Source organism: Amblyomma maculatum, chromosome 3 (assembly GCF_055883805.1).
Source record: "Amblyomma maculatum isolate TAMU_Amacu chromosome 3, ASM5588380v1, whole genome shotgun sequence".
Taxonomy (NCBI): Eukaryota; Metazoa; Arthropoda; class Arachnida; order Ixodida; family Ixodidae; genus Amblyomma; species Amblyomma maculatum.
The window spans coordinates 72984616-73056704 of NC_139346.1; the positions used below are offsets into that span (position 1 = coordinate 72984616).

General features: G+C 45.1%; 1 long non-coding RNA gene and 2 other non-coding genes across 3 annotated transcripts; 1 reads left to right on the plus strand and 2 right to left on the minus strand.

Annotated features, from left to right (window-relative positions):
- Positions 1-18815: 18815 nt before the first annotated feature.
- Positions 18816-18889, minus strand: TRNAS-GGA (transfer RNA serine (anticodon GGA)). The gene has a single exon. It is a non-coding gene; the product is annotated as a tRNA-Ser (tRNA).
- A 1349-nt stretch (positions 18890-20238) lies between these two features.
- TRNAS-GGA (transfer RNA serine (anticodon GGA)) lies at positions 20239-20312 on the minus strand. The gene has a single exon. It is a non-coding gene; the product is annotated as a tRNA-Ser (tRNA).
- A 19555-nt stretch (positions 20313-39867) lies between these two features.
- Positions 39868-46314, plus strand: LOC146194973 (uncharacterized). The gene is made up of 3 exons (XR_014705513.1): positions 39868-40006; positions 41367-41492; positions 46034-46314. It is a non-coding gene; the product is annotated as an uncharacterized LOC146194973 (long non-coding RNA).
- The last annotated feature ends 25775 nt before the right edge of the window (positions 46315-72089 follow it).

Sequence of the window (72089 nt, forward strand, 5' to 3'; positions counted from 1 at the left end):
CGGCACAATAGGCGTATGGCCAAAATACTAGGCCTCTACTAGGGTAGAGAAAAGAAAGAGCTTCTCCTCAAAACTAAATGTCTGACTGCTTATTCTCATGAAGGCGGACTTTTTTCCCTCACTAACAGCATGCTTACTGAAGTAAAACTTGGTGCTGTTCTAGTTGATGCATATTCGATAAAAACCACCGGGCAGACACAAACGAGAACGGATGGCGCTCTGCGAGGTGATGCGTATAGAGTCAAACTAGTCGCGAACTGCATTTCGCCTTTATCTCTATCATCTGAAGCTTGTTTTTCACAACAGAATTTATGCATCGGTATATAAAAAAGGAATGAATCAAAGAAGAGGGCTTTGTCGAGCTGCTTGGTTCATGCTGAACGAAGCGAAGAAACAGCGCTAACAGACGGGACGAGTGGAAAGTCGAGACGACACATGACAAAGATGAAGATGAAGAGAGACGGGAGAGATGTTAACCAGAAAAGTCTCCTGGAGAAGATGGTCGGAGGGGAAAAGGGGAACAGAGAAGGAGCGAGGAAGAAGAAGCAACAGACCCTACGGAAAGCCTCTCTCTTGTGTTAATAACTGACACACATATGTTCCTTTTCTGTAAAAAATTCCTACCGCTGACCTATATTCTAGTACACCTCACCTCTTTCAAATGCTGCTTCCAAACCAACGTTCAAGGAAAACTGGGGCAAATTATATATATGGCGAAAAAACGTAAATGCAATACCTGCAGAAAGAAAATTATTTGTCTATAGTCCTGATAATATTGTTACCGACGAGAAAGAAGAAGCGGGCACTAATGTGGGCAGGCGCGCTCGCGCCAGGCCCGCCAGCATTGATTAAACCTTGATCATTGCTATCGGACACTCCGTTTCCTTTCTTCATCGGCTTTCCGCTTCATAACATTTTGGTGAAGTGTACCTGGTACGTTGATCGCATCTCACCTTGGTCCTGAGCTTCGGCGCCCACTGTTACCGTCGTCGGCAACAGTGTTCTCTATCCTACGAGAGTCGACCTGACCTCGCCGTTCTTCCCCCCGCCTAGTCTACTACCATGACCACAATACACAATTAACGACAAGTAACCAAACGTGAAGACCTCACTAACCAGAACCGCCGCCAACAGGTGAGGACACATCACAAGACACAACGATTGAAAGACCCCATCATGTGATTTGACCGACCCGAGACGCCGATGAGATAAACCCACCGACCCGATAAAACGACACGCGTGAAGACATCGCTCCTTTCTGTGCCATTTGATGCGTGCCTGGGACTCAGCCATCCAGTCCTGACGACCTGTGCACCCAAAGTTTCATGGACTTCATCGGTCATTGTGGTGACAGGTCGTTATACCTTTTCTTCTGTCTTCACCGATCCGCACACGATCACCGTCTTGCCATTAATCTGATCAACTTTGACTTCTTCGTCTACCGATCGGGACGATCGCTCGGTGGCCTCAGGTAGTGTTACGGATGAGGAAGGAGAGGCGGGGATTCGTGGGGGAAGGCACGCTTACGCTAGACAAGCCGACATTAAATGCCATCTAGCATTGCCATCGGTGACATGTTTCATTTCTTTATCGGCTTACCGCCCGATATCAATATGCACGCGGATATAAGCCTTTTAATAGCCTGCCGTATTCTAAGATTCAAAAGAACACACTGGAAACATACTTTGTTCAAGAAAAAGAAGCTCTAGAACCTAAATGTAGGCGTTGCCATCAGCGGTAGACTTGTCCACCAAGCGCTGCGTGCCTAGACTTTTACCGCGGACCGAGCGGGCTCGATAGCTGGTCATTCACTTGGTCATTCACTTGAAAAACAGAGCGAGCAGTCCTGTATACCTGTACGAAACTGTTGGAATCAGGAGGCAATGCGACTTTTAATGCGACTTTCACAGGCTTAAGTATTTTTTTCGCAGCCATTCGAAAGGCACAATGATAAAAAGGACCCAGAAAAACATATTTTCCCTTTTGTCTGAAAACGATAGCTCAATTGAGTTTGCCTTCAGGCGTCAAAATACTCCATACTTTCGTAGCCCCTTTTGCGGTAACATGTTCTCATCAAAAAAAGGGGCGGGACTTATGTGCCTCGAGCTAATTTTGTGGGTATCATGTGGGGCGCGAGATCTGAACAAGGTTCCACTAACCGCCTTGACACATGTATCAAGAAATTGTCATCCAATGACAGCAAGGGACGGAATCCAGCGCGCTTGCGCAGTAGGGTCCAATCTGCTTCGACGACGTGGTTTATCTCTGGTGTTGAGGGAGGCGCGCAGATTGAGTGACCGAGTCGAGTACTGCTTCAACCTTTGATTTTATAGGCGGCAACGCCCGTATGAGCGCAGCGGGTGGAACAGAGAACGAAAGTTTTCGTGACACTGCCTGCACGCTTGAGCGCTCAAGCCCGTCCCAACAGAATCCTCACATCATAAAGCGCTCGCAAAACATTTCTCACTGCGCAAACACAATCACTTCTCACATATGAGTGACAGAAGTGAGTTAAAAAGAAATGCCTTAACGGCAGAAACCGGACGATGTTAATCTTCCACTCATCACTCACAAGATTACTTCCAACACCGCGGGTCTCCCCTCCACACTGCGATTAATTTTTTTATCCCTTTTCTTTCCAGTAGATATTCAGCCCCTTTTTTTAAGTATGAAGAGAAGCATAGACTCTTGCCGCCTTTCTCATAGTCATTAAAACGCGTCACTATCCCGCGCTGGAGAAGGCAAAGCATATCTGCCCTTTGGGAAAAAAGAATATCCGCAATAGTGAAGCTCAAATCGCTGCCACGTCCTCATATGCGCATTAACACGCATCGTGCTGCGATCGATACCTCCGGACGTGCCTTCCTATCTTTCAGGAAGTGCTAATGGCCGCGAGAAGTTTAAATAGCCTAATGCGTTTTTTGAAGTGGGGAGGAGGAGGAGGAGGTATCAGAAAGATATAAAAGCGTGCCGTATTTATGTGGAATCATGAAAGGCGGGTCATCTCCTGAAAGTACTCTTCAACCACATAACAAGAACATTCACCTTTGCCTTATCATTTGGCAGAAAAAGAAGAGAATAACAAAATATTTCACTTGGGGAAGTTTTATGCACTAAGTTCATGTTTAACTACCTGCCGCGGTGGCGCAGTAGGTAATGCTCCAAACTTCCGACTAGGAGTATGCGGGTACTATCGCGGTGAAAAAATTAGGTGGCCGCTGGAGCTGGGCTCGCAAGAGCAAAAGTGAAGCGCACTTTACACCACCTTATCATTCCTCGAATACATTTACATTTTGTTTGTTTCTGCTGGGTTTCGAGGAACTGAAGTAGCTTTATCTGCTTCAGCGCCTCTAACTCTACCTTTTCATTTCGCATATACTCTTCTATTTTAGTGGAATTTTGGGGAATGAAGGTGCAGTACTTACTCCTTTTCTCATTGAACAGCTTTACTTGAAGTTGTGCTTATGTCGATTCGAACCTCGTGGTAAACTAGCCTGCTAATTAATTTTAAGATAGAGGTTGGCGTGAAAGCTAATTAACGTTGCAGCAATCGAAATGTCATAATTGTTGTGTCATAATTTTCATAAGTCATATTCGTACTTTCTCTTAAAGAGTTTTTCTCAGTTTGGGTTACGGTGATGGCTTCTGGGTCCAACGAGCCGCATACGCTTCCCGTAATACAAGACGAACGTACGCTCCGCGACCTCAGAGCGTGGTATAAAACCACATTTGGCTGAAATTAATCGAGGGTGTTGCATGCGCCTATTATTTGTTTTGTTCTTTTTTTTTTGTCCATCGGTGTGAGGAGCTGTGCTACTAGCGCAGGTGTTACCGGCGTCATCGCTCATTAATATGCCGCTAAATTGCACTCCGGAGGCATCGCAGCACGTATAACGGCTGGAAATAACCGAATACGTAAAGGTTCAAGAGCTCTGCTGATTGTTTTGCCAGTTTCGTCCAGATTTCCATGCGTGTTCACCCACTGTTCTCGCGTCTAGTTCACCAGCGGCGCCCTGACAATGCATAGGAACTATACCAGGGAACCGAAAAGGGGAAACATGCAGTTCTATAAAACTTGAACAATGTTATAATTTCATACCCTCAATTTGAACTTCTGATACTAATTTCTTCATCACTATGCACTGCAGGGCGTTTCCAGTACTTGTTGTTGCCTTAACACCGCTGCGGTGGCTCAGTGGTTATAGAGCTCGACTGGTGAACCTCAGCGTGCGGGTTATGTCACAATCGCGGCGACCGCTTTTCGATTAAAGGCGGGATGCAAGGTTTCCTGGTGTACTTACTGTGCCGTGTCAGGGCACATTAAAGAACCCATGTGGAATCATCCAATTCGGCATCATAACCATAGTATCACAGGCTTTATAGCTCGACTCGCTAGAGATTGCAATCTGTTCGCTCTTGCCTATCTCCTAATCTATGATAAGAATGTGAAGAGTCCTTAATATCCTTGCTGGATAACCTCATCCTTCAAGGTTTTTGTCACTCGCGCTTTGCGCGAGAGAAAAATTGTTCGTTGCTTGGGTGAGGAACCGACGGATGTCTCTGTAATCAAGAAAATGAGCCCTTGGTCTTCTTCTGCACTCACCGCATCTATCCGATATATGCGGGGAGTGCAGAGGAAATGATTTCATGAATCGATGTTATATGCGACCGTTCCATGCAGATGTTGCGAGGGAGCGCTTTAACCTCTGAAAAGGGCGCTATATTGTAAGGTGCTGCCCAAGAAATTCAGTTGTGTTTGTTTTCATGGCGCATTTGCAACTAAGGCTATCATCGGTAAGCCTATGAGAAGGTTGTTGTTTTTGTTGTTTTGTTTACTCTGGGTTACGTTGCAAAGGCTGGTCGCCCTGAAATCTTTGAGAAAAATAGCAGCGAGCCATGCATGTCGTTATACGTTGATGACATTTCTGTTTGGATGCCTGCTTTCAAAACAATCTACTAGGCGTGCAAGCAATTGCCAAGCATTTATTTCCATTAAAAAATAGCTTCAAAGTGAGGAACTCATTATAGCCGCGGAAATTACGGACCTTTTGCACAGACAGACAACCACAATATAAGTTACGGCAGGTAGCCCTCGGCATCTCCCACATTCACCACTTTAGTGCTTTCTTCGAGTTGTTCTTGACTGTCGTCTCCAGGGACAGCGAGCAGCGACCAGCGAACCTGATTGTCTTATCTTTAATGTTACGTTTAAGGTGATATACAGAATCACAGGCGAGCAGAATACTCGTAATGTTACCGCCTGTATCACAGTAAGAACGGCTATAAGGTTTGCAGATAAAATACATAAGGAGAGCCAGTGATGTAAATACATCAAGCCACTCCGATTAATCAAATTCTTTTTAGTAACAAAAGAAAGATGTGAGCACTCACGAAGTTAATCAAACTTGACCGTGGTAGAGACGGTAGTCGGGCAGCTGGTCTACGGCGGCTACAAAAGGGCTCTGAATAGCGGACTTTCTCCGCGGTTAAAACTCAGTGCCGTGATAAATAGTTTCTCAGGCAGAGCCACGGGTAAGTCACTATTTTGCACTGAAGAGCATTTCACGTACATAGACCATTCCTCACGTTCGCAATAAGCAGGCTACATTTTTTTTCTGAGACGGGTTCTTTCACATTCAAGAATTTTGAACTATAATAAAAACATCGTTTTTAAAGTTTTCACCTCTCGATCGGCTAGTCAAGTAATCGAAGCTAGCGCCGCAGCATTCAATATTCCATCTTTTGGTCTGCCTGCCTTATACTTTGGGGGATGTCCTCTATTACGGCAGCAATGTATGGTATCGAGGTAAACTTTAGGAAGCTTAATTTCTGGTCCAGCAACCTGCCGTTACCGCGACGGGGTCGAAATAAACCGTTCAAAAGTTCTCGCTGCAGGTATTACCCGTGAAAGGCGAACAAACTCACTGTAATCGCATTTGCTGCACAGACAATGCTGCGAGTACAAAGAACTAATTAGTTCTTTGTACTCGCGGAACTGTGCGTCGCCGTGTAGCTGGGTTAGGTGGCATGTCGGTGCTAAATGCAGTTCCAAGTTTCGGTGTGGTAGTAAAATTATGGTCAGATTTATTGCAAGGATAGCTCTACCAATACATGACACTAATACTAACTAGACTACATAAACCGAATCATTTCATAGGTTGTCTAGCGCATGATCCTAGGTGAAGTTTCCCGGACCATGGAAGAAGTGGTTAGTGATGTCCATCGACGAACTAGCTGAAGCGTTCAGCGCAGAAAGTGATGTAAAAAGGAACAAAAGAAGACAGAGGAAAACGTGCGTTATTGGAGAGTTGATAAAATTCAACCAGGCAGCCTCCATTCAGTGCACTGAGATTGCATACCAGATGGGCATAATTTATCGTGAAAACATTCTATAGCCCACCGGCAACCACAGCAGGGCGGTACATGGCATCCTGTAAATCACCAACGTTAAAGGTTCTCATTAGATGGTCGTTAACGAATTACTAAGAATAGTTAATGATAATAAGGGTTAATGTTTAGGACCTTCATCACAACACCTTTCGCGCTGCATTAGAGTTTGTTCAGAATAAAGCAGGTAGTTTTATCCTTTATAATTAAAATCGAGCCGTGAGTGTTACAGGAATAGAATCTAATATTTCGTTATCTTTTCTGTAGAGCGTAGTAAATTTTTGCGCTTAAGCCTTCTCCTTAATGTTTATCATCCCCAATCACTGCACACACGTCTTATCTCTGCACCTACCTTTTGCTTCCTCTTGTCGATCATCAGCAAAGAGTGGATCCATTTTTTGTCACACCTAACGCGTCCTTATAATATTTTATTCTTCCCACATCGAAAAATTGCAACCACCTTCCCACAGCCATGACCTGCATAGCAGAGCACGTGCATTATCGTCAGTATCTGATTAGGCTCATTTTATGAAATACCATGTGCTATTCTTTCGCATTTTCTCCAAGATTTGTCACGTATACTTGCCGCTTTTTATTTGCTTTAGTTCCCCCCCCCCCCTCATGTTCCGGCATTCGGGGGAAGGGAAATAAATAAATGATTACTAAACAATATTGAAAGTGATTAATCCCGATGGTAAAATCTTTAAGGCCAAGAGCTTTTGATTGAAGACCTTCAGGATAAATTTTGATAAGACATTTTGTTGCAGTCTTAGCCAATATGCCGAAGGCCTTTACGTGAAAAGCGTTCAGGATGAAGTACTTGTGAACGATAAAGAATGTCACTAAATGATATTGATAATTTCTAATTTTTTTTATTTACCTAGACAAGACACCCTTTCGGGCACAAGGAGGAGCGGTTAAAATAAACTTCTACACACCGCTGCGATTGTTCAGTGTATCAGACGCTCGACTACTGACCCAAAGCCGCGGGAGCCAATCTCGGCTGGGGGGAGGGGGGGGGGCGGATTGCTTTTCGGGATAGGTGAAAACCAAGGCACGTGTGTGCTTTGCGATGTCGTTTAATGTTAAAAACCCCCGGTGGTCAAAACTTGGGAGTCCTCTACCGCGACATTTCTCAACCCTGAGTCGCTTCCGGACGTTCGACCCTATCAACAAAACCAATAAATTTCAAAACATGCAATGTACATCATGGTCACTCAGAAAAACAGCTGTGCAGGCCACGAAATCAGATCCGACAATGCGACGAGTGAAAAAAGAAAAAAAGAAAATAAAGCAACGATTAAAGACAGAGACCTCTCACAAATCGGTTTTGGACTCGCGGTTACGCAGGCAATTCACAAATACATTAGCGGTAGCACAAATGGCACAGTCAGCGTTAACAAATGCCTGTCGAGAAGCTTTATTGTTGAAGGCCTTCAAGGTGAAGGTATTCATCTAAACGGTAGTTAAATAAAGACCTTCACGTCAATGGCAGCTACGGCGACGGTCTTACCGAGATGAAGAATTGTCAGAGTTTACAATGCCAATGAAAAAGGCTTCAACGTTAAAGGCTTTTAGAGTGAAGGCCATTAGAATTAAGGTGTTTGGGGACAGAGGCTTCATGATGAAAGGCGGCAGAATAATAAGGGAACGTATTTAATATTGATGGCGCTCATTCTTTATAATGAAGAGTGCTGTCAGGAAAGGTGACCGTTATTTTGAAGACGTGTAGACTCTGATGGGGAAGACATTTATGGTAACAGGAGTCGCCATGAGGCAGTAATTACAGCACGTAAGCTTCCGTTCCCAGATAAACTATTTGCATTTTGCCTTTTTGCAACTATGGCGTCTGACTGAAGGAAGTTTGCGTCCGGGCAGAATGGACTGCCATGCGACTACTATTATACTAGTATTATACTAGTCGCAGGAACGAGAAACGGCACCTTGCTTTTTTGTCGTGTTCTGCATTATGGTCGGCTGGTATCAGTCACTCCTTCCGTGCACAACCTTGCTCCCCACAAGGAGTGAGTGCTGCTTGGATTTATGTTTACTCTTGAGCGAGTCTCTGGAGCACATTGTGGTTCGTGCGCCCTTCGCAGCTTTAAAATAGCGAGTGCACCATACGCAAAGTTAGTTCACTCGTTTTTCGGCATGTAGACTACTACTTGCGCCGTCGCAAAACCACTCTGGGGCCGCTTCAAAGTTTTCGTGTGTTGGGTCCTGACGTAAGCTAATACTGCTATAGATGAGCGTACAGGGCCTGAACACGGGAAGAGCCACAAGTGAATCAAAGGCCGTCGCGACAGCATTCGCATCCGAAGCAACAGGTCAGGATGAAAAGTAAGGCGTGCACGAACTTTGAACACTGGATGCGCAATTTTAACCCGCCTGTGAACAGCAGCAAGATCTTGAAGTACCCGTGCTCGTCGAGAAGAAGCCATCCATGATACTAGGACTCTCAATTTTATGCGACTAATTACGATATCGGCGCATTGATAACAGCTGCGCCAGACGTAATAGGTAGTGCCTCATAGAGCGTAAAAGTGTAAGGAGTGTACAAACTTACGTTTGTTTTCTAGAGGAGTAAAAAAAAATTGGCTGTGCCTAATTAGCTCAGCTACACCTGCTTATACAAGCAAAAGGTTTTTCTGCCAGTTTCAGCTGCCAGTTAGCGCGTTTAAACAAGCTCCTTCTATTTGGAAAATCTCTCGCATGAACGGCTATGTCGGCCAGAGGATCAGATTCGGCCCATTGTGTGCGATAATTCCCTGTCGAGGTCGTCGGCTCCGCATTATTTGTTACGCCCATGGAGAGACACTTGAAAGTGCATGCAGCCTGCAGCAGCCACCTTTTAACGCGATCGAGGCAGCGGCAAGACGGTTGCAACGCAGCTGTGACCAAGCACGTGGTACGGTCGAAGAGCGGCGGCGGCAGAGCGCGCGGCTTACGTGTGACTAGTCAAGCGGTTGGAGCGGAGGTCGCGTAGGTGAAGCCGCGCGGCCATGTTGCCATGGGCAAGAAATGGGAGCCGCATCTCGCCCGCCGCGCTTGATGCCTTGCCCCACCATAGTTTTTATTTTTATTGTGATCGTTGGTGGTAGTAAATGTATCTAAAGCTTTTGACCGCGTGTATCACCCCAAATAGCAATATTAGCTTGATAACATCCTAGGAAATAATAATATAACAAAGTGGATACAATCATATCTATCTGGCCGATGCCGATTTGTCCGGCACGAAGGGCAGTCCTCCAACTACGTCGAAGTTTCCTCCGTGGTACCCCAGGGTACTGTACTCGCACCTCTTCTTTTCCTCTTGTACAGAAACGACATATTCCACAACATATATGCTACAGTTCGCATGTTTGCAGATGACTTCGTTATTTACAAATAAATGAAGGACAATAACGACCATATTCTACTAAACAACGCATTGACTAATATAGCAAACTGGTGAAAAAATGGGCAGATGATCATGAATTCAGAGCAAACCGTATGTATGTCACTGACGAGGAAGAAAAATCTGTGTAATTTCACCTGTATAATTAACGACACAGAACTGAAATCAGTGGATGAATTCAAATTTTTTGGTGTCGCTATTTCATCTGACCTAAAGTGGAGCAACAGGTTTCGTACATACCAAATAAAGCTCTCAGTGCACTTTTATCCCTCAAGTCAGTTCAGTTCAGTCGTTCAGTCGTGTCCTACTCTTCGTGACCCTATGGAACATGCCACGCCACGCTTTCCGGTCTCTCACTATCTTCCTAACATCACATAGCTTCATCTGCAGCGCCTCGAGGATGCCATCCAACCATCGCGTTCGCTGCCTACCCCTTCGCCGGTGACCCTCAACCTTTCCCAACATCAAATCTTTCTCCAGCGACTCCTCTCTTCTCATCAGATGACCAAAGTAGCTGAGCTTTCCTTCAAACGTACGATCAATTCCGTCGGCTTCCCCCGCTACAAAGTTACTGGCTTACACATCCTTCGTTCGCTCTATACTTGAATACAATATTATTTGCTGGTTCCTACACATGAAGCAACTAATTGCAAACTTGAGGGTGTCCAGAGAAGGGCCGTTCGATTTATTTATAACAAGTATCGCAGACGTGACTCTCCTATGATACTCCTTAATAAAGCTTGTTTTCCCACCCTAAATACCCGAGTCCATTTCTTATGCCTAAAGCTCCTCTACCAACTATTAGGTCGAGATCTGAAAGTGAACGTTGATCAGTACCTGTCCCCTTCATCAACAAGAAACCTGCGTTCAAAACACTCTAAACATTTAACAGATTTAATTGTGACACGTTTAGGTACTCCTTCTTGACGCAATCAGTTTGGGGGTGGAACGCATTACCAAATGATACAGTCAGCAGCCCGTCACTTCCTGTATTTCTATCGAAACTGAAAGCTCATCATGCATTTTGATTCTTATCATTCATATCTCTCATACGATTTTTCTGATTGAATTTTTTATTTTTGAATATTTGCTTTGCGTAATCGTATCATTGCATAATATTCTTTATACAACACTATTTCCTTAAATAGACTGCCACACGGGCACTATAAAGGCTGACCTATTTTGTGGCCGAAGTGACTTGTATTTAGCGTGAAATTCCTGGGCCTGTTTTAGTGTTCTGTATAGCTCCGTGTTCAGTTTCGCCCATTCCTGTAACAGCCTCTAAAAGAGACTAACAGTACGATAAAAATAAGTAAATAAATAAAATAGAGGTTAAATAGACATTGCAGAGGTAATAAATATAAATAATGATTATGACTAATCATGACTGCTATGGACGATGAAACGACCAATATGTCAAACGACGACTTGGAAAGACCGCGACTGATTAGAAACGTGTAAAAATGTTTAGCGATGAGTGGTAATGACTACAATGATCGACTAAAATCACCTGTCGAAGCAATCCACTGTGAAATGCGTCGAACATAAATAGACCCGTCTTTTGGCTACCAGCCTTCCCGCCGGACAGCCCGCTCCCACATACTTCGCGCATTTGAGTCCTTGGGAAACGTGTAGAAAAAAAGTTGCGACCTTCAGATGTCAAAGCTGAGGCAGACTTCAAGCTGTCATCATGCACCGCGATGAACAAATGCGTTTTCAATATGCTCAAAAGTTGGTAATTACAATTGAAACGTAAACCAGGAGCTCTTTTTCGCGCGATTTGTACAGCCGTACGTAGCGTGCACGAAGCAACTATTTTCACTGCAACATCCAGAAGCCACCGCGCCGGCTACGCACCACAGCGACTGGCGTGTTTTTTTTTTTTGTTTTTTTTTTTTCTACAGGGACTTTGCGCTGAACTTTTGAATAGGATGGCGCCTCCTCATGGCGGTCAAGAAATACCTGGCTGGGTAGTACAGCGACGGCTCCGCCTATGCTGCAGCGCGTATCTCGCAGGTTTTATACGTCGATTCGTGCTTCTTTCTGCTCCTTTATGAGCATGAAAAGATTTAATAGGGCGGAAACTTGGGCGAGTTGGAAAGCATTTGAAATCATATTTTCTAGCGCTTCGTTAACGCACAAGGGACATTAGGCAAAGAAGGAACACATAAGAACAGGACGGGCGCTTGTCTCCAACTGTCGTTTATTGAAGCAACATGTCATATATACGATCTCAAAATGAACATCACACATGCGGAGTGAGGATGCCACGCTTAAGGTACGATATTTTTTTATCAGATAGATACACAGATGGAGTGCTGACACAGTTTTGGCCTTCCTTATTTATACACAGGGCTTCGACAATTTCCCTTTCTGATTGAGCCTTGGACAGTCAGGTTGAACTTTAAATGAAAGGCTGATAGAGCATCGTTTGGCCGCGGGATCTATATCAGCTGGGGGGAATCTCGCTGATCACTGCAAGCGGTGCCTCATCAAAAAACACCCCGGCGACCCAAAACCCCGTAACCTGCACACCAATCCTTCAGAACACGCGCGTACTGTCAACAAATAAGGCTCAATCAGAAAGGGAAATTGTCGAAGCTTTGTGTATAAATAAGCTAGGCCAAAACTGTGTCAGCACTCCATCTGTGTATCTCTCTGATAAAGAGCTATCGTACCTTGAGCGTGGAACTCTCACTACACATGTGTGATGTTCATTTTGAGATCGTATATATGACATGTTGCTTCAATAAACGACAGTTGAAGACTAGCGTCCGTCCTTTTCTTATGTGTTCCTCCTTCGTCTAATGTCCCTTGTGTGTTAAAGAAGCGCTAGAAAATATGCTTTCAAGTGAAAAGATTCGTCACGTACCTTGGGCATCATTGTGAACCAGCAGTATCCTAACATTAAAAAAAAATGAAGCGATGCGGCTGCCTTCCGGCGAAATGTTCATAGCATGCGGCATTGATCTTGCCGTGTACCATTCATCCCAAAACATTGTCACCACCACTAATTCCGCTTGCGTCATAGGGTGCCACGGAGAAGTTAAATATTTAATTGTTCAACTCTACTGCTTGATTTCAAGCCGCGCAGAACGGGGCTGCGGTGTGATTGGTACGGGCGGTCTGGTGCATGCATGCACTGGTTCAAGAGCCGTTCGCTGTAAGCTGGCCGCTCCGGTTCAGAGCTCAAATATATAGACTACAGACATCTATGTACGCGCGTTTATTTGTGATCGCGAGAGAAGCCATCCGTTATGGTACTGTTTTCGGCAGCTGTGTAAATACGAACTGCACGTGCGCACGTCAAGCAACGAAAGGTGAGGACAACCAACTAGAGTTTACTTAAAACGTTTGCTATCTCAACGAAATCAACCATTCACTTTCAAGAGAAAACAGCCATAGACGTCATTTGGCGTATATTTATAATTACTATTTAGCCAACAATAGCATTTCGGTCATGCGGCGCACGTTCTTGATCTGACAGAACGCTTCTAATATGCATAGTCCTCACTGAGCCAACATGGGAAATCTTTGGCTTGAGAGCTGCAAGCATGTAAGTTAAAGGCAATTGAAAGTTGAGCAGTAGTGGAACGAGGTCAGCGTGCCTTCATTGATATCTGCGCCTAACGACGAATGCCAAAGCGCCTGCCGCGGTGTAATTCTACCGTTTCTATACTCCCAGCTTCAGCTTTTTGTGCTACTTTCCTGTACGTGGACTTTGTATTTCCAAACCTTATGAGCGTGACTTATCAGCTAAATCATGCATAAAAAGTAGCAACCATGCTTAGGATCAACTTACAAGCTCACATGCATGCATAGAACGCAAACCCCAGTGGTCCATGCACGGCCGGCTCAGTGCGCCCATCGGAAGGAGAGTTAGTGCCTCAGAGGGGTTGTTTACGCTGCCTATCTGTGTTGCGGTTTCGTGTATTCACTTGCTTCAGCTCAGTTTCGCGTAAAGCTTTCATATAGCCTCACGAATTCGCGCGACACTCGCCTGGCAGCGCGCCGAGACTTCGCCTCCAATTGCTGCATGTCGTATAATGATTGACATTGAACTATTTATTGCCTTTTTCTCGTCGTGACAGCACGAAAATAATTTTCAGCGCCTTGAATTCATTGTTATTCATACATAATACAAACGAAAGCGGTGAATCCGTACTGATTCCATGCATTCGGATGCCGACGCCGGGGTTCGTACTACCCAGCAGACGGCTAGGGGCACTTTTTAGCACCGTCTTCCGTTTTCGTGGAGCCCCCTGAGCAGCTCAGTACGCCTATGAGAAAAGATGGCTGCGCGCGGCTTCAGCTCAGGGGCATTCCCTCCGCTCCAGCAGTTTTTATTTTATTTTTTTACCTCCTTGGTTAACACACTAGAACCGCAACTGTACATGAAGGCTAAACCTGGCCCGCCGATCAACTTGACTCCTTCTAGGCCAGTAATGCTCTCGCCTCAATATTAGCTAGGTAATTTACCTTTAGGCACCAATTGAAACGCCCCTTCCTGAGCAGCCTGGCTGACTAAAGATGGTGGTCGGGTTTCGATGCTGGAACTAAGAGGAATATATGAGAGGCTACAGTGTGTAGCCTTAATATGTGGGATTCTTGAGGTACATTTTGGTGAATAACAATGAGTAATTACATCATTCGATTTTGCCGGTATTCTCAAAAGGCTTAGAAAAGATAATACACTTGAGAATAACAAATTATGCAAATAAGCATCATCTTATCAGTGCATCTCAATTTGGATTTCGTAAAGGCAGGTCGACAGAGCTTGCTCGCAAAAAGAAATAATCCTGAAAGCATTTGAAGACAAGAAAATTGCAGCGGGCCTTTACATTGATTTTTCTAAAGCATTCGACAGTCTCAGTCACCTAACACTAATTAGGAAGTTAGAATTATATGACATGCGGGAAATTCCATTAGCATTAATGACATCATACTTGCAAAACCGTAAGCAATGTGTAGCAATGGGTAAATATTTTTCGAACTATAAAGCAGTTACTACAGGAGTACCTCAAGAAAGCATCCTGGGACCTTTACTATTTAATTTTTATATCAATGATATAACGAGCATCACCTCGGTTGCAAAGTTTGTCATATACGCCGATGACGCCACCTTGTTGTTTTGTAGTCACAGTTACGATTGCCTAGAAAATTACATAAACAAAACTCTCAGCGATTGATATTTATGGAGCACATCCAATTCCCTACAACTAAACAGCAAAAAATATCTAAGGCAGTAATTTTCATTCCAAGACAGCCTACGATGACAAAGGGTATAAACCTATCTATTGGTCACTTAACCATAGAGGTGGTTGATACAATTAAAACCATTGGTGTATATTTCCATAAACATATGTTCTGGGATGTTCATGTTAATAACGTGATTTCTCGAATTTCAAGGACCGTGGGTATACTAGCTAAATTCAAATATTTCTTACCGCCTGCTGTTAAACTTCATTTGTTTAGTACGTTATTTATGCCCAATGCAAATTACTGTTTTCTTGATTGAGGTAACACTACATTCACAAATTTAAAAAAAATTCTCATTCTACAAAAGAAAGCCGTTCGACTCATTGCAGGCGCAGAACCAAATACACACACCAGAAGCGCTTTCGCGGAGTTTAAAATACTTCCCATACGTAATTTTTACTCTTTCCTATTGACCAGAAGGTAAAAGCAAGGTCTACATAACAATGAGGCCCTTATCACATCCATTGCAAATTTAAGTTTAAGGGAAGGTAGGTCTACATCCCGGTCACCAGAAATTTGGAAAGTTCCTTTTTTACGCACAACCTTTAGGCGTCAAATGTTGGAATTTTCACTTCCATCGTTACTTAGTTATCTCCACACTCACAATATAAATGTAGAAAATGTTAGTATGTCAACTTTGAATGCTTTTTTGCATCATAAGAGAGATGGTACCTTCGTTAAGAACTGTATAATGATGACGATTACTTTTTCCTTTTTTTTTTGGTCCATACTGTATATATGTATTGTGTTGATTACACTGATTGAGAAATTTCTTAACATGCAAATGTAGCTTTGTTATTTTATTCTGTTTGCTTCAGTTCATGCAATGTCCTTGCACATTTATTTTTTCTGTAAAAGGTTGTCCTGCAGATTATGCACTGCTTGTGTAAACATTTGCGACCGCTGTATGCTGTATTGTACGACCGCCCTATGCCTTGTACACAAGGGCTTGAACGTCGTCAAGTGAAGTGTTTTTCAATTTTGTTCGAGCCCCTGCCGCTTTGGCGGAAATAAAACTGAATTGAATTGAATTATTTCAAATGTACTTTTTTTCAGCAAACCCTTTAAATAAACTAAGAACACTTGGTAAAATAAATGTGCACGAGGTGATGGTAGGAAATGTTTGTGTCGTTTCATCCTTAGAGGTGGGCATCAATGTGTTAGAAATGTTTGAGCAGCAAAGTTTAAGGATACGTCTGTCGCTAAGTTACTCTAAATCTTTTAACAACTGCATGTGAAAGATCGACGCTGTACGATTATCGTTCTTTTGATTACATATTTGCCGCTTCTTTTGGGATTACCGTGCTTCTCATAAAAATTGTTCCTATAGTGCTTGTGTGAATATTACCTTATATTTCTATCAAACACGTAGCATTGTCCCGGGAATGGAAATACAGTGTTCCTGCTGGCTTTATTAAGCTGTACGGCCTTGCAGACGTATTCGTTAGGTTGGCCGCATAAATATCACGTGTCGAGTTTTTCGTCACTTTTGTGAATGTGAAAACAGGACACTCTCGAATGCCAAACAAGCAGTCTCGTATGATATTTAGCAGAAAACACATAGACACTGCATCCGGAAAGAATCATAGTATTCCCAAGAACAGAAAATGTCTAAACCGGAAGAGAGCATTGCCGCTGTGCGCTGGGGGCAATCCGCTGGGAGCAGACTACGGGAAACATACACCTAGCGGAACTTGCACCATTATTTATAGTGCCTACTCTGCTCCGGAAGCTTCGCGAAGCGGCAGCAGTCTGGGATAAGAGGAAAGGAGCCGCTGGCCCTCCTTCTTTTCCTTCAACCTTGCGAATGGAGCGCGTTTGTCTTTGAAGCAGCCTCACTGCCTGTGCTTCTGTATTGTTTCCATGCCTGAAGCGAGGTCTGGAGTTTCTCGTAGCCTCTACATGGACGACCGCTGTTTGGTTCGGCGTATGGCGCGCACAGTTGTTCTCATGGGACACAAGTCGCAATCTCCTGCTTCGCCGTATAACTCTTCACCTAAGATGAGTTCGGCGCAGCGCTTATACGTAGGTGAGCGCTATAGTCCGTGAAAGCAAGACGCGGCAAGACATTTCTCGCAGAGATAGACAAATGGATTACATGATATTCGGAGTACACGCCGTAGTGGGCAAATTCGTGGATGAAATGCCTTGGAAACTGAGAATCTCTTTGCGAATGCAGCCTCGCTGCTGGTTTTTCGAACTTTCAAGAATATGTGCATAATCTTTGTAAACGAAAGTGCTACCAAGTTTATGATTTTCACTTTAAGCATTAGAAGTACAAAAACGTAAGTGACGTTTTGAGGTTTATGGATCCTGAGAGTTCCCGACAGCATTCCAATCTGGCTAGTCTGGGGTTTATTAGTGCTTGCTAGTAAAGTGTTTTTCTCAGAGTATACCACTGCTTACAGCAATACCACTACGAATTATTCATTTCAAGTGTGTATTGCTTTCCATTTCAGTGCTAAACCGTCTTTTAAGCCACATTCTCGAGCCAGCACCGATCCTAAATGGAGAGAAATATCAGGACATCTTCCATTCTTCGAAACTGATCTGCATCTCATAACGCCTACTGCCAAGCCATCATGACGCGCCGGCATGTAATTGCCAACGCATTTACGAAAACATCAATTGTATTCGTTGAACTTCAGCTTCAGCTTGAATAAAACAAAGCTTGAACAAAATAATTTGTGCCATTACAAAATTTCCATAATAGTGAGAAAATGATACTATGTTTTTTTTTTTTTTTTTTTTTTTTTTTTTTTTTTTTTTTTTTTACGGTACTCCTTGCATATTGAGAGAAATTCAGATCACCTATTAAACTAGAAGAAAGCTGCAATCTAGCTTCGCTAAGCACGTATATACGCGAAGGATAATTTCTACCACTCGATCGTTATTAAGTTTTGCTTTGACAGCATCACCTTTACCAAAGTTTTACTTCGTTTATTTTCTTTTTTTGCACACTTCGCCGTCGTCACCAGAACACCAGTATTACGGCAGCATAGATAAGAAGTACGATTTATTACGAGATAAATCGTAACGCTTTGTATATACAACCGTATCCCGTGATGTTTACACGGATCACACCGTCAATAGGATTCCTAATAAGGGAGTAATTACTCATTGCATCCACCCAAGCGCAGCCATACGGCTACAAAGGAAAGCTATACAGCTTTCTCAGAAACTTTGTAGTTAAAGAGAAATTAGTCCTGATCCGGGAATGAACCCGGCACCACCGCCTTTCCGGGGCAGTCGCTCTACCGACTGAGCTAACCAGGACGGTCAGCAGATCAGATGGTAGGGCGAGAGCGAATTGATCTATAACTCGAAGTGGGAATGGTGTTGGTCAAATATTTAGGGGAATCCCCCAAGGTGGAGTAGATTTGTAATAAGGGAGTAATTACTCATTGCACCCACCCAAGCGCAGCCATACGGCTACAAAGGAAAGCTATACAGCTTTCTCGGAAACTTTGTAGTTAAAGAAAAATTAGTCCTGATCCGGGAATCGAACCCGGCACCACCGCCTTTCCGGGGCAGTCGCTCTACCGACTGAGCTAACCAGGACGGTCAGCAGGTCAGATGGTAGGGCGAGCGCGAATTGATCTATAACTCGAAGTGGAAATGGTGTTGGTCAAATATTTAGGGGAATCCCCCAAGGTGAAGTAGATTTGTAATAAGGGAGTAATTACTCATTGCATCCACCCAAGCGCAGCCATACGGCTACAAAGGAAAGCTATACAGCTTTCTCAGAAACTTTGTAGTTAAAGAGAAATTAGTTCTGATCCGGGAATCGAACCCGGCACCACCGCCTTTCCAGGGCAGCCGCTCTACCGACTGAGCTAACCAGGACGGTCAGCAGGTCAGATGGTAGGGCGAGCGCGAATTGATCTATAACTCGAAGTGGAAATGGTGTTGGTCAAATATTTAGGGGAATCCCCCAAGGTGAAGTAGATTTGTAATAAGAGAGTAATTACTCATTGCATCCACCCAAGCGCAGCCATACGGCTACAAAGGAAAGCTATACAGCTTTCTCAGAAACTTTGTAGTTAAAGAGAAATTAGTCCTGATCCGGGAATGAACCCGGCACCACCGCCTTTCCGGGGCAGTCGCTCTACCGACTGAGCTAACCAGGACGGTCAGCAGGTCAGATGGTAGGGCGAGCGCGAATTGATCTATAACTCGAAGTGGAAATGGTGTTGGTCAAATATTTAGGGGAATCCCCCAAGGTGAAGTAGATTTGTAATAAGGGAGTAATTACTCATTGCATCCACCCAAGCGCAGCCATACGGCTACAAAGGAAAGCTATACAGCTTTCTCAGAAAGTTTGTAGTTAAAGAAAAATTAGTCCTGATCCGGGAATCGAACCCGGCACCACCGCCTTTCCGGGGCAGTCGCTCTACCGACTGAGCTAACCAGGACGGTCAGCAGATCAGATGGTAGGGCGAGAGCGAATTGATCTATAACTCGAAGTGGGAATGGTGTTGGTCAAATATTTAGGGGAATCCCCCAAGATGGAGTAGATTTGTAATAAGGGAGTAATTACTCATTGCATCCACCCAAGCGCAGCCATACGGCTACAAAGGAAAGCTATACAGCTTTCTCGGAAACTTTGTAGTTAAAGAAAAATTAGTCCTGATCCGGGAATCGAAGCCGGCACCACCGCCTTTCCGGGGCAGTCGCTCTACCGACTGAGCTAACCAGGACGGTCAGCAGGTCAGATGGTAGTGCGAGCGCGAATTGATCTATAACTCGAAGTGGAAATGGTGTTGGTCAAATATTTAGGGGAATCCCCCAAGGTGAAGTAGATTTGTAATAAGGGAGTAATTACTCATTGCATCCACCCAAGCGCAGCCATACGGCTACAAAGGAAAGCTATACAGCTTTCTCAGAAACTTTGTAGTTAAAGAGAAATTAGTCCTGATCCGGGAATGAACCCGGCACCACCGCCTTTCAGGGGCAGTCGCTCTACCGACTGAGCTAACCGGGACGGTCAGCAGGTCAGATGGTAGGGCGATCGCGAATTGATCTATAACTCGAAGCGGAAATGGTGTTGGTCAAATATTTAGGGGAATCCCCCAAGGTGAAGTAGATTTGTAATAAGGGAGTAATTACTCATTGCATCCACCCAAGCGCAGCCATACGGCTACAAAGGAAAGCTATACAGCTTTCTCAGAAAGTTTGTAGTTAAAGAAAAATTAGTCCTGATCCGGGAATCGAACCCGGCACCACCGCCTTTCCGGGGCAGTCGCTCTACCAACTGAGCTAACCAGGACGGTCAGCAGATCAGATGGTAGGGCGAGAGCGAATTGATCTATAACTCGAAGTGGGAATGGTGTTGGTCAAATATTTAGGGGAATCCCCCAAGGTGGAGTAGATTTGTAATAAGGGAGTAATTACTCACTGCATCCACCCAAGCGCAGCCATACGGCTACAAAGGAAAGCTATACAGCTTTCTCAGAAACTTTGTAGTTAAAGAAAAATTCGTCCTGATCCGGGAATCGAACCCGGCACCACCGCCTTTCCGGGGCAGTCGCTCTACGGACTGAGCTAACCAGGACGGTCAGCAGATCAGATGGTAGGGCGAGAGCGAATTGATCTATAACTCGAAGTGGGAATGGTGTTGGTCAAATATTTAGGGGAATCCCCCAAGGTAGAGTAGATTTGTAATAAGGGAGTATTTACTCATTGCATCCACCCAAGCGCAGCCATACGGCTACAAAGGAAAGCTATACAGCTTTCTCAGAAACTTTGTAGTTAAAGAAAAATTCGTCCTGATCCGGGAATCGAACCCGGCACCACCGCCTTTCCGGGGCAGTCGCTCTACCGACTGAGCTAACCAGGACGGTCAGCAGATCAGACGGTGGGGCGAGAGCGAATTGATCTATAACTCGAAGTGGGAATGGTGTTGGTCAAATATTTAGGGGAATCCCCCAAGGTGGAGTCTGGCCCTACCATCTGCTCTGCTGACCGTCCTGGTTAGCTCAGTCGGTAGAGCGACTGCCCCGGAAAGGCGGTGGTGCCGGGTTCGATTCCCGGATCAGGACGAATTTTTCTTTAACTACGAAGTTTCTGAGAAAGCTGTATAGCTTTCTTTCGTAGCCGTATGGCTGCGCTTGGGTGGATGCAATGAGTAATTACTCCCTTATTACAAATCTACTCCACCTTGGGGGATTCCCTTAAATATTTGACCAATAGGATTCCTGCATGACAATCTAAACGATGAACCTTTTTTCTCAGGATAGCGAGTTTTATAATTCTTTCTGTAAAGGTCAAGACCAAAGCCAAGATAAAGGTAAATATTTAATGCAAGAAGTCACATGATTGTATCATTAGAATAAATAAGGCATTATTACGGTGGTTAGTGCACCATTAAGAGTGGAAATGCAACGTGCGAACTGCCGCATGAAATAATACGCCCGTGAAGAAACACGCTACAGAGATGCTGCAGTGCTCAATAGCAGTGCCCAGTGGAAGCAGATCTCTTTGTCTTGGTCAGGGTAAGAATCCACGTGCGGTGCCGATTTTTTCGAGTGGTTCTGCGCAAAAAAAGGTATAGGCAATTCATTGCCTTGATGCGATGGTATTGCTCCTGCACTTGCGCCACTTCGTAAGACAAGGTTTTGTTCATCGCTCCTTTGTCGTTCGCGTTCCAGCCTCTTCCTCCTCTCACTAAGAAGCAGAAAAGATAATTTTCTCGAAATATAAATATATATGCCGCGGTTTTCAGATGGAAGCTCTAAACAGAAGCAGACGCTGAGCAGTCTTGCATTTCAAGGTAGTGCTATTGCTGTCTCATCAAAACACACTGCGCAATATTGACTTGACCGCACTGTTAAATCGCGGTCATCCCGTTAAAAAGGGGCAGCCAGTATCACGGCCACCACCAGCATATGAAAGCAGACCTTCCCGTTCAATTTAATCGTTCGCTGCTCTCATATTCGTCCTGGTCGTTCGTTCTGAAGGCAGAACAAAATTATTTTGCATTCTTGTTGGCTTTATTACCTAGTGAACTACCATCTACCCTACGTTTAAGGTTCAAGTAGCCATGTTTAGTTTAACGTCGCAAAAATGCACATGAAGCTCGGAAATGGCCGCAGAGCATGACTCCAGATTGAGTTCCACCACTTGTGTCCCTTCACTGAGTACTGATATCGCGCACTATACTGCAATGTTTTAATCTTACCTCCATCGAGCAACGGCGGCTGCGGTCGGTGTGCAACACTTCCACATTCGTATTAACAGTCGGTTTCCATAGAGACTGAGCGAAAGCGCGAATTAGATGCATTGAGAAAATAAATGCTTTGAAAATAGGAAACTTCGCCATAGAAAACCTTGCCGGCTGTGTTCATGTAGTTTTTCACTACTCGTGGTACCTAACAAATAATAGGGCCAAAATGGGTGATATTTTTACATCTTAAAATCAGGGTAATTCATCAGTGCATCGAAAGGCTCCGAGCAGGGCAGCATTGTCTGGAGGAAGATACAGAATATGAAAATATTCACATGTCAAGCCTATAGGTAGATTAGGAACAAATAATAAAATTTTGTGGACGTATCTTCTTTTCGTCGTCCACGTGCACATCTTTAAAGTCATCCCTACACTAAGGAGTCCTCTCAGGCTCCAAGTGCTGCGCTGAGAGGTGCCGTGGCCACCGTAGAGAACAATACTTCCTTTGAAGTCAATCCAGAGCATTTAGAGCCTCGCATGCATCATCTCCACTTCATCCAAGTTCCTTGCTTTAGAATGTAACTATATAAAGCGGACAGACGTATTCCTTCGTTTTCAAACAGTAGTTGTCTCTCTAGGTTGAGCGACAGCTAGTCTTTGCTTGGCAATAAAGAAAAAACAGTGACATGCGCACTCTCACGGCTCTACTTCGAAGAAGTGAGAAAAAAATATTTTCAGACGTAAAGCTCTTTGGGCTGCATAAACGTTTTACCTATGCGGCACATTACCTATGCGACACATGCGGAACCTTAATGCAGGACAATTCCTAGCTATCTTTAATAATCTTTATCTTAAGAAAACCGAAAGTTTATCACCTGCAATGCAAAAGGAAATGCGAAGAATAGATATTATCGCTATTGATTTCTTTCTCTGTATGATATCAAAATAAAATAAAAATAAAAAAGATCAAAGAATGTATATCAATACAAACGTAGGACAGGGAAAAAGACCAGATGAGAATATCGATGCAGACTCGAGATAAAATGAAAAGAAGGAAGAATGCATTACAAACTACGAAACATATTTATTGTGCATCTGAGAGAAATGCAAACATGGCCTAGATCTTTAGGAGTGCAAGGAGAAGTACAGGGCCGTGCCATCTTCAGCGCTTTTTTTCTCTCGTAGCGCAGAGCCCTGCTCACTCCCAGGCACTGTCGTTTGTTCGCACTATTGATCATGAGCCACACGTCAAATGCCCGGCACACTTAGTTCAATAAGGGCCCGCCAGAAGTTAGACATGGTGACTTCATCCACTGTCTGTTTGCACAGCAAGCAGTGTTTGCCGTCTGTCAAAGTGCCCCGCAGAGCCAGTGTGTTCAGCTTGATACCGTGCAAACAGACGAAGAGCGCGCATGGTATCCAGAAGATTTAGACTTCGGGGGACCTGACGCTGTGATACATACGCTGTCATCCCTGCTGCCTTATTCTAGCATTGCGGACTCCTGTTGTATCCGTAGAAAACATTCAGAAAATAAATGGCGATTCAAGACGGAAAAACAAAGATGCCATTTATGCGCACCCGCTCGGTGGCACCCATAATGACACACACCGGACGCGAACAAATCTATCTCGAGTTACTTGTAACTTACCTCATGTGTTCGCAGCGAATAATGCCGTTTTCAATCCCGGCACCACTTTTACCGTCGCCAATGCGGTGCTCGCTGAGCTTTGTCCTAGTCTTATGGATAGTAAGGCGCATACAGTGTAAGATATGCGCACGGTGAAACAGCGGCTGTATGACTGTATACTTTCGATGCCAGATGATACGGTAATCGCGAATTAATTTCAGCCCTCTTCACAGCCGAGCACGTGCAAAGCGCTCCGCCGTGTTTGCGCAGTAGTTACGGCACTCGACTACCCTTCCCAAGGACGGGGGATCGAATCCCGACCTCAGCGGCCGCTTTTCCATGGCGGCGAAAAACAAGGTGCCCGTGTGGTGTGCGATGTCAGTGCACGTTAAAGAACCCCAGGTGGTCGAAATTTTCGGAGTCCTCCACTACGGCGTCTCTCATAGCCTGAGTCGCTTTGGGACGTTAAAACCCCACAAACCAAACCAAGCACGTGCAAAGCGCGGTCGTCTCGAGCCCATCGCATTGAGCCGGCAACTTCTACGTGAGCACCGAACACACTTTTCTTCGAGCACAGCGTCTTACCTCATTGCATAGCGCATCGCTTAACATTCATAGCTCCGTAAAACTGAGGAAAGAAGACGTAGATGGTGAACGTTCAGCACCCGTTCTCTGTGTCAGAGCGCACAGACAGCCGGAGTTCCTACCTGCGAATACTGCCCGTTCAATTGCGTCCTGATCCATCGCAATAAAATTAAGCATCTGTGACGGAGCAAAAATTTCATTTGAGAACCAGGCAAACAGCACGTAATAAGCCCAAAAAATTTCAGCACCTGCTTTCTTTCATGCCTAAATGGCAGAAAATGAAAATTGCTCCAATGAAATATTTAAGCCAAATGAAAAAAGTGAGTGCATAACTTTTTCTTCCTGTTACTGCTTAGGTGAAGGTTGAGCGCTCTACAAAACTATTTTTTACACTTGGCCGTTTTTTTCTTATATGTGTATACTATAATTTCAATAAAACATATTTGATATAATTCCCACGAATCAGAGAACCCATATAATTTTCTATTAGAGTGCAATGAGCAGTTCACAGGCTTTTCGCAAATTTTTAAAATGCTCGCTCTGTGAAAAGACATAAAATGGTTAAAGTGCACTCAGCATTTTTATCCAGTTTGGGAAATACCAGACATCGTTTAGTGAAAACATAAATTATTCAGGGTACATGTTATTTTGTTTTATCGGTAAGAAACAGTTCTCCGCCCTTCCACAATTAGGAATAACCTAATTTTCGCACCTGCCGAAATCACGTTTTCCTAAAATATCCTCCCGACCTAGAGAAAAACAAGGCGGAGTGTGGCCGAGACAGAGTTTTCGCGCCCGACCAGCAGCCAATAAGCTATTGATTAAAAGCTATACTAAATGAAAGGTTGGACCCACAGAGATGGTGCACGGCATTCTTATTTAAAAACCTCAGTGGCTGCCACTACAGCCTTGAGCTAATCAATATGCTTGCTGCGATCTTTCAGACCATTGTTTGACATTGCTGGCTCCCACTGTTCGAACTGTGTCTGTGATGTTCTTGTGCATCGTGGTTTGTATGGGTACATGTTGGGACCGTAGCACTTTAAAATATTTATCTAAGGGTTTCTAGACCGTCTCTAATATAGGGTGAAGGCTGTGATGCGGTGAGTGCTGTCCTGTCGACGCGTTAGTTTTCAAGCCATGTTACTTGATTCCTCGCTGTACATTTATTCATCGTTTTCAGGAGTTCAAATGATCTGACGATTTGGAGTAAGAGGAGGCGAGGACCCAAATGTAGAGAGCAGGGTAGCTGCCATTGGCGGAATTCTCTCGTTTCTGAAATGCCGGCGAATGGGGTGCAGTCTGGTAAAATTGTTAGGGATCGTCAGGTCGTTTCCTCATGAACAGTGGTGAGGGCAATAACTGCTATTTCAGTGGTGTAAGCGTTACATATCGCTAGAATAGGGGAGACTGTCGGGTGCTGCAGGTGGTCTAAAACCATCAGCGCTGCCTTGTCGTTTTTGAGAAGAGACAGGCATCAATGTAGAATTGTTTCACGTCTTCTTTATAGCATCTTCGTGCATGTGCCATTCCGATAATATCTTCTTCGTGTGTAATTCCTTGTGCTTATGTTTGTGGGCAGGGACAACATGATGATTGGAAATTTACCGGCGTTGTTAAAGAGCACTGAACAAGGGTAGAGCAGTTCGCAAGCCAAGCCAACGTTTCGATAACGGGACTTGTATGAGCGAAGACAAGTCCCCTGGACGAAACTTTGGCTCGGCTTGCGAATTGACCACGCCCCTCAACCCTTGTTCAGTACTCTTTCATACTGTTTTTTTTTTCTCTCGTTCTACCATGGATCATCGGCGGAGTTAGTGACTTCTACGTGTTGCTGCCAAAGATTGCAGGTTCTTAGAATTAGCACAGCATGGTTTTGGGAATGTTTTAAGGGCGGACTATGCTTAGTTTTTCTCCTATTGAGTCTGCGGTAGCGTAACCCGTACGTTATGCTACCGACGACTAGTTCTAGGAGAAAACGAAGTGTGTCTCGCTCTCTCCCCCTTTTCCTTCTAATGGTGATGTTCCAGATAAACCGTATGATTTGCCGTGTAGTTGCGAAATTTACTCTGAGAGTGCTCAGCCAGCGCGACCTCTATCTTTACAATGTCAACAGAATCGTCCGCTCTGCAATGGGAACCGTCGGTACGCCTAACTTCAATGAGTTCCCCCACATGTGACGCTATCGTTAGGGTAAGACTGCTTGCGTCTCACCTGCTTCCGGGTGCGCGGCACTGGCCTTCTGGTTATCGCTTGCTCCCACTCATACACCACATGTATCCCAGATTTTTGCTTCAAGGCCCTTGTAGTATTAAGGCGAAATCCATTAAATTCTCATGGTTGTCAGCAGGAGCTGTCGGCAGAGGAGGTCACTCTTTGGAGAGCGAAACTTAAAAATAAAATAATATACGTTGTCTCCTCCGGGAATCAAACCTCCATCCCTTGGATCTCCAGCAGATCGCTTTACCACTGCGCCACGCCCTACATCATGAAACGCTCTTCATAATTCCCCTTGTCTACGGTGAGGATGATAGCGGAATTCCGCGAGTGGCAGATACAGCGCCTTTTCTTTCCTGTAAACGAATTATAAAACGCCGGCTAACTTTGATGCGTTCTATAAAAGCTGGTTGTGTTCTACAATAGGCGTGCGATGTACCGTCACGGTAGGTCATGACGTCACCAGGCGATTCATGCATATACGAAGCCGGGCGTTCGATCCGGGCATCCGATCCAGGCGTCCGTGCTGCGCCTTTCATTTGACTCGTTCTCCGTCGCTTCCAGAACAACGAGGAGATTGCTGTTTCTCAGCTGGGAACATGTCCTCAAATCCTACATGGATTTTGAAGTTCAAGCGGATCGAGCAACTAAGCCTAACACATAGGCCTCGACTCAGCTGCCCGCCGCGCCTCAGCGGGCAAAGTCTGCAGGAAATCATGACGACCTTGACGGCGTACAACCCGGATGGAATGTATCGGGTCTTGAATATTTGGGGGCTGGGATTTAAAAAATTCCTATGCAAAATCTACTACCCCATTCGAGCTGAAATAACGTTCACAAAGTAGCAAAATATCGTCTATGTTATGTGATAAGGAATTCAACATCGGTACTTGCCTAGATTATCCGAAATCGAGAAAAAACTGCTCTCGGCGGCGTGCACAATTTTCGCAGAAGACAGTCGAAAAGCTATTTTAACATGATGCGCCATCTGTCGAGCAAAGAGACAAGCTCCATCCCGGCCGTTGGCGCGCTTGCCTCGCTGCCCGACAGATGACGCACCATGGTAAAATAGCTTTTCAACTCGCTTCTGCGAAAATTGTGCACGCCGCCGAGAGCAGTTTTTTCTCGATTTCGGAAAATCTAGGCAAGTACCGATGTTGAATCACTTATCACATAACATAGACGATATTTTTCTGCTTTGTGAACGTTATTTCAGCTCGAATGGGGTAGTAGATTTTGCATAGGAATGGTTTAAATCCCAGCCCCCAAATATTCAAAACCCTGTATTTTCGACAAGGTTTCGGAAGCCAACATCCAACGCAAGAAAAAGGAGTGGGAACACTCATCAGTCCGTAATAACCGCTCGGCAGAAAGGACGAACGCCAGATGCCCACTTCACGGCTCCAGCTGTATACTCCGCTGTAGCAGACGCCACGCACGCAAGTCAAGCGTTGGAAGCCTCCTCCGCAGCCGCATCTCGAAAAGAAAGATGCAGTCATCATAATCAAACCTAAAGGAACGCTTGATATCAGCAAATTCAGGGGAAGCAACACACTTGGAAGTTCCCTGCACATGGCAGCAGGCATGAACACATCAGCAGCGCTCAGCGTTTGGTCTATCATCGTCGTCGGCGTGCGAGACGCCCAAATAACCAGATCCTCGCAATTCAAGAACTTGAACTAAGGGACAAAACACACGCAGTGTACTCCTACCTCCGGCCCTCTAAGACATACCTTTATAAAGGAGTAATACAGGTGGACGCTATGGTTTCCAACGAAGACATCGCGCACGTTTCGTTCCCCGGACGCACCAGTGGTGAGCGTGAGAGAAATAGGTTCCTCAAACATAGCAGCTCTCACTTTCGAAGGAATATAAATAATTGGTTCACAGGAAGGGAAAGGCGCAGTATCTGTCACACTTGCTATGTGGACGCCTGAACCGCGACGCAAGGAAAGAAATGAAGGTGGGAGTGAAAGTGGAAAGAGAGAAAGGGGAGCCGTAGTGGAGGGCTACGTGGTAATTTCGACCACCTGGGGATCTTTAACGTGCACTGACATCGCACAGCACACGGACGCCACTTTGTTTCGCCTCCATCGAAACGCAGCCGCCGTGGTCGGATTCGAACCCGGGTACTCCGGCACAGTAGTCGGGCGTCTTACCACTGCACCACCCCGGCGGGGCGAAAAGGTCCCTTTTTGCGTCTTTTACTACGGTGAGGCGCTTCCCGTACGCCTGTATAAAACAACACCAGCCTATACACAGTGCGGAAAACTTCGACACCGGACGGATGTCTGCCTTTGCCCTGCGCAGTCACGACGTCCGCAGTGCGGTCAGGAAAATATTCAAGAAACTCATGACTGCCAACCCAACTGCACGGTGTGCGAAGGCCCACATCCTATGGGGTCGAATCAATGCAAGTATAAGTACCGAACGTCACAACCAACCAGGCCCAAGACAGGTCAAGTCAGTCACCAGTCCAGGGCCAAGTTTCGAGACAGGTCCAGCCGCAGAGGCGCATCGAGCAGCGGGGACTGATTGACCCAACAGGCCCAGTCCAGCAGCAGCAACTTAGCACCACCCGGCTCACGCTCATCGAGAAAAGGACCTGGAACTACCGACAAGGCGTCGCACCACACAGGCAATCGTCCATCTGAGAAGACCACATAACCCCATTACAAGGAGCAGCGCAACGACAAGGTGAGCTGGACAGATGTGGCGGCCTTCTCCCCCGAAGCGTTGATTTACAAACAGCCTAAAGCAGAGATTAGGAAACTAAAGTACGAAAATAAGAAACTAAAAGAGCAATTAGGCATCGCAGCCAATCCGAATAACCCATTACCTCCATTGACGCAACAGGCATGTCCGATGGAGGAGGACAAAGTAGAGGTACACCCTCTGTACCCACAGCAGTTAATAATTAACACCCCCGAAAGGCAAACAGCTACACTACAGACACCACAGCAGGCGCCAACGCCGCAGGTACCACCACAGCAGGCAGCAGCACCTTAGGCAGTCATGCCGCAATGTACCGAGCACACCCAAACACAGGACCACATCACTGACTGGAAAAACACAGTCCAAGATCTGATGGAGAATAAATTACAAAATAAGATCGAGATGACAACCAAAAGCATGTTAGAATCAGTTATCAAGCCCATGATGGAAAAACTTGAACCCGTTCAACTCAGGATCAAGCGCAGGAGATTAGAATTAACCGCACAATGCAGGAATTTTCGGATGCTTTTCACAAGGGCATAACTTTTCCCGGTAAAATGGGAAATCATGCAGGATCAAACACACCTTTCTAATCCTCTACATGACGCCACAACGAAGACCTAAACTTACCATCATACAATAGAACTGCAGGGGACTAGAGCGTAAGAGAGAAACATTACAACAATACAGAGACTCCTATGCTCAAACGCCGCAAATAATAGCCATGCAAGAAGTAAATATGGAGGCTAAGACCTGAGAATACTCAACACATCAAACAAACCCCTCAACATGCAACTTAGTCCACAAATCACGCGCATCCACCAATGCAAACCTTGTTCTACACAGTGACATTGAATACACCTTCATAAAGTTGCTACCACAATACAGAAACAGCAAGGGCACCTATATACTCAATATGTATAGTCGCCTCAAACTACCGAGTTGGATATCCCATTATGGGGATATCCAACGCGAAGACAGGAAAAGCAAGAAAACGGCATCCGCCATCGCTGATGTGGTGTTAACCTTACTCATGGACCCGCAGCAGTCGACACGAGTCGGTACCAGCATAACAAGGGATATCTCCCCCGACCTCACGCTTGTCCGCAACGCCCGCAGCTATGAGTGGCTTAATACGGGAGAAGCCTTAGGTCGCGATCACTACGTGCTGCAGACTCTCTTAGAAAGCAACAAGCATAGCAAACCACGAGGGCAAGCAATTCAGGAAGGACAACAAACAAGTTACATCGGAACAAATAACTAGTTACGAAGAGTGGGCGGCATCCGTTCTCGACCTTAAAGAAAACCTCATAAAAACTCTTGCCACCACGCAGGACCGCACAGCTGTTGACATCCATCTCCTACACCTTTGGGAACCTAGGCGAAGCTTCATAAAACGGTGGAAGAAAGTATCTCTCACAATTCTCCGCGGACACATGCATCACTCCGTAAAGGAAGGGAGGAAGGTGGGAGTAAAAGGAGAGAGGAAGATAGAGGTGTCATAGTTGAGGGCTACAATCCACCGCGCTATAATTTCTTTCGTCTCATCGCATTCTACTGGTCCAAAGTGCCCTATAGAATTTTTCCTCTCGCTTCATCCGTGGTGTGGCGCTTTCTCAAATGGCAATCAGCAAGGGTTTGGTCGCCGTTTGCGGAGGTGGCTGCGGTGTTCTCTCCGCTTATCACTTAAGCATCGCGGCTGGTATAGTTGAGGCGTTGTTGCAAATATTTTCGTTGCTTATTGCTGTTTTTTTGCGAAATTAATAAAGGTTATGTTCGTTCGTTTCGCTCGCAAAAGCGTCTCGTTCGCTGAGATCTTCTTTTGCGCCTGTTACAAATTAACCAGCCTCACCAGACCACAAATGAACCGCCTTAGCTCAGCTGTCACAAAAGTGATGCCAAGCAGATAATTGCCAACCAGTGAGTGCTTTGGCTTGAGCTGCTGCCGCGTGCAGTCCAGAATGAAGTTCTTTCCGCTTCTTAAGCAATCATAGCTGCTGCTATCGGGGACAGAGAAAAATCGTTTTCTCCATAAGAATGACAGTTTATCTTGCAAAAGGAGCGCTACGACTTCAAAGCTATTGTTAGCTGGTAGTTTCAAAAACTGCCTTCTCGACAAGATTTAACAAGCCGCCTTATCTATTTATTTCTCCTAGTTCTTTTTTTTTTGCCATTTTACTAAATTTTCCTGCATCGAAAACCAAAATTCCTAAACTTTTTATACAAACTACGTTTACCGCTTGATTTCATATTTCTGCACAGAAAGCTCAATGCCATTGCCGAAATGTTCCACATAGTACAAAAGATTCCAACAAACTGCCACCGCCTTCACAGCCAACGCCGCTGCGCGCCCCACTATCGGTGCCTTCTTTAAAACAGCGCTAGCAGCAGCTCAACGGCAAGCAGCGTCACGCACAGCGCGCTCTCTTCAATTCCGGACAGACATCCTGACGACCATGAGTATAGGATGCCTCGATAGACCAGCGTCTCTCCGTACAGTGTGGTGGCACATCGGGCGACGCCGCCATCTTGATACATCCACCGCATGTGCCTGCTGTCGCGGTCAGTTATTCACGGCTGGAATTGTTAACGGCGCGCTTAAATGACACCGCTTTCGTTCATGTTGAAACTTTCGCGCCGTATGGCCATTTAGGGCCATTTTTCAGCCAACGGGTGGCGCGGGGCTGTGAAAGACTGTCATCACCCTGAACGGCGGCGCTGCTATCGAGGTGCCCTAACCATGAGGGATGCAAAGAGCCTCCACCCCACAAAGAAAGTAAGTTACGAAAAAAATTACGAGGGTTCAACGCTGCTTTACCCAATATTGAGCGAAAGCATTAGCTGCGGGGAACCGAGCGTCCTCTTTTTCTTCTTTCTCAGCCCACATATAAAACCCCGCTTTAACCAAGCCGTATGAACGTGCATTAGTGGCCTATAGGGGTAACGGAATGCCAGGGTCATAGCAGGCTGATTCTGACATAGCCCTCCCATTTGAAACGAGAGACCTAAGTTGGCAGCTCCTGTCAGCCCACACCCTAGCTGCACGTGGGGTGAGACCTCACAGTGTCACGTGGGTAAGAGGTGGCTACCGGCCGCGCTACGCTGAAGTCTCGAAACCTAGAGTAGTATTGCTTTCGCAATAAAAATTAGCTGGAATTAAGCTTTGGTTAAACCCGGTAGGTTACGTAAGCACCTCTGCTGCCCACTTCCTCTCCCCATTACGAAGCAGAGGGCGAGATGGATGGATGGATGGAATATAGGAGCGTCCCCTTCGAAACGGGGTGGTAGCAGTAGCTATCATGCTCATTTTTCTCCCTATATCTTAATTATTGATTTAGAATGGCTAACTAAACCACCATTCTATTTATTAAATTTTGTTCCTACATTACTAACATTATGTCACTTCTCTGCTTTTAAGCCACCAATCTTCCAGTCGTTTTTTGCTAGTTTCCACCGCCGGTTTATTCACCCGGCCACTGTTATCTCTAAAGCCCAGAGCTTCAGGAACAGTGATTGCGCCTGCACCAACTTCCGGATGGATACCATTACATTCGAGTATAATATGGTCAATTGTTTCACTGGAGTTTCCACATACAGCACATGCGTCATCTCCATTGTTAAATTTCTTTTTGTAGCTGCGTGTTCTAAGGCACCCTGATCTAGCTTCAAAAAGTAAGGCACTGCCTCTTGAGTTATCAAAGAAATCTTCCTTCCTGATCTGCATTTTCCACTTTCGGTATAATTCCACACTCTGTTTCTTTTCCATCGAATTTATGCAATTTTTACCTTCTGTGTTTTTCACCTGTTGCTTAATGCTCTTTATTTCTCCGTCCTTGTTAATAGCATACTTACTGGTTAGTTTCCTAGTTCTTTTCCTCCATTGTGAGTCAACGCGTTTTAGGTACAGGTATTTAAATACTTTAGCTGCCCATCTGTTACTGTCCAATTTCCTCAGGCGTTCCTCATATTATATTTTACTCTGAGCTTTCCGTACTTCGAAAGATGCCCAGCCCATATCTCCCTGTACCGCTTCATTTGTAGTTTTGCTTGGGCACCTAGTGCTAATCGTCCAACGGATCTCTGATTTGTTTCTAATGTCGACTGTACCTCTGATTTTAGGGACAAAACACACAGATTTCCCCCCCCCCGGCCTGATGCTCGGCTCTTCTGGGGTGAAATGCTTGGGAAAAGGGGCCATGAACCTAAATGTTGTTTCAAGAAGAAGAAAAAAAAAAGGGCCACATAATGGGCTGTTGCCGCGCAAGGCGGACTTATTGTTGTCCGATGGCGGAACGAATCACTGCCACATCGGCGCAACTATTTGGGCCGTGACCCAAAACAAAAAAAAGAGAGAGAGCCGCCACAGTAGCGCCCCCACTCGGCAGTGGCGCCACTGCATCTGCGGCGCATGTAGCTACCGGCCGCGGCCACCCGATGGCTTGAGCTAGGATATAGTGTTCCAGAATTGGGAAGTGTGCCGTCTGCCGCTGGCGAGCTGGTCTTTTCAGCGATGACAGGAGAGAGGGCGCTGTGTGTAAGAGGAGCGCATGAGCCCTGAGCAGACAGCTAGGTGAACTGCCTCCGTCACTGGTAGTTCTTCGGACCCCGAAGGCGCGCAACAATAAATTCTGTAGCTTTAGCTTCCACACGCTTGTTTAAATGTATTAAACCGATTCTGGGAATGAATAAATGTACTTTTTCCCTATAAAAGCGGCCGACGTCGGGGAACGTATGTATAAGCGGCGAAACACATACATCCGAGGCCTCTCTTCTCCCAAAAAAATGGCTTGGGGGAGCCAGGTGTTGAAAAAAACTGTGCCGTCATAATTTCAATCTGCCAAGAATCCAAGAACGTAGAATTACTATGCGGGATTGTGTTTCAGAGTGCTTTTCTGGTGTTGAGTCAGATACAGATTGTTCATGAATTGACAAGCAACAGTAAGACATTTCCTGAACCTATTCGGTACTTTATTTCTGAAACGTTAACGGGAGGTCGAATGACGAATTTTTAACATATATTTATGATCACATATCTATATATTTTTATTATCGGATGCGCCGGTTTATGCTGGCTAGACTGCGGTCCCCCATCGACGGTCGCGAGGACTGAAAAACCAATGGAGGGTGTTTTAGGCTAGGCTAGCGTACTTTAACGGTTCGCGCCACATGTAAATAGAGATATGTGAAGATTGCTTGGAGAAAAATTATGTCAAGGACGGTTGAATACTTATTTGAATGTAGGCACATGCATATGAACGGGCAGTTGTATAAAAAAGAATACTAAACAGATTAGCGAGAGCTCACAGAAATGCACCAAATAAAACAGCACATGACTTCAAAAACCAGCAGGGTAAACAATCGAGACTTAAGCGAACATAAATAAATAGGTCAAAAATATGGTACCAATATATGAAATGCTACAGAATTATATGAAAATGTCACAGAACTACGAGCACGTGAATGAATTAAGCTGCTAAATTCGAAAGCACCCAAGACGCGGACAGAGTCATTATATAGAGCCCTCAAACACGATTATTTGCACCTCCTCCCCTTCAGGAGCTTTGTTTGCTCCACTTTAGGGCTCGGCTCTTGGTTTAATGAATTCACATAAAAATGGAATCGCATCTGGACGTAGAACTTCACCATGCGAAGCGTAATTTCTCTATCATGGGTAGGACATCCAGGCTCGGGAACCTCTGCGCTTTGAAAGAAACATCGCGAAATTGGGGATGTTTCTTGCATTAACAATAATTCTTGAACTAAAAAAAATGTCTCTTCCAGCGTGTTTAAGAGCTTTGCAAGCTCCGTAGACGGATAAAGAAGACCTCCGTGGTCGAAGTTTGAAATTAATTCACTTTCTTCTTTTTGTGCCGGCATTATTTGCTCGAAATGAAATGCGCAGAACAAGTACAGCATTTTGGTTTGTGCATGAACTTTCGAGCCACATATACTGCAGCAGTACAAGCTGCGACCTAGAACTGTGCCTATAGTGACACACTTATGATCATCTGGAGGAAGGGCATTCAATGTAGGTTCGACGTCCTCGAACCTTCCCTCGCGAACCAAGCAGTCAAGCTCACCAATCGGAGAGGTCGCGCGGTGAGCAAAAAAAAAAAAAAAATCGAAAACTAGAGCGTTCAGTAGGGGAGAGCACAGGAGCCAAAGGAGGCGAACTGGAACTGTGACTGCGCTATCTGCCAACACGTGTTATCCTACTTGACCAATCATCAACAACATATCACAGTACGACAGAGAAGCAATGCGTTGCAACAGAATTAACGCACGACACGAGCCGCAGAAGCAGACGCCCCGAGCCTTTAATCTGCGGCGCGAGCGCTTCTGATGCGCTCCTGCGACTGACAGCGCCACCTATGCTTTTCATCGCTCCGGCGACCACCTCGCTCCCATTGCCGCTCGCTGAAGACGGCACACTTCTTAATTCTAAACACTATAGCTAGGAGCCCAGCGGCAGCCTCTCGTGGCGACGGCAGCGACCCCACAAGGCAGCGGCGCTGATCCATCTGCGGCGCACCGTGGCTACCGGCTCTACGCGACGACTTGAGCTGGGAGCCCAGCGGTAGCTGCTCCTGCTGCCATGGCGACGGCAGCGGTGCCGCTCCATCTAATGCGCACTGTGCCTACCGACCGCGGCTACCCGACGGCTTGAGCTGGGAGCCCATCTGCAGCTGCTGTAAAGGCCACCGTGGCTACCGGCCGCGGCTACGCCAAGGGGCGGATTCCTGGAGTAGTATTGCTTACGCTATAAAAACTTTTTCGCGCCTTTTTCGCCATGTGGCGCCACTCTACGGGTATCTCTGCCCCACAAAAATAAAGCAGATGCGTAATTTAGTCAATGTGGGAGAGTAAGAAAGGATTAAAGGATAAGGCCGTACGTGGACGGTCGGATCTGTCGTATTCGGCAGGCATTGTAAAAGTAAGAGGCGGTTACTGTTCAATCCAGCACCTAGAATCCTTATTTTCTTGTCTACGTGGATTCCCTGTCCTACTAGATAGATTTGTACCGGGTCAGTACTTGTGTATTGGCTTTCGTTGAAAAGAATGAGCTCAGCTTTTCTGGCCCACCCAGAAATCTACGCCTTGCTATATATATCTTCTCAAGGTTGAGTACTTCGTCTTTTTGGGTCGCGGATCCCCACGTAGACTGTATACAAGTGACGTTTTTTTAGTGCGTAGCACTACTAGCCGCAATCACGGATTCTGGCACTGCGGAGCAGGTTCGCCGTGCTCGACATGCTGAAGTACAACGGGTACAAAGGCAGAACCGAAAAGCCGGAGGCCGATAAATCGACAGTCGGCGGAGACGCGGCCGTTTCGACGCTCAAGTTCACGCAAGGCTGGCAGCGAGCTGACAGCGGACGAGCATATATCACCTTCGTCGGCTCCGAAGAATTCCCATTCCAAGGGGGAGGTAAGTTTGCGGGCTTCTCCAAGAAACGAAGTGTTCACCGCGGGTCCACTGTCACGGGAGAGATTCCGAAGGGCAAGGTCAAGTGGCAGCTTGACGCGACGGTCGCGCAGGTGGTCGCTCTTCTGAATTGGTATTAGGAACACATGGAAAATGGCGACGCCGTCGGTTCGGTCCGTTCCGAATCTCGGAAAAGTCGCGCTTCGACCATGCCGCGAAGGACGCAAACCAGATCAGTTAAAATGCACAGCGTAAGCGTAGTGTTTGTGGGTTCGGCGCTAACGGGTCTGTCTCTCAGTTTGAGGGGAAAGGGGGCGGAGGCCATAAATCGCGGTGAAACACGGGCTGTGGAGAATGCGCGGCAGAGGGAGCTGCTGTCGGTGTCTTCTCGGCAAGACGCCTGGACATGCGCCCCTTTGAAACCGTCGCCCGCGTGTTATCGACCAAGGGCAGCGACCGGAATGCTTGGGCCTTAGGTTTGTGTGTTGTGTGTTTTGGAAGCGCAACCGTCGGCACTGTTTGTCTTTGTGACTGCTGGCCACCTCTTGCGTGAGCTGAGGGAAGATATTGGAGAGGTTGTAAATCGCAGATGTGTGTAGTAATGCATGAAAGGTATAACGGGAATAAGCGTTGCTACGCACCTACTTTGTAATTGATGAACTATTTAAATCGGCCATATTTTTTTCATAGGGCCTTAAATGCCCCTAGGAAGGGATTTTACACTAGGGGTGGGCCTTAGGTGATGCTGATGAATTTTTCAATGAACTGCTTGATGTGGACGTGATTGCAATGGCTAACGGCAGCAACGGGAAGGTCATTCCAGTCTTTTGGTGTCCGTACAAAAAATGAGGAAGGATGGGCTGATGATCGGGCTGAAGGTGGGTATACCATCTTGTTATGGCTGAGGCGAGAGGAGTGAGAGTGTGCTGGTAGAATGGCAGAGTTTCGAGGGGATTCATGATAGAATTTATGGAAGAGGGAGAGGCGGACGACTTTGCGACGGTGAATAAGGTATGGGAGGTTAGCTTTGCCTTTGAATTTGGTAGCACTGAAAATGTATGAGTAATCAGAAAACATAAAATGGGCCTCATGGTTCTGAACAGATTCCAGCAAGTTAAAGTGATTAGCTTGGTAGGGGTTCCAGATAGCGCATGCGTATTCAAGCTTAGGTCGAACGAATGTGCAGTATGTTAATAATTTTACAGCAGGAGAGGTTAATCGAGGGATGCGGCGTAAGTAGCTGAGGACACGGTTAGCTTCATTTGTTAGCATAGTTATATGGTCGGTCCATGAAATATCGGCGGATAAGTTAATTCCTATGTATCAGTAGGTAGTTGTGGAGTTGTGGTCGGAACCAAGAAGAGGGTATTTCCGAGTAGTAGGGGTCTGTCTTCGATGTAAGGTAAGAAGTGCTAATTTTTTAATGTTTAAAGACATAAGCCATTTGTCACACCAGGTTTGAGTGTGGCCGAGATGAGATTGAAGTGCATTAACGTCAGTTATATTGCTAATAAGGCGATAGATCACGCAGTCATCTACAAATAAACGGATAGTTGAGGAAATATGATTAGGAAGGTCGTTTATATAGATTAAGAACAAAAGAGGGCCTAGAACAGTGCCTTGTGGTACTGCGGAAACAACGGGGGATAAAGCTGAGGAGCCGTTATTAGCGAACACAAACTGCTAACGGTTAGTTAAAAGGCTTGTATCAAATTGAAAACTAGATCGTTAAGGGCCAAGATGAGAGCTTTAAAATAGACTTTGTGGGGTAATTTATCTAATGCTTTTTCGAAATTCAGAAACAAGGCATCGGCCGGGATGTTAGGGTCAAGGCTAGAGCTTATATCGTTTATGAAGAGAGCTAAATGAGTATCACAAGAGAGTCCCCTACGGAAACCGTGCTGGTAGGATGAAAAAAGTTAGTATAAGAAATTTTACAATGTGAGAGTAAATTATGTGTTCCATTAATTTAAAACAGACATTTTACATAATTTACAAACTCCAGTTTTAAAATGTATAATAAATGTACCCTTTCGGCCTGTGCACGTCGTATAATTGCACCAAGGCGGACATCATTTAAATAGGCAGCACGATGATGATAGGACAATGAATGAACTAAAAATTACCTAATAATTTTTTACGTTTGGTTTTAGAAGGCAATAATATTTTGCGAGAGTTGGAGGCTCTCAACATCAAAGGCAAGCCCCATCTTGATATTTCCTCATTAGCGGGGCTGCTCGAAATATTTAACTTCCGAAAAACGAAAATCAAATTTCAAAGTTATCTGAGATGTTTTTTCGGCGTTGTAGATTATAAAGCAATGTATGTTTCTGCTCAAATTGATCAGATTCAGGCGTTGGCTGTTTGATAAATAAATTTCAAGAAGTGAGCATGATGTATTTACCGAATGATGAAGTATTCGATACATTCTTCAAGGTCTTGAAATATCCGCAAACTAGGCACTCGATCCTGCCACTGGCGAACGAAGCGGTCCCGCGTTATGCCCACTTTTGCTCAATTCGAAAAATTTGGCGACATCTGTTCCTCTGAACACCTCTGCGTTCGTGGCCATCACCCAGACGGCCACTAGCGTCCGACGGACAACCGAACTCGGCCGCAACTCGGCGGCCGATTTAGGACGTCCACCGGAATTCCGGCGTACGTACGAAAGCGGATGGTCGAATCCGTTCGCCCAGCGGACAGCCGCCGTACGTCCGCCATTGGATTTGCTTTTACACAGCTATGAAATAGTTTGTAGTCGTCGTGCTCGTCTGAACTGCGTATAAATCAGTAATACCGTCAAGTCTGCATTATATGATGCCAGAGCGAATCGATGCGATAGAAAGCGTTTCCATTAAACAGTTTTTTTTATTTTCTGCATGTTTCATCGTTGAATTCTTCCATCAAAAATTTTTGTTTAAAAGTTAAATGACCATTAAACATTTTTCTATCATGATGCTTCGGTGAAAGTTTAATCAGTAGCTGAATAGACGCAGCAAGCAGCAAGCTCAAAAAGAACGAAACCGAACCTATCCTTACAAAAATCTGAAATGAGCCAATCCAATCCATCTGACAAGTTGAAGTTTAGTCATGGAAGATGGCTTCACGTTTCCGTGTTCTGCATTTTCTGCGCAGTTACAAATACCTACGGCTGTAATGCACTGCTAGCATTGTTTTTGCTGTGGCTTGGTGCGGCTGGCACACTTTGTTCACCCGCCGATTCCAAAGTAAGTATTTCACCGAACTTTGGTTTCTTTAGTGGAACTTTTCGATGCACCGATAGTGGTGAGCTTTTGGGTAAGGAAACAGCTCTGTACAGCAGCCGAACGGTCGAGTGTTTTAGGCGAGACTGACAGGATGGCTCCGCGCCGACTAACTAAAGTGCAGCCTCAAGTCTGAGGGCCATCTTTCTCGGCATTACTGGACGCTGCGCCAGTAATCCGCGCAACTTCTCTGTCTCTGATAAAGGAGTGCCTGCCCGAGCTTTAAAGGAGTTAATTTGTTAACCATGCGCAACGTACTGAGTTGTAAAAACTATACGAGAAAACTTTTGCACTCCTCGAGCCTATCGTGCGACATGCCTACACTTGTGAAAACGTCGCGACTTTTTTTTTTTTAATGGACAGCCGCTGATCTTTCTCTCTCGAGCTTTACGGCAACTACAGTTTCTAGAAGGAACGGCTGTAGCTACTAAATAACTAAAGGTTTAGTACTCTCCTTCACCTTAGACAAACCAGGACAGCACCTTGCGCATGTTGGTTATGCATGTGGGACCGAACCGCGCAGAACAACCGGACAAGGAGGAGAAAAAAAAAAAAAAGTCAGCACTTGTCTTTTTCTTGACCCGTTGATCTGCGCTGTTCTGGCACGAATTTGACATACCGCCGCCGCGATACAGTTGGGCTGTGAGCTCTAGTGCCTGCAACGCCTTCTTTTATGCAAAGCAGGCATACTGGGAGGCCATGCAAGCCGCGGGTTCAAAAAAAAAAAAAAGAGCACGAGTTGAGCAAAAGTGAGATGAAAACAAAATTGTTGTTGCTTTGTCCTTACAGATATTCAAAGGCTCCTCAGAACTTCACTGCATTATTGACAGCGAGATAATGCTAAAGCTACACTAGAGCCATGCAGCACCTTATAGTGCATGATACTGAGCTTATGTCTCGCACTGAAAGCTCTTACCATGTTCTTAGATTATCATATTAAAGTAGCTTTAAACCCATGCTTGTTAATACAGTGATACCCATAAATTTAATCTAGGGCATCATGCTCACATATAAGGCTTCTGATAACCGCTGGTCACATGATGTAGGCTATAGCAGAAACCTGTACCTGGTCATCTTACAAGCATTTGTGCAATTGATGATTTTAATGTGTTGTAAAAGTTTTTGTGTTCTGTTTCTGTATGGGAATGCTTTCCTTATTGAAAGCTAACATTTGGCTTGCTACAGCAAAACCTCTACCTAGTCATCCTAAAAACAGCACCGCAGTTAGTGCTTTTAGTGTGTTGTAAAAGTATTTGTGTTCCGATTCTGTATGGCAATGCTTTTCTCGTTCAAGACTAGCATGAGGCTTCCAAAAATTTTTCAGATGCCATTTGCTGTAGCCGATTTCGTAGGCCAACAGGAAGCAGCACTTTGAACATGGAAAACTGTCATCCACGGGAGAATAACTGCAACATCCCTTTGCATTCTCATTTCTTTGGTATGGCTAAAAGTGAGTATTGTATCATTATCTATATTATTAATATTGAATCATGATTGTCAGTGTTGAAGTTGTTTGAGCGTGATGATTTTAAACACACAGGACATCCCTTCGACATTAAGGTTTTAGCTTGTTTACATGTAGGATGTAGAGCTGGTTTCAACAAACTTTATGCAGCAAATTCTTTTTACATTGTCCACCATGTTACTTTTTGTCATTGTCCATTGATGTAAATAACCAGTATTTTACCTTTACACAGTTGTGTGGCATGCAGTTTGCAAAATAGCAATGCATCCGTCACAGCCATGGATCAAGGCTAAGTGGCTTGTGCGTAGAGGGACCAGCCGCTCCAGCTTCACGTCATCTGCCTTTTTGCTCCGGTGTGCAGACGTGCATTGAGGCAAAGTGGTTTATGTGTAGAGAAACCAGGAGCTTCTTTGTCACATCGGGCTGTTTGTTACGGTGTGCAGATGCTCATCGAGGCAAAATGGCTGATGTGTAGAGGGACCAGGAGCTGCTGCTTAACGTCCTTCTACTCTTTACTACAGTGCACAGCCGTGCATTGATGCTAAGTGGCTTGTGCATGGAGGGCCCAGGAGCTGCAGCTTCACGTCTGCCTCTTCACTCAGATACGCAGGTGCGTATTGAAGCAAAATGGCTTATGCATAGAGGGACCAGGGGCTGCTGTGTGGCATAGTCTGTATATTTGCTATGGTGCATATCGAAGTACAATGGGGGGGGGGGGGGGGGCTCATGTGTAAAGGTACCATGAGCTGCTGCGTCATGTCGTCTGCCTCTTTACTATGGTGCGCAGGCATGCATCAAGGCAAAGTGGCTTATGCATAGAAGGACCAGGAGCTGTTGCTGCACATCTGCTATGATGCGCAGCTGCGTATTATGGGTGGTGGTGGAAAACATTGCCATCAGATACAAATACAGGAGGTTACTCACTAGCTGACCCTGAGGGGGCCTGTCCAGACAAAAATAAGGGGGCCCTAGTTTGGGACCCCAGTGGTGGTAGAGGGACTAGAGGCTGGTACTTCACGCTGTCTGCCTCTTCGCTACGGTGCAGCTGCGATGGATGCAGTGGCATCTCAAAAAGTGCATGCCATGCACTCGCATGTTCAGCCTGAGTGGACGACTGTGTACCTGCTATAGCTTTGTTATTCATATAATAAACCTAGGCCAAGTTGGATAAATTATAGCTCACCTCATGTGGTCAGCAAAGAAAAGCCACTCCAGAAAATCTGATGCATTTACTGTCATAGGATTCTTATTCATTTGCATGCTACTGACAAGTCAGATTCTTCACCCTCAGAAATGCCAGAAAAATAACCAAGGGTGCGTCTGCTATAGTCTAGCTCGCTCTTTCTCTGCAGACTTGAGTCAGATGTGTTTTCCATTTTTGTGGGTGGGACAGGTGTGAATCTTTGATTTTAAGCTTGCAACAAGTATGTTATTGTAGTTTAAAGGCAAAACGGTACTAATAATCGCAGCCCCCCGTGGCCTTTATCCCCTTTTAATAGTGTTGCTAGACACTGAATTATTAGTTTACTCTGCACTGTTTCTGTCTAGTTAATGTGCGGAGATGTACATATATTTATATGACTTGGAGTTGTCGACTTTGCACTTAGAAACATTGTAGCGTTATCTGATGTGTTGCTCTCATTTCTTTAATGATTTCTGTAAGGGATCGGTGGGTATGCTAGGCACCATTATTAGTCTGCTCTTTTTGGGTCACCTGTTCAATGCCCAGCTGCGGCCGTCTCCCACTTGCCCTCGGACAGAAGGCGGAGAGACGCGCACAGAGAGGCAGCTACAGTGCTTAACGGAAACGTAGGCAGAGAGGGAAAGAAGTCCCCTCTTCCGAGGACTTTGCTGTCGCACTCGAAGACGCGGGGACAGGCAGTTTGTTCTCGTTGCTGTGTCATGTAGGGGGCTCATTTTTATTTAAGGAGCTTTGCGAACAGTATACAACTAAGGGGTCCTTAGTACGCTGACTGGACCCATCACCCGGAGGCAGCACAGCTTTGAAACGAGCACCTCTTTTGGAAGAACTGCTTATCGTTCAAAGAAAAAACACTGTCAGCTTGAAGTGTGTAAGGCCCTCTTCCTTGTTGGGGAGCCCATAAAAGTGACAATTATTCAGTGCAGGCGCGCTGAGTGGGGTCTCGTTGAGGATTCCAACCCTGGATGTCAACAATGGTGGGAGATGGCGGCGTTGGAAAAGGGCAAGTGTGTAACAGGGACGGTATGATGCGGAGCGGGAGGATGTGGGTTGGCTCTTCTGATGTGGTCCGCAATGGTGCTGACTCGGACGCCAATAATTGCAATAATTGCCATCTAAAAGGAGCCGCCAAGGATGCAAGCTTTGGGCAACAATGGTTGCGCACGTGGGACACCGTTTTGATGGGTTCTAATTTTTTTCTTCTTTTTTTTTCCTAGGGGAGAGAGTTTGGCATGTGACCTAGTGAGCCAATCATTTCGAGGTCCATTCTCTAAATTCCGTTTGTTGTGAAACGAATTTGTTGTCCCTTTTGCATTGCTTCTATTAGGGAGAGGGTGAAGAACTTACGAAAGTGGAAAGATATGCCAAAATGTTTGTTAGCCAGTCATGTGTGAGTTCGTTGTCATTGGGGATGAGAAATGTGGGCGGAGTCCCGAAGTTAATGAAACGGCCCCGCGGCCTGGAGAACTCTTTCTGAGCTAGATTTTGATCTCTTTCCTCTTCGGCATAGATCATGGTCATTGTTTCACCTGTTGAAAAATACGTACATTCATGTATAAAATTTTCAGTTCATCTTCCTCTCCGTGTGCAAGTTGTTGTGGCCAGATGCAGTAAATTCACTATTTTCATTTCTATATAACGTGCCTTTCTGAAGATGGTGAGCTCTTTTGTCCAATCCTGTAAAAAAGCAGCAAAGCGCTCCCAAATCTTCCACAAAACTGTGTGATATCTTTAATACTAACTGCGGCTTGGTGTCACTCAAAACATGTAGTTGAGGTAGATTTCTTCCCCTCCCCCTCGTTTTGTTCGTTCAAATGAGGACCAGCGGACACTAACTCTTGCTTTTGTAATGCCCTAGGCCCCGCCTTAAGGCAGTACTCCAATGTCAATACCATTTTTATAGCTATGGCTGTCCAACAGCACTAATGTCTTTTATACACTTCTTTTACTAATCTCTTACCCAAGTGGTGGCCTATACTGTGGGGGCGAAAGTCTCTGGACAGTATGTCTAGATTTTGGACTAGAATCGCGATGTAAACGAATTGTGACCTTATTTCTCTTGCACACTTGAAAGAACTAATGTTCAACTTTCACATCGACAAGTATGGTCCGAGTTTCCTGGTCGATGTGAAACTTATGTGCTTTGATTGCAGTTTATGTAGTCCACACACTTGTCCCCGATATTACACAGGGGCAGATTAGGCGCCTTTACAGGGGCAGTTTCTTTGGTGCCTACTACCTTCCCCATAAAAAAGCTACAATGTTTCTTGTGAACAGCTGGCTGCATTTATAAATACCATTATTTTTTTTGTAATTTGTTGTGCGTAGTTGAGAAATCCATGACATACATGCACAGCTGGTTGCCAGAATTATGCAACCATATTTCAGTAACTAACATCCATGCTGCATGCTGCCGGTAATACATCAAGAGCTTGTGGTTGTCAGCTTTTTGTGTTTTGTGTAACTATAAGCCTTGCTATTGTAATGTCACATATAGCGCTGTAGGTAAACAAATAACTTTACTTTTAACTCTTGTAGAAGCATGAACACTGCGCAATCACTGCGGCGGGCTATGCTTCCACATTGGGCTTTAGCCACATGTCAAATGTCTATCTTTATTCTGCTGCAGCAGCTTGCATGTTATCAGATAAGTTACTTCGTCGCAGCTGCTCTAAGGAGACTCTTTCTAGACGCTTGTAGCCTAGATGTTGATGTCGATATACCCCCGACACGCCCAGGGAATGTCTTCGGTAGACGGTACATGGAAACCAGCGAAATGTGCAGTTTACAGAATAAAAAGGTAACAATTTTAAATGATGTTATTATTGATCACTTCTTTTCAGAGCAGGAACAATGACTTTAGAAATCTGCCTGTTAAACCGCTCAAAATGCAGGTTTCTGCCGCCAATGCGTACCTGTGTAATACTGCAATGCTCTGGCTGTGCTTTATGTTCATATACAGCATCCTTTATGCTTAGTTTCTCTGCATGTGCACTCCATGTCTTGGGCATTGCTGAGGGCGCATAGCAGCAAGCATAACATGCCATGCTTGGTCAGAGTAGCATGTTCAAAAAGACGACATAAAAACATTAAAATACTGAATGCCAGGTTCTGGTCAAACTATGTTTGTATCTTTTGTTGTTCTGCATGGGTTTTGCTGCAGTTATATGACCTTTCTATATAGTATGTGACAGTTCTGAATGGAGATGCATGCGTACAGTGCCATCTGGAAAAAGCAATTGAGAGAAACTGGCAGTTGCCCTTGGAGATGTGTAATCAAAGTTCAGCACAGATAACTTGAATTTCATTTTTCCTTCTATTGCAGGAGGAGCCCAGCCTGCTCTTTCCATCTTAGGCCTGAAAGACCAGCAACAGCTGATCGAGCAAATGCACAGGATAGTAACTGCTCCTGGAATCCCGGCCTGCGGAGGCCGCCCACAGAGAACTCGCTCATCTCCTCGCTAATTCCGAAATATTAGGTTTCACTAAATACCTTCTCCTCCACCACCTCCCCAAGGGAAGAGCTGTCACGGCCAAAGATAATTAAAATTATTCAAGTAGATTCTTAATACTCCAGTTGGCCTGCATTTTACCATGCCATTCCTTAACATCGATATTTTTTTTTAGTGTAGATTCTTTATGCATGCAGTTTTTCCAATAAAGCAAAAAAATGCTTTTTTTACAACCTCGCATGCTGGTATGCCTATGCACTTAGCATGTTTTCAGGAATGGTGCATTTGTGTAAAGCTCAGCTAGCATATGTGCCTCTTTGATGGAAGTTTTAATTGCACACTACTGTTCAGTGCTTTGTGTGTGAAAGTAAAGCAGACAACAGAAAACTTGAACCTGTTGCATATTCTATTGTCTGCTTTACTCTCACGACAAAGGCATTGAGCACTAGTATGTGACTGAAATTTCCATGGCACCTGCTTGCTGAGCTTTACACGAATGTTATTGGCAAGTTTTTACAACAATAGCGGGCCCTGCAAGCATGTTCCGGGAAACGTCCGAATGTCCGCCTCCGGCTGCCCGTCGGACGTCCGTGGGACGCGATCCGGATCCACGAACGATAGTCCGACGGACGTCCGCTGTACGTATATCGAACATAACCGGACTTCCGTCGGATGTCCGAAGGTCCGAAAACGGACGTCCGTCGGTCGACCGTCGGACGTCTATGGCCGTCTGGGCATGAAGCTGCAAATATTTCTCTGCTTTGCGGAGCACTTGTCGTAGAGAGATTTCGGCGAACGACTACAACTCACAATCGCTCGATCGCTGTTGTGGCGAACCTCGTTTTCTAAAGCGCTAGAATCGAAAACTGATGGAACCGCTGAGGTACGTTGTAATGCGGCAATTGTGGTATTCAGAAAAGCAAAGTGAGGAACAAGACAAGGAAGAAAACATGTTTTGATAGACAAGTTTAAATCACCAACCACAGTCAGTGTTACCGCCTCATAGTTTATTTTCTTCTCTCTCTAGTTCCTACAGTTGCTTCTATGAATATTCAAGCATATGTATAAATTATTCTATCCTGCTTAGCTAGCAGAGTTCCCACTGCTGGAACTGGTAGTGAGAAAAGTTAGAAGTGGCACAGGTCTGAAACGACATGCCGCAAACACCAGAATATTTCGTACACCAGACGACAGGTGCAGCCACTGCTCTTCAGGTAGAAACGCATACGAAAGGAAATCACGTCGGCACTTCTCGAAATTCCAGACGCCCGTGTTCTATTATGCAAAGACGCAGTCTCTACGTCAGGTCGCCTGGTTACGTGCAGCTTCTCGCAGCTCGGAATGCGGGCTGCGAGAAGCTACAACGGCATCAGGTAAGAAATTGTCTCGCCGTGTATGTTGGTTGATGCCAGATAAGAAGCGAGCATTTGTTGGCGGCGTCGGTAACTAAGGCCTGCGTCTCATCAAAGGCAAATTCGATTACACCACCTTTCTTCTTGGCCGCAATAGACGCGATGCTGGCGAAACAGGCTTTCGTCACGGAGTGTGCGTCTCTAGGATAGGGGATGAGCACTCCAATTTGGCACCGAGACTTCCTGGCGGAAATCGAAGACACGAGCCCTAGCGGTCGCTTTCGTCCTCCTTCTTCGGGCTGCTCCTATACGGGAAGAAAGCCGCCAAGAACTAGACGCAATCTTTTGGCCAACGTCGGCGTGCAACGTGAGCTACATTGTGAAATAATTAGTAGTGGCCGCGCAAGCAATCCTCCCTTGCCTCCGGAAGGCGAGCATATGGGGAGTCGGCACAGAAATCTCCTAGTGCCTATTTCATTCGACGCTATCTTTACAAAAACGCGAGATCCTGAAAACTGATCTTTCATAAACTGCCACATCCATTGCCGCCTTTATGGCCTCCAGTCAGCCAAGAAAAATGTGGGCTTGCACAGAGCGGTGCTGGCTTCCCAAGCCCGCATGTGGGTCCCTTCTTTTAGGCCCAGGAAGATATATTTCGATCAAGAAAGACCCACTGTGGGTCTGAATAGCTTTGGGCGGCCGAGGAGGTCGTATTTCTATAGAAGCGAAATTCCATAAAAAAAAAAAATAAAATAAAGCGGGTAAGTAGTGTGCGATGCCAGGTCACTTTAAAAGCACACCAGGTGGTCTAAATTAGTCTGAACCCTTTCACAACTGCATCCGATGCAGTCCTTGTGCCCCTTCGGAACGCTAAATCACACAAGGCTGACTCTTTAGATGAAAAATGCCCGTCAACCAGGAATTCAGCAAAAATATCGATGTGCGCTTATATGAATCCCCGACAGCCGATTCAGAAAGATCGCGATACTTCCATTCTTTAAGACGAAAGGAATACGTTTCGCGTGAGAAACGGAAAGAATAGTTTTCATAAAAAAAAATACATTTTCACCAGTAAGACAAGCTGCCGACGTGCTGTATTGAACGCTTTGTATAGAGGTTTTAGGCAGAAAAGGAGGGTTCAGAGGAGCATCGAGGCGAAAGCAGTTATACGTATGCATGTGGAACATCAAGAGAAAATTAAGATACGCTCGCTTAATAATTATGCAGTTATCATTGGCATGATTTCACATATTGTTTTCGTCCCGGTAGTTTGTGTAAGCATCGAGGTGGACAAAGTGTGAACTTCGACATTAGAAATGCACAGTGGTATTTTTTTTCATACAAAGTTTCACGGTGCTAGAAAGCTACACTAATGAAAGAGCCCACTTTGCCTGAGGGGCACTGGTGGGCTCAGGTAATTTACCTTGTTTAATGTCAAATTCAGCGTAAATATAGCGGATGACGTTGTAGGAGAAATAGTTTTCAGAAGTAGCATTTTGGAAGTCCGCTACAGTTGTGATGAACCCAAGAGATGAACAAGGGCACCACATATGGAATTTAAGGAACGCCAAGTTAGAGAAAAAAGGGGAACATTTACATAAGCGATTGCTTTGCTCAATCAGACATTTCAGTTCAATTCTTTAGATCGCAGAAAATCTGGCCGAAGTATGCGTCCGTTCTCTCAACGGTGCAAGGCTGTAATCCACGTTTTTTTTTTTTTTTAGTAAAGTTGTTTTTTGTCTTAGGGCATAATCGAATATGTAAAAATAAAGGAGGTATTAAATGGAAGAAAAAAGGTTAGCTGATCTAATAAAGTTCAAGAGAGAGCAATGATAAGGTCCTTGAGTCCATGAAGTGTATGAAGAGTTGTTCGGCAAAAGGCCCACTGCCGTCAGGTGCCGAATTCTCGTCGGCTTCAGTGCCGGGCGAACCCACAAGTGGTGAATACCTGCCTCGGGATCTGGTGACTTGCAGACAGACAGGACATCCTGGACGTTGATATAAATATCGATATTGCGGCCATGTTTGTATCACCACAGGTGTGAGGGCAACCCCGACCCTGATTCTCCGTAGCGCAACCTGCTCAGCGCGGGTAAGACCACTGGGGAGGGTTACCGCAAACGGTGGGACAAGAGCACGTGTGCGGCGCCGGAGGTGCTCCTTTTTGTGAGAAGCATAGTGGCATTATCCCTAGTAAGGAAGCGTGTCAATGATGAAGGTAGAGTCGCCTGGCGGGTTGCAGAATCGGCAGAGGTTTGCGAACTGAGTAGGTCACGTGGGACTCACTCAATTCGAATGGTTTGCGAGATGCGAGCCGCCAGACGATGTATATTCTGGCGGTTCTTCATAGTTCTTCCCGCTTAGTAGCGCCGCCTAGTGGCTGGCCTATCGGATAATTTTATATATGCAAATTTTAATGCGACTCCCAAAGCTTCTACTTAAGTAGCGAGAGCTAGCGGCAAATCGGAAAACATTTGTGAAACGGGTGAAAGCGTAATGAAACACGTTACTTCTCGTGTAGCGTAATGCATTAGCGCTCCACATCAGAGTGCGACAAGCTGTACTTCAAATTCATTCATTCTGTGCATTTATTGAAGGGATATCCTTTTTAGATTCAAGGTCTGCGGAAACCTTCGCAGAAAATTTTTACGTGAACAGACAGTTAAGAAAAGAAATTCTGCCTATACTGGAAATCCAGTCCACAGTCGAAAGTGCTAACCACTCGACCAAGCTAGCCGTATGTCTTTATTGCATTCGTATCACAGAAGCTATAAACTTGAGGATTTTACATAAGTCAGCCGCTTTACATGCAATAAGTGTTATTAAATAATGTTTAAATGGATCACTTTTTTTCGTGGCTTTTATATACCACGGTACACGTGAGCGAGTATTCAAAACATCACTTGGCTATACACAGAGCTCGTAAGAAGGCGATCGCAGTTCTATTCGTCCAACGTGAGGACAATAGTAGCGATAACAACGACGACGCAGTCAGTGAAAATGATCGAAACTAGAGGCTCGGTTTTAAGTGCAGGACGAGGCAACGTTAAGGGGTCCGCCTGGGTCCCAACGCTGCCGCTCACCCAAACTATCCGAAAAGTAAATGTTTCTTTTTTTTGGCATCCAAGGTTAGTCGAACACGATCAGATTCATGTGCCTTCGGTTGGCCTCTCCCCTTATATCGGTGGGGCCACTCGGAGAAATTTATCCCGTATATATTTGTTCCTTTCCTCTATATGTAAGACGCGGTACTCTTACTATCTCGGAATATCAGGCTTGCCATCCACCGGGCCTGTACAAGAAGTTTGTGTTCCAGATGACCATGGTGGGATTTGGGAAGCCGAAAATAATTGTTCACCTTATTTTAACTTGTTTCAAAGGGTACTGGTTCACCGCCTGGGTCAATCTGTAGCTCCGCTACGCTTATGCCGCGGCCACTCAAACAAGAAACGTGCGCTTAAATGCACGCTCGAATAGAAAGCAAACTTAATGCAAACACTGGTGAATTATTCCTTCAATGAAATGTCAACAGTAGTCATTGCAAGGAGAAGAGCATCAAGATTACATGACTCAAGATGATTTGATAATAGGCAGCCCAACTGGGTGATTACAGCCAAGATACTCCTCTTCTAGTCAATACGTTAACCCTGTTACTTAACAGACACAAATTTATTAACTGAGAGTTGTTAGAACCCGAACTGATTTTGAGAAGAAATTCCTTATTAAGTACTGTATCAACAGGCTGGGAAAAGTTTCTGATCACAGGGCGAGTTAGAAATTCCATATCTAGGTTATATACGATATTATGCATGAAAAAGACAAGTTTTGTTGTCTTGCCAAATCCATGTCTGAATCTATGCTTGCTATTAGAGGGAATGCTATATTAATTAAGGACTTTCATATTGTAGCTACACTTTATGAGTTCTAGAACCTTGCATGAATAAGAAGTTGTCTTCGTTTGGTCACGGCCAATTCCCCTTGTCGATACGTTGGCTCGGCTAGCCTTTTAGCTCCCCCACAACCCTTGTTCAGTGCTCTTTTAAACTGCGTAGCCATCTTCTTTCTGTCATTCTACGCTTTATTAATAGAAATGATATTTGGGTCAGTATCCATATACACATTTACCAATAGTCTTTATAAGATGTATCTGTATCTCTGGAGGTTACAAATAATGCAACTAGCACTGCTTCAGGTACGGGGTCGTTCAGCAAGGCCATGACTAAACAAAGGTGTACGTACATTTTGCGAGCCGACACAGTGCTAATACTATTACTTGTCACTCTAGGCAAGCCATTGAGCAAAGATGCCCTGATTCTGCTTCAGCCTAATTTTATTTATTTCCAATACCTCAAAGACCCCAGGAGTGCGGGGTTGTACATGTGGGGTAGGCTTGACCGTATTATCGCGATTAACAGAAAAAGTGTTCAATGGCGGCTTTGAAATGGCTTCGGTTAGAGTGAACCACGATGACAGCGGGAAGATCGTTCCAGTCGATGGCTGTCCTTACAAAAAATGAACTGAGGTGCGTTGTCGTTCCGGCATGTGGCGGATAAACAGCCAAGGTGTGGCTGATGCGACTGGATGTTCGATGAATCGGCGTGATGACTGCTGTGCTAGATGATAAGGCATGATAAAATTTATGAAAAACAAAGTCTAGATATTTTACGGCGTGCTTGCAAGCTTGGGAGACCTGCATTAGCTTTTAGATTAGTGGCGCTAGTATTTCGAGAATAGTCAGAGAAGATAAATCTAGCTGCACGGTTTTGGGTTAATTCAATGGTAGATATCAGGTTTTGAAGATGCGGGTCCCACAATGCGCATACTTCAAATTGGACCTTACAAGAGTTACTTAAGCTACATGTTTAACGGAGGTTAAACATGTAGCCTGAGCTATGTTGCGCCGAAGAAAGCCAAGTGTGTAGTTAGCGCCGTTAGTAACGTGTGTAATTGATGGAAATCAAAATTTAACGCCATTCCTAACAGCCGTGAGTGCATTCGATTTCATGCGAATTGATTGCTGATATTTTTATGTGTACCAAAGTGTTCTCGTTACACTAGAAATCCGCCTCCGAACCCAGGTTGAGAGGAAACTTTTAAAGAGGAGTCAAATTCCTATCGGCGTAAACCAAACCTGGTCGATAGCGCTGCAAACATTTGAATAGCGCAGTCATACCGGGTAGAAGCCACGGGAACTAAAAAGCTGATTTGTGCCCCACAATATAGATGGCGCGTCCGTGTTCTAGTGCGTCATCAATACCTGCGCTTCAAGGTCGAGTCGAAGATATGCGAGGAGATAATGGATGCCTTAGGATTTACGCAGTGTTTGTTGATCGTTTGGGGGGTGGTTGATAGTGCAGTTGCGTGATTGATTAGTCAGTATTGATTGGTGATTAGTGAATAAAACGAACGTGGTACAGATAAATAACCTTGTGCGTATGTCAATGACTTTGAACATGTGTGATGACCTTTGGCTAGTACCAGTGCGACAACTTTGACATTGTAACAGATGAGCGCTATAGTACTGGGGCTTCGTTTAAACACGTGTGTTGTCGGGATGGTGCTACTCGACGATCAAGGAGATGTCGTAATACGGATTCCGACAAGAAGGAGAAGGAAGCTCGGTATGGGGGGGGGGGGGGGGGGGGGGATTGAAGCAAAGACTGGGTGCCGAAGTGCGATAAGTCAGAAAAGGAAGCGAAGAGCATAAGCGTGAGGAGGAATTCGAACTGGAACGCCAGTAAGCTGCCGACGGTCATAAACGGCCCATACAGCAAAAGGTGTCGAGCTGAAGCGTCAACGTCGTTTAATAATAAGGACACAAGCGGGTGTCATCGAAGTAACAAAAAAAAAAAGCAATGAGCGCGCACGCTCTCGCGTCTGTTGTTAAGGCGAAGCTTAGCCATTCTCCTAACCTCTTTCAGAAAACGTTTTCATGTGTTTATTTCAAAGCAGGGCGCAATCTTAGACCCACCAAAGCCATAACGGAAATATGAGAACAGATCCTCAAGAATAAACGCACAGCCTTCACTTCCGCCTCGATTATTGCGATATATTTTCTGCGAGGTCTCCAGTGTCAAAACGCTTCTTCGCAGGAGAGGGCGGGCCAGATTTTTGAGCAAGAAATGAACGTCGGCAAAATCTCACGCGGAAAGAAAAAGAAGTTAGCTCAAAAAGAGCAGTGAGTCGTGCTGAATTTGGAGCAAGAAAAACATCTTAGAGAAAGAGTGGCCTGAGTGGAACTCGCCTCCTTGACTTCCTTTCGCCAGCTCCTATTACCAACATGAGAGATGAACATCGTAACGCTGTATTATGCATGCAGACTGCCTCCGGGGCATGTGTCCGATAATCACGCATCCTATTTCATCCACGCCTACGCGATTTCGCATAGCGTCCTGCGAAACCATTCAATATTATAGCACACGAACACATTACGTGGAGTGTTCACGAATGGAAACAAATAGGCGTATGGAGAAAATACTTCTGGAAAAGCAAAGAAAGGAACGATCATTATGCTCCTATGCATATTACAAAAATTGTTGGCCGGTATAGCATGGCCGGTATAGATTTGATGTTGGGAAAGGTTGAGGGTCGCCGGAGAAGGGGTAGGCAGCGAACGCGATGGTTAGATGGCATTCTCGAGGCATTGCAGATGAAGCTATGTGATGTCAAGAAGATAGTGAGAGACCGGAAAGCGTGGCGTGATATGGTCGATAAGGTCACGAAGAGTCGGACGCGACTGAACGCCTGAACTGAACTGATAGCATGGTTAAACCAAAGGCGAACTAGGCCTACTAACGCTCCAATGCCGGTGTGTCTACTTGCTTTCTGTCTGGGTGCAATCAAGAAGACAAAATGCGAGTCGAGTCGCAAAAAAAGGGTTTCCAGTGTTCCCCATTTGAAGTGGTTTATTTGATCCGACAAGACAGCGTTGCTTGAGCAAAAATATATCAACATCCAATACCGAGAAAAATTCTTTAGTCATCGTACATCTTCAGCCACACCGTTAACGGGCAAAATTTGAAAGACGCAGCCGAGAAGCGAGCTCCCGGAAGGAAGCCAAGCGGTATTCCTAAAGTAAAGCTTTCAGCTCACTTGCATCCGCTCAATACACCAGCGATGGATCAGCAGTAGCAAGAAAGTCCTCGTCTGATGATCGGAACCAACCGAGCGTAGCTAGGGGACGCCTCGTTTGGCTTCTAGGCGGGGAAATATCGCGAGCGCTTCTTGTTTGCCCTTCGACGTGCGGCAGCGCATCAGGGGACGGCAAAAGAAAGGCGTCCCGAGATACAGCCGGCTTCGCTTCATGGGCTGTTCCGTACTGCCCGGCGCCCGCCGTGGCCCCTGCATGACTGATGGTGGTTTAGCTGTAAGGAGAAAACCAGCCGCTTTCTTGGAACGACTCAGGGAACGCATGGTCTCAACGGAGAATAGTGCTATTCATTGCGGACGCCTAAAAACGTCTATGGTCCTCGCATGATGTTTTGTCAAGGAAGCACTGTGCAGTTCTAGACTTTTCTTTTTTTTTAGTTTTTCCGATAAAGTGCTTATGGTTACAGTCATACCCTGGGAGCCCCTTGCTTCTGTTATAAGTGTTCGAGGAAAACGGAAAGGAATGTAATGGTGACAGTAGGCATACACAGCTGGTCTCCTGAATTGTAACGAGGAGGCAGCTGTTTGGCTCTTTAAACGTCTTCTCAGCATTTACCAACTTACTCGTCCAGCCGCGGTGACTCAGTGTGGTTAAGGGCGCTCGAGTGTTTAACTCAACGACGCCGAATCGAATCCCGCCGGCGCTGGCTACTTTTCGATGGAGGCGAAAAGCAATGCACCCGTGTTCTTTGCCATGTCAGTGCACGGTAAAAAACGCCAGGTAGTCGGAATTGCGGGAGTCCTCCACCACAGCGTCACTCAGAGCCTAAGACGCTTTGGGAAGTCAAATACAATAAAACTAAACCAAACTAAAATACCCTGCGTTTATAACATCAGTGAGGCGCTCTAGGCAATAGCCTACCATGTGTAAGGAACAAAACAGAATGTGACTATATCGTACTGCACGGGCTACACTTTCTGTTTGCTGTTCCTCTAGGATGCATTTAGTGGTAGTGGGACAGTTCAGTACGTGATTTATTAGTGGCAGGGGCACGACGGGAATGTTCTTGGTTATGTTGCATGGACCCCTGGCCGCTGGGCGCCGAACATTCTGGTGTCATGTCGAATACTTTCGTTGAAACAACGTGTTTTTTTTTTGTTTTTTTTTTTTTCAATATTCGTTAGCCTCGCGTCAACACGGTGTCGACTGAGCCTTAAGTTACTTATAAAAGAAGTAAAACTGACTGAAAAAGCTGTGCTGAAACCTGCATATGTCGAAAAACGTATGAAGAAGTGAACTCAGAAATGAACTTGAGAAATACCAATAAGTACGCAAACAAATTCAGAAGTAGTCAATGTAGGTTTACAGGAAAATAAAACTATCACTCTATATAATCAGCGGATAACGTACTGGTAAGTATTAGTAGCGATATAAGTGAATTGTTCTCGTGGCCTTCTTACAATCATTAGATATAGGGTGTGTGTCATGGAAGTTTGCCATTGCGAGCGTATTTCTCTGCGTTCCCAAGGGTATGTACTCGGAGAATGAAAAGAGGAAAAACTAATTACCATGTGCCTTGGGGCTGGTACACACCCGAATGATCGGTATAAAACATGGGCAGGTGCTTCGAAACGATTGTTCACGGTACGCTCATGCGTGGATATGCGCAGCGGCTTACATTTCTTTTACGTGTTTTGCAGCATTTAACGGTGCATGCAAATATGAATCAACAAGCTTGATGTCTATAATATATGATGTATAGGTGAATTAAAATGCCCTTATATTTTTTTCATTGTGATACTGAAATAAACATTTGTGTCGTCTCCGTAAGAGCCGCGCATAACTCCATAAAATGGAAGAGCGAAAAGAAACGACGTTGTGTGAAGGAGAAGTTCCTCAGAACGGAAGTTTTTCTCCGAGGTGCCAAACCAAAGATCTTACTGGGAACCTAAAAGCACTGTTGATTACAATATTTTCAGCTGTACGCAGCGCGTAAACAAAGGAAAAATTAGCAAAACGTTGGCTCCATGCAGCTGGTGGATTTTCAACGTGCTTTCTGAAACTTTTCAAAGATAAACAGACAGATTAGCTTAATCTTTAGGTCCACTGGCCAGGGCTAATGACGTCTGGTGAGTTTTGTTTCAAGGCAAGCATGCACTTATTTTTGCGTTTAGCAAAAACGGCATGGCCTATGTGCCTTTGTTAAGCCTTCAATATCTGGAACGCGTCGCCTATCAGAGTCGCTCGGAGCAGCTATAGTGAGCAGTGTGTGCATAGGTCAATATAAATATCTCGCCTATAAGCCCCAATCTCCACCATGAGACACTCTAGAAAGCCTCCACCATTCAGCCACTCATTGGTCTCCCCCCCCCCCCCCTTACCTTCTGTGACCGGACTCGACAGCCCTAACGGCGTCTAGATCTTCCCTTTTTATTTCCCTGTTATCGTACACTGACCCCTCGCCTACATGCACTCGTATAACGCTTCCAAACATATCAGGGATATATTAAAGCATTGCTTATATTCCTCCGCCGTTTTTTGCTGATATCTTTTTTTTTTTCATTTTTTTTGTTGCGCGATTGCGAAATGATGCTTACCTCAATTTACCTTTCCATTCTGCCGCTTCACGTGCGACTTAACTCGTTTTCGACTAATCCTGATTTTCTCCGCATGCTGACGCCCGCAGAGAAGTTTCAAGAAATCTTCGAAGATGTCGCATAAAAACAGCATCCAAATTACATTAGTGATGCATTGAGAAGGCAATCGACGTAAACTTGAATCCTGTGTGTAATCAACACTGCCAACGCGCATATGTCTCATTAAATCACGTATATCTCCTAACGCGACAGCGTTGAAGGCCACGTTCTCTAGACGCTCCAGTGCCGGCATTGTCACTATCGTCGTTGCGAGCAAAAAATCACGCGCTTGCCTCTGACAGGGGGTAGCGGTAAGTCAGAACAAATTTTTATCATACTGGCTGGGAATCTCCGCATCGAAAGGTGACCAGCATCAGCATGCAATTTTCGGATGCTTATGAAGTGCTGCGCCATCTAGAAGCGGCCAATAAAAGCTGTCTGCTATTGCAGTCATTGCTTCTGAAAATCGGTTTATTTCATTTTTTCTTTTCCCTCTCATTCACCTGAACGACTCTTACGCCTAACAATTTTTACTAATGCACCTTTTCAGCTGATCGTAATTGTCAGGTGGTTGTGCATTGATCAACAATTTGCAATTTCACAAATTAGTGTATTTTAAGACCGCGCGTGCAACCACTATCGCTATACAACTGAATTTTCACCAATCGAAACCGCCATTATTTGATACATGGGTCCAATGGGAAGTTTCTCCACAGATATAATATCAAATTGCTCTGGCGGCCCGGAGCACGACCGTGCGCTGATTGGTCTGGTTCTGTGACGTCACGAGACCACGTGACATGGCAGAATTGGCAGGAACTGCTGACTTGAGTAGCTCCTTTGAGATCGGAGGGGGAGATAAGTATCTCAACCTTCGATTCCGAGTCGCACACATTAAGCCTACACCCGGCACGCGCTTCGTCAGGCCTTGGTTGAAGCGGCGCTTTTACCTTATGCAGGGTTCTCGCATACTCTAGTGACGAGGATGCTTGAGATAACAAATGCGGAAATTAAGCAAGCAATGCATGGATCCGCAAGGACAGTCCAGGCTGAAGCAACTAACGCGTTCGCGCCATACCCTTAAAGACGGCGCTTAAGTGTCTGTTAAAATTTCAGTAAAACATTTTGTAATTTTCTCCCTCTCGCTCCTTAAAGACCGATATTTTCCGTTCTGCGGCTTCCTTAACAATAGCATTTATTTTGTGCCTGACTGTATTAAACCTATCGGTAATTAGAAGACGACGATATCTTGGTTGCTGTTTTCTTGAGATGCGCTTTCACTATGTAGCATCAGGAAAACTCTACGTACTTCGACTTCAGTGAAAGCAATAATTTTGGCGACGATCTTTCAAGGCTAGCTATCGCTGCGAAAGTTCAGTGATTAAGCGTTATCTTACTCGTTGCGTGGTACCTCGTTATTGACAGAGCTCTTGCACCTCACTGACCATCAGAAAAGAAAGATAGCATGCATTTCTGGAGTTGCGGTACTGTATTAGGCGCAAGTGCACAGAACAATTTCCATGAAGCCAGATGAAATTATCATTCATCTTCCTTATGCCTGTTGCTATTTTAACATATTTGTATTACATTTTTGGGTAAGTTTAACATGCCGCAGAGATATTAAAAGAAAGTTTGTCAACGGGGAATCGCTGTCATTGCAGGAATTGTTGCTGGCTATGACTGCTGACACAGCACGAGACGCTCAGAAAAGCAACTCGCTTCGGAGGAATGTACGATGACGGTGACTAAGCACAACTGTGGAATTTCTGACTCCCTGTGCTTTTCCCTTTTATCTGCTTGTTTTTTTTTTTTTAGAATGTTACTGCTCCCCCAGGGAGGAGGCTGAAGAGTTGTGCCGCAGTGACCAAAGCTCAACTTAAAGGGACACTAAAGACAGCCAAAGATGGTATGAAAATCTAATAAACTACATTTGGTGACACTGTCGCCGCATATCCGGCAGCAAAAAATAGAATAATTGCTGAGATATTGCGATAAGAAGTTGAGGTTTTTTCTTGTTCCCGCCGGTCGAATTCAAACTGTGCCCTCCGACTACGTAGTCGGAGTTGAGTGACGCACACTATGACGTAAGCGGAGACTCCGTGATAGCTAGCCAGCCGGCGCGGCCCGCGGCGTCGCATCCCTCAGGGGCCAACATGGCAACAGCGTACTCGCAACGACGGCCTCAGCCGAAATAAATAAAACAATGAAGAGAGTAATTTACCGAGCGATGGACCCATAAGGGAAGAAAAAAAAAACATAGAGCGCTTGTAATGCACAATACTTTACATGTTTCTCAAGCTTTTGAGCTTGCACTGTGTATAAACAAACCGAGCCCTCGGTCATCGCAACGCTTCCTGACATGTTTACATACAAATAAGATTTATTTACCAGCAAAATAGTGTCCTCGCTGCTGCGCTTGTCAGTTTTGAAGCTTCGTCGTACTTTTTCCTTCAAGGTTTGTGCTACAGCTCCGTGTTCAGCGAAAATTACGTCCACGGTAGCAGAACATGACCGAAGTGCCGGCGCCACTACATTTGCCAGCGCTGTGAAATTCCACATGTTAAAATAGATCCAGTGCACAATATAGTGCGCATAGGCATCCAGAACATTAGTTGCAAGACGTGAGAGCAGGCAGCATACGCCGATGATCAAGAAGTTGTAATGTTTAGATCGGCAGCAGAAACACTTTATTGTAAATGGGGCCATGACATAAAAACTAGAAATATTTCTCAGGTACCTGTGGCGCGGCGTAGCCTAGCGGTTAGCGCCAAACGTTATGGAGCAAGCAGTAGCGAGTTCGAGTCTTGCAGCTACTGACGTTTTTTTTTTTTTTTTTTTTTTTTTTACAAATCGATTTTTTTTTCACCTTTTGTAATGTATTTCTGGTGCTTCGTTATTTTTAGTTTTTACTTTTTACCTGAGGCCCTTTTTTTCGCCGGGCGACGAGCGCAATATATCGACGCTCTCCTTGGTATGAGCGGCAAGTATGCCCCTTTTGTTTACAACGCCTGCAAATAGCACGTTGAAGGTCTTGTTGACGCAGTATATGTTGGTCAGATGTGCCATGATTTAGTGAACAATTGAATGATAATGCGTTTTTCCTTCGGTACTTAGCATATGTATGCTTTTAGTGGCGTACGTAGCTGCAGTCAAGCGGTCAGGTCGCAGTCGAAGCGGCAACGGCGGCGATATGTTGGCGCAGAAGTGTGAACGAAGGAGCGTGTCGGCGGTAGCGGATTTCGCTCGCGTGCCTCCGAATGCTCAAATGGGAACCATCAAGGCGCATCTGCTGCTCCAAGCTTGTAATTCAGGCGCTGCAGGTTCAAACAAACTATCCGAGTGCTTACGAAATGCCTGAGCCGAAACATAACCAAAACTGAAGTGGGCGCCTGTGGCGCCTCCAAGTATATTTTTGTATTTGCCTTGCAACGTTTACGTTATCTTTTCGCAGTCGTTTACGTATGATAAAAGCATGTTATCATGTTTGAGAAAAAACGTACTACCGCATTCAAACATGCAATGTAATTCGCATTTGTCAGCCTCCGGGATTCCTAGCGCGTCACGTGATTTGTAGTTGCGAGCCTCGGCCGTTTGGCTGTGGTGGCGATACCTGTATTTCTGTTATTCTTCTTTACTACCTTATAACAGCTCTGTTTTCAGTAAGAGTGGTCTTTTTGTAATCAGGAACTGGTATTCTATCGATGCAAACCCACTTCCTTTCTCTCTTTAGTGTCCCTTTAAGCCTGCACATCCCACATGCAGTGAACGAATGGGCACTCGAAGCATCCTCCACCCATAGCCCCCAAACCTCTGCAGCTCCCCTACTCTTCGCGAGGCTAAGAGAAATTGTGCCCTGCTGTGGTCAACTCGGACACGTGAGATGTATATAAAAAAAGGGAAAGAAGAGCCGGAGTGCTACCGGTGTAGGATGGCGTTGGAGGGGGAGGGAGAGGAGGACTGTTGAATGGGCGTTCTTTTCATTTTTGGCTTTTCTTTTCTCGCTGCTCCTTGTTAGTTCGGGCGTCAAGTATTAGGGCCTAGATCACTGACCGACCAAGCGGTGAAGATGAATGAAAAGGCGCTGTTTTGTTGCCCCCACACCGTTGCACAACGCGGAGTACGAGCTCTGCACTCTGCATTTGCATCATCTGGCAGTATGCATGGTAGTGCTCGCTCAAATACCAAAGATAACAATACACATAGAAGGACCGAAATGTAAGCAGAGAACGGGATAGACATGCACATATCTTCTCGTTTAACGCAGCATGCTGGAAAGTGAAAGCTGTGTGGCATTACGAAGAACAGCCAATAGACGAATATTGCTCTAGGAAGAAATGAAAGGTCAAAAACGGTATCGGCGATGTCATTCGGGCTCTCACTCCACTTCTTGGACCGGAGGCAGAAAAGATAAGGTCGAAACATGGCGGGTGCATTATTCTCACGTTTTATATAGAGTCCTCCTTACACGGGGTATCCAAGTCAAGATGAACGAAGCTTAAAAAAAAAAAAAAAAGGAAAGTAAAGGTTTATTCAGAATGCATGTCTAAATAGTGTTATCACACTTTCTCTGATTTTGCGCTTGGACATGCTTTGTTATTTGCATATATTTGATGTATTAGTCGACATAACTAAATTTTCGCAATAATTGTTTTAAGCAATAAATAATAAAAGCTCAGGAAACTTTATGATAAGGGAAGCGCGCGAGTATCCCAAAAAAATTCCGCCTCAGGTGCTTGTGACGCGGTAGCTTTGCGTAGCAACTTTTATTCGACAAAAGATGAAAGCCTGCGTATTTAAGAAAATACATATGTATATAACAGCCTTCGTGCGTCAGAGTCCGCTGCGATTAAACCGCTGTCATCTGCGCCTTCTCAAAAAGTTGCTAGGTTGAGGCCATTTGCGAGACCGACAACGGAACTTTACATTACTGGTGGCTTCGCGTTCAGCGTCGTCGGCTGTAGCCGAAGTCGTTGAAAAGCGCTCTGTCTGCAGCAATTTACACTGAACAACAGCGGCCATTTCCTGAACTCATTGTAGTCCTTCGCGCTCTTATATCAGTGTACTTATAGCAACTATCCTACCAAAGTAAATTCAGAGCCGTGTTCAGTGCTATTACCGGAATGTGTAGCTGAAATGTGTAGCTGATATTGACATCAACCTAAACAATCGACACTTCGCAGATCCTTCGCTTTGGAACACGAATCCTCCTCGCTGCTCACTATAGCTTAGGATAAGGTGGTGAACGAATGTGTTTGGTCGAGGAGAGTTTCTGCGTTTGTATCGATCTATACAGGCACATTCGTCTCATTTTCACCGAGTTGTTTTTTTTTCCCGCGCATAAACCTACTCTACTCTAGAAACGACGCTTATTAAGTGCATCATTGTTACGTACCCGAGCAACAATCAGGATTCTATGACGTCTTGCTACAATTTAAACACGCAGTCAATCCTTGTGGATTTTTTCGGTTATCACATTTATAACAAAGAAGTGGATGAAGTACACAACCGTGAAGATACCGGCCAGGTTACACACGCCTGGCCGCGTGTAACTTGGCCAGGTTACACTTGAAGTGGAAAAACAGAAGGTGGCGACGCGCGCGTCACACTGCTCAGCATTGAGTAGGCGGAGCAGCCACACAACTGCAGCACAAGCCTCTCTGTATCTCTTTCCACCTCTCTCTGTCCATCTTTCTCTGCTTAATATTGAATAGGATGAAGGGGAAGTGGCGATGCCCGCATCATGCGAGCTAACGTTGAGGGGCAGAGCGGCCACATAGATGCACCCAGTGAGAGTAAGACAGTGAAAGGGGTGTGTCTGTTGCAGGCGTGCCGGCTGTCACAGGGCAGCGTTGCACAAGCGTTGCACAAGGTGCTCGTTGGACTTCGTATCCGAGCCACTCGCCGCGTCGTGAAGCAGTTTGTGCTCACTTCCGCGCCTAAGCTGTGCTACGCACTTTCTTCGCTTTTGATTAACTATGCAAATCAGCCGTAATATTTTACACGTATTTATATCGCAGAGTGCACAGGCACGTTGCGTTTCCCCTCTGTCGAAGCTCGCTGTAGCCTCTCGAGGGTTCCTTCTTTTGGCCGGAACATCAAAAGGTTGTATATGCGCGAATAAAATAAAAAAGCTATAGGGGTATAAACTGGTATTTTTACGCACTTCTCATGTAAAAATTACTGAAGAGAAGAGTAGCTAAAACAACATTTTTAAGCATACTAGGAATGAAACAAATACAAGCAGGCGTTTCCGTGATCGATTCTTAGGATTTCTCTCAATTATACGCGCAGGTTGAAATCAACTCTGCTTCCTTACTTTCTGGGGATTGAAGAAAGTTTGTTGTCTGCATAGCAGGAAGAGGAGGAGAAGGAAAGGCAGGGAGGTTTACCAGGAGAACTAACCTGGTTTGCTCCCCTGCACTGGGGTGAGTGAGTAAGTGGATATAAAAGTGATGGTTAAGAGAGGGTTACAGGAATATGAAATCAATAAATTAGTGAAGTCATTATAGTCAGTAAATCACAGCCTATCGGTCAGGCTTGTGGTTTTCATGGAGCGGAGCAGTGCCTGGGAGGCATTCACCACCGACGATCGCCGCGGCCAGTCGGTTGTGAGCACAGATTCTTAGGTATGCGTGTACTAGATGGCTTAGTGTCTAGTTGTCAGCATAGATTCCTATGTAGATAGATTCCTATGTAGGCACAATGATGGATGGATTTGAACCCGTGGCTTCCGGCGACATTGTGAGTCCATTGAGTGGCCCGGAATTGCGTAAATGGGCTGAGCTGGACAGTATAACCTATATACTAAGTGGTTAAACACTAGAAAGCTTAGATAGTGACATTAGTTATACGGATTTCGGTTCTTTTAGACGTCTCTTTGCGCTAACAGTACTGACCGGCTGGCTTTGCTCGAAGGTTTCGTATAGCCTTTAATTTATGTATATATTTTCTCAGTTCAAAATGATATTTACAGTCAAAAACGTTGTAAGCATTTCTTCCAGCAAAGGCTTTACACGCTAATTATTTAGCCGAGCGTTGGCATCGATCTCCGACTGAAACTAAAAAATTAGACCGGGGCGCGCGCTTCAGGCCAAAAGTGTTCTTTTCTTCCTTTTCCTTTACGCTTGCCTAGCAAACATCTGCCGTAAGGAGTTCGCAGATGTCAATCTAAGCCATTTGTATTGAATACCCCCGTCATATGCTCGCGCGTTTGCGATGAGGTAGAAGAAGACAAAGGAGGAACCTCCTAGCTTCAACCGGTGCACTCGCCACTTATTGTCTAAAAGGACTCGAAGCAAGTTATAAATCAACAAGGTATTTCGGCTGTTGCATGAACTCTTTCTACGCTCTAATTTTGCTTTCCAACCGGCCGTAACACATGAAATCAAATCGCTCTGATTTCCTTGCTAACCTTAATATTATTTTACATAGTCCTATTACGAGAAACGAAGCCGTGTAACTAATTCGTTGGTGTCAGTGCAGCGCTTTCGTCTGTATTGTAGGCGATCTTGACTAGGATATATTTTCCCACAGGCTGCCTCTCCATTATGTCCCGCCACATGTCCAGGTTCAGTGGACTTTTTGGTGAGTACGTGACTATGCTACTGCTGTCGCAGGCATTAAAAGAGCTAAGGAAATTAGTTTGCAGACAGATCAAGGAGCTTCCACTTACAGCTGTAGCCTGATATGCTTTAAAACAAAATTTTGAGCTAAATTTGTAGGATAGCTTTTAAGAAGACTGCGAAAACGATATGTTCGACGGCACGAGTTACCAGCTTTGCACCAAACCGATGCTTCTTCATTCAAATAACTTTTCTTCGGGAAATGGCACCCCTAGTAGTGTTTTACGCAAAAGGAAATATGCATGCCATAATCGGTAGTTCAGTGAGGAATGACCCATATGACACGTAGTGGAGCGTCAACTGGCGCGGATAATCTAATGACAACTGTGGTAACGATTGCTAAGATCTAGCTTTATTGGCAAAACAGATTACCTGAGACGGCATGTTCGAAACGTTAGTCTGCAAGCCAATTTAGCTTCATTTCGTCTCTTCCACATGGAAGGGTGGTCTAAACGACCGTGACAAAGGATATGATGCTGGAAGAGTTTTCTGAAGTCACAACACATGTAACTAGAGCGCGTCGGACTGTTTTCGTCTTACTGCGTGCAACTAACATCCAATGTCAACTTAGGAGGCAGATATCTTGAGGTAAATATATTTGCTCTTCGATTTCACATTTATGCAGAGCAGCAGTATTTGTTGTGCTATATCTTTCTGTTTCCCTTAATTTGGGTCTTAAGTAGTATGAGCTTGTTATGATGAAAATAATCGTTTCTTTCTTGTGTACCTTGCATCTGCCCATCATTTCTCTACTTCGAATTCATCCTGGGAGAATCCTCTGTGTTACTTAAGGTACCTTTTATTTAAAACAGATCTCTCAGCGTTCTCGACGAGCAGTCCACGGCGGAGGCGGCCGCGCAATCAGACGGAGGAGCCCGAGCTGAGCTTCGGTGACCTCATCCCTGCACTTCCCTCAAGCGATCCGGAAAGGTGGGGAATATCCTGCGCTATTCTCTTCTCAGCGTCACATAGTTGGCAATTTGCGGGATAACATTCAGAGAGATGCTTTTATTCAAGCGCACATTTGACACCAAGCTATGGCCAGTAAATATATTTAGGCAATGTTAACAGACATTAATAATGCCTAGTGAGATAGAGACAAACGCCAGCCAGTAATAGACTTTTTAAATGCAAAAATAAGGAATCGACCATTAGTGAGGGCTAGCACATACTCGATGATCGTTTTCATTAGTTAATGAAGTCCAAAAAATAGCAAACGTATTGCACGCGATGAGAAAGAGGCACCTGGGCGAACGAGACTGTAAACTTTGCGTGATTAAGAAGACAGCAATAGGCGTAGGGCGAGGAAGTCTGGAGGATAAAGAAACACGTTTCTTACTTCTAAGAGAAACATAGCAAACACGATGGCGATTATTATGGTCCCTATCGCGCCTTTGATGCTTATTACTACTATATTGCAGCTAACAAGGAGGTGTACACGTTTGGCCGACTTGGCAGTAGGATTTAAGCGGGGAATTAAACTTCTATAACATGTTATAATTTTACCTATTTGCTGCCTAGCGCTGTAGCGTTCGCGGTAACAAGCGCAATGAATATCGACCTATCTGAAGACAATTGGATGCAAGGATATAGAATTATGCTAACAGCAGAAGCGGCGTTAAATGGAAAAACTGTTCGCTCAGTACAAGGTGGTTAAATAAAGCCAGCGGACGAAAACAGGCCAACTAAGCAAAGACATAAAGGAACACCAAAGGCTTTCTGTTTGTTTACTTGTGCTTCTTTCATTGTATATTTAAAATGAAAACATATGCTCGCTACTCAGTAGCTTAGAACTAGCAGTAGTTGTAGTAAAGCCACCTGTTAGATGCACAGGCGATGGTTTTGGCCTAAGGGCGTAGAGAAGATTCACTGAATACGTTACAGCTTTGGCAAAAGCAGATGCGGCTAGCTCGGTATTCTAAACATAAAAGCAAAACAAAATCAACGCCGCCATGCTGAGGTACTTAACATTTCTTACTACTGTGGTTGAAATGCCCCGATTTTCATAGTTTTGTGCACAGCGTTGTTTTCGATTTTATCCGGATATTGTTATCACGCCCAACAAAAAGGACCTTTACTGTTTCAGGTGGACTTTCAAGAGGTACCTTATCTTATCCGCATCGGTCGCAGCTGTACTCAGCCTGGTGACGGTGTCTGTGAGCGTCACCACCGTCGTCGTGAAGAAGTCCGGTAAGACCACAAATAAACTGTCTCTCGAAACTGCTCGCCTCGCTGAGTTTGCGGAGCAGCCTCCGTTTGCGGTGCCGGAGGGAACTTTTGCCATCGACGCCATTTATGGAATGCATATTGTTTCATCCTTTCTCTACATTTGTATGCTATAGTGCCATTTTCTTTCCTGGGCCCCTTATCTACCATTGTTTTGCGCAGAGAGCAGTGTAGCCATCCGTACCAGGAGAACGCTCACAGACGCAGTCATGTAAAAAGAAAAAAACTTGCAGCTTGACTAGGTGGTTACAGTCTGGTCTCACAGACCTTGCGGTAAAGGTTTGTATTCCACGCAAAGAGATGTCTCCAGTGCCAGCGTCATTGCACGCCTTCGCTGGGGGCTCAAAATTTAGTAGACGTGCTTAATTATGGCACAGGTTTGGCGAAGGTAAATGAGGAGATATTCGTTTATTCGTTTATACTGATACGTGGAAAGGAAAGGCCAAGATATTAGTCCAAGATGACAACGCACACAGCACACAGAAACACAGCAGCGTCAACCGGGCACCAACCGACACTGCTCGAATGTCATCTTCACCAAACCTCACTGAGATTCTTCTTCTTCCGTCCTTATTCAGATATCAGTAGATGCATCGCCTAATGTAACAATATATATATATATATATATATATATATATATATATATATATATATATCGTGTTGGATTGTAGAACTTTTCGTAAAGACGTTTCACTGAACTACACGATTTTTCGGCCTGCAGTAAAGCTAGGACAGCGCTGCAATGAACAGCGTTGAACGCGACAAGAAGCCACGCCTGATAATTGTTTGATGTTTGCAAGCATTACAGTTTCTGTCATAAAAGTTAGTGTCAGAAGCAGTAGTGTGCATTGTCCTCCGCGCAGCTTTTTATTTTCGGCACTTAGTCATATCACAAATGACACACCTGTCCATTCATCTATTCATTCAATGCTAGCATATTTTACTTTCTCCTATTCAGATCTCGTGCGAAGTGTGTAAGCTTTTCGTGTTAGGTATGTGTGTCAGTGGAAAATACTTTTTTTGCGGAAAATTAACGGTGAGCCAGTCCCAGGGTATGCTGGAATGAACGCAGTGCCTTTCAGGCGCATAAGAGCAAGATGATGCAGCACTATGTTTTGAGTACAACCAGCTCAGTCGTTCAGTCGTGTCCGACTCTTCGTGACCCTGTGGACCATGTCATGCCACGCTTTCCGGTCTCTCACTATCTTCCTAACATCACAAAACTTCATCTGCAGTGCCTCGAGGATGCCATCTAACCATCGCGTTCGCTGCCTACCCCTTCTCCGGCTACCCTCAACCTTTCCCAATATCAAATCTTTCTCCAGCGACTCCTCTCTTCTCATCAGATGACTAAAGTAGCTGAGCTTTATCTTTAGAATTTGACCCTCCAATGAGCAGTCAGGGTTTATGGTCGACAATATCGACTGATTTGATCTTCTGGCAGTCCAAGGAACTCTCAAGAGTTTTCGCCAGCACCCCAATTCAAACGCGTCAATTCTTCGGCGGTCAGCCTTTTTCACAGTCCAACTCTCGCATCCATACATCACAACTGGAAAGACCATAACAAGAGTTATACGGATCTTGGTTGGCAGACTAATGTCTCTGCTCTTTACTAGGCGGTCAAGGCTAACCATTGCTCTCTTTCCCAGAAGCAGGCGTCTCCTAATTTCATAGCTGCAGTCTCCTTCCGAGGTAATCTTGGAGCCCAAGAAGAGAAAATCTGTCACAGCTTCCACTTCTTGTCCATTGATGCTCCAGGACTTAATACGGCAAGACTCCATGATCTTTGTCTTTTTAATGTTCAGTTTAAGCCCAAACTTCTCACTCTCTTCTTGTACGCGCATCAGAAGTCTCTCGAGTTCCACTTCACTTTCTGCCATTAAAGTGGTATGATACGTTTTCCAGCAATCTTCGCTCCAGCTGAAGACTCGTCCAGACCGGCCTTCCTCATGATGCACTCTGCATATAGGTTAAATAGGCAGGGCGACAGTGTGCAGCCTTGCCTCACTCCTTTCTCAATCGGAAACCAATCAGTAAGACCATGCCCAGTTCTGACTGTGGCCTCTTGTCCTTCATACAGGTTCCTGAGGAGACAGATGAGGTGAATTGTAACTCCCATCTCTCGGAGAGCTTGCCAGAATCTGCTGTGATCTACGCAGTCAAATGCTTTCGCATAATCAATTAAGCAGAAGTAGATGGGTTTCTGGAACTCTCTTGCTTTTTCCATGATCCAGCGAAGGTTGGCAATTTGGTCTCTAGTTCCTCTGCCCTTGCGAAACCCAGCTTGCACGTCCGGAAACTCCGATCCACATATTGCAGCAGCCTACCTTGGAGGATTTTCAACATCACCTTGCTAGCATGCGAAATAAGCGCGATCGTGTGGTAGTTGGAACAATCTTTGGAACTGCCTTTCTTTGGAATGGGGATGTAAACTGAACTGCTCCAATCCTGTGGCCACTGCAGGGTTGTCCAAATTTCCTGACATAATGTATACAGAACATTAACAGCGTCATGGTTGAGGTTTTGAAGCAACTCGGTTGGAATTCCATCAATTCTGCTAGCTTTGTTCTTAGCAAGGCTGGCTAAGGCCCGTTCAAATTCACTCTTCAGGATGCCCGGCTCGAGATCAGTAATCACAACCGTCTTATGTTGGGTTTGCACATTCGGGTCCTTCTTGTACAGTTCTTCTGTGTATTCCTGCCACCTCTTCTTTATCTCTGAGGCTTCAGTGAGGTCCTTGCCTCGTTTGTCCTTTATCACGCCCAGCTTAGCACAGAAGCTTCCTTTGATATCTTTGATTGTCTTATACAGAGCTCTTGTGTTCCTTAATTGGCTGTTGTCCTCAACTGCTTGACACTGTATGTTCAGGAAGGCATTCTTATCTCTCCTTGCTATTTTCTGAAAATCTGCATTGAGAACCTTGTATCCTTCTCTTTCCCCCATAACTTTTGCCATCCTCCTTTCCTCAGCTGTTTGCAAAGCCTCTTCAGATAAACAGTTCGCTTTCTTGCTTTTCTTTTGCTTTGGAGCTACCTTAATAGCAACTTTTTGTATTGTATCACGAACATCGGTCCACATCTCTTCGGGCTCTCTGTCTTCTAGATCTAATTCTTGAAATCGATTCCTCACTTCCACAGCATATTCTAATGGAATTTAATCCAGATCATACCTGAAAGGCCTTCTAGCTTTCTGCGTTTTCCTCAATCTAAGCTTAATTTTGGCAACAAGAAGCTGTTGATCGGTGCCACAATCGGCCCCAGGCCTTGTTTTTACTGCTTGTATAGCGCTTCTCCATCTCAGCCGGCAAAGAATATAATCGATCTGATTCCTGTACAGACCGTCCGGTGAAGTCCATGTGTACAGGCGCCTCTTGTGCTGTTGAAAATGAGTATTCGCTATGGTCAGGTTGTTTTCTTGACAAAACTCTACTAGCCTCTGCCCAGCTTCATTTGGCTCGCCAAGGCCGAACTTGCCTATAATTCCGGATATTTCTTCACTCCCGACCTTAGCATTCTATTCCCCTATGAGAAACACGACGTCTGATGATGGGGTGCGGTCTAAAAGGCATTGTAGGTCCGCATAAAATCTCTCAACGTCAGCTTCTTCAGCAGTAGTGGTCGGTGCATAGACTTGGATAACTGTTATGTTGAAAGGGTGACCTTGGATCTGAAGTGAAATCATTCGGTCGTTTTTGAGGTTGTACCCTAGCACTGCTTTGCCCATTCTTCTGTTTACTATGCGAGCGACGCCATTCCTTCTCTTGGATTCGTGCCCACAATAAAAGACATAATGGTCGACGGAGTTAAATTCTCCCATTCCGGTCCACTTGAGTACGCTGATACCCAAGATATCAATGTTCAATCTGTCCATTTCTCGCTTGACGATATCCAGTTTACCTTGCGTCATAGATCTTACATTCCATGTTGCTATGTGATATATCTCCTTGCAACATCGGACTTTCCGGTCACTTCCCGACACATCCACAACTGAGCGTCCTTTTGGCTTTAACCCAGCCGCTTCATTCGTCCTGCAGCTACTAGGAATCGCCCTTTGTTCATACCCAGTAACACGTGGGACGCCTTCCAACCTTAGGGTGGCTCATCTTCCGGCGCCATATGATTAATGGTATTGTGGCTGGCCATAGGGATTTCTTGGCAGGAAATACTGGAGTGGGTTGCCATTACCTTCTCCAGTGATTCACTTTTTGTCAGAACTCTCTGCCGTGACCTGGCTATCTTGGGTGGCCCTACACAGCAGAGCTCACAACTCCATCGAGTTTCGCAAGCGCCCCCGCCACTACAAGGCAGTGATCCATGAAGGGGTTTACAATACGTGGCTCAAATGAACTCACTCGATGCTCGTTGTCCAGCAAATACGTCAGACCAATCATTCATGGCAATCATGTTAACAGGCAACTACAAGCAGCTAACCTGTCCTATAACCAGGCTCTCGGAGAAGGCGCAATGAAAACAGTCGATCTTTCGAACGATTACATCCGAAGCGCCAAACAGGGCGAAGTTATCCCATGTATTTACGGCGCCGTTCCCGGAGTAAACGGCCAATACATTTCAGGTAGCACTTTGAAATGGCTCCATATAATGGGTCATCATGGTCGATCGTGCTTTCCTGCGATTGACTCCTAACAGGTGGCAATAAGGAAGACCATGATCAGAATGGCTAGCACGGAAACGTGAAATTCATATCGGTAATGGTTAATGGTCTAGTTGTTAAGAAACAGTTTATGCAACGCATGTTATACTGCAAAGAAAAGATAGAAAAACCACGTTTTTATTGCATAAACAACTCGTTCTGAAATCGCTTATAAATTATCAATTATTTATGCATTTTTCTCGACGATATACAGCCAAGAAATGCAGAAATGTCATTGGCTCCCTTTCTTAGGTAGCGATGATAGGCGAATACTATACATGATGATATATTTCTAGTAATAGTTCGCGCATAATTCCGAAAATGAAAACATCCAAATAACATTTAATTTTATA